This window comes from Pantherophis guttatus, chromosome 5, assembly GCF_059756535.1.
Source record: "Pantherophis guttatus breed Tessera chromosome 5, ASM5975653v1, whole genome shotgun sequence".
In the NCBI taxonomy this organism is placed as follows: domain Eukaryota; kingdom Metazoa; phylum Chordata; class Lepidosauria; order Squamata; family Colubridae; genus Pantherophis; species Pantherophis guttatus.
Genome location: NC_142067.1, coordinates 91,669,276 through 91,741,364, shown reverse-complemented (window position 1 = coordinate 91,741,364; position 72,089 = coordinate 91,669,276). Strand labels below are relative to the sequence as shown.

The following is a 72,089-nucleotide window of genomic DNA, read 5'->3' as shown; positions in this document are numbered from 1 at the left end:
CATATGTAAGATTACATTCTAATCCTGTTTATCAAAAGGAGGTTCTATTTCCTTCAATCATTTTTACTGTAACTTAAGACATGATCTGATATACAATATCATATCTAAATATCATACATGATAACAATATTAATCTATAACCATATCTGAACAAAGTTCTGGGATTCAGTCTTGAATTCAAAATCTAACCAGACATCACCTCATTGGATTGCCTTTTATGAGTCACTTTCTCTCATTTTAGCTTTCCTCCCTTGTAAAGTAAAAAAGAAGAAAAACCGTTAACTGCTCAACACAGGAATAGTGCTATGAAAATTGTGGATAACCACTGAGATCAATTTAATTGTTTAGGTCACCTTTCTCCAACCTTGTGTTCTCCAGATGTGTTCCATTACTACTTTCATCATGGCCCACATAACATTGAAATGGAGTGGAACATCTGGAAATTTTCTTAGTAGACTGTGTATTTAATTTTAATCTTGCTCCACTGCAAAGCTTTATGCAATACGTGACACTTCTTAAAAGAAGTGTCCAAACAGAAAAGGAAAATATAAATGAACACTCCTTAAGCTACGAAATGGCATTTTAAGGATGAAGTAGAAATGTACTATCAGATCATATACTGATTCCTAATATATAAGAAAATCCAAAAGATATAGACATGCAAAAAAATCTGCCATTTCAATGTCTTGTAGTGAGAGTCAATTTCAATATATATATTCTGACACTGACTTCCCCTAAACGCTGCTGAAGATGTTACCTAGTTTGGTAACGAAACATTCAGAAACCAACCTACAAGCTCAGAGAGTGAACCTTCACTCTGCCTTATCCTATACCTGAGCTACAGATATTCACCACTATTGCACATATATTTTCATATATATGTGTATATATATGAAAATAATCTACAAACATGTTTTATTATGAAAATACAATTGCAAAAGGGCCCTCATACAAAAATGCATGAGAAGTAAGAAAAATGGAATTTTATGTGGTTGAGTATAAAAACTATATAGAAACATCCCAAACACAACTTGCAGTGAAAAAAAAGAAGAATATGACAAAACCAAAAAAAACCCAGCATCAATGATTCTTGCAAAGGCTTGAAAGACACAAGATTCAGATCCTTTCCAATCAGTCCAACTGGTACTCTACTTCCCCTACTACTGCGATTTAACTAATCTCAAAGTACCTGATCACTGGAGGGCCTTTACTCTCACACAATGACATCGACATGCCCTCCCGTCAGCTGTCCATTTATGCCATTATTGTCACTATTATTATCACCAATATGTCACCATTATTGCATAAATACCCAGGGTGCACAGGACAATTCTATACCTCCCTACTGCTAAATACTAACCCTGCTACAACATATAATGTTGCCAGGTTCTGCTCAGCAGCACTTAAAATCCAACAGATGATGATCTGTGCCATAAACTAGTCTTAATGAACATCTAGTTCATCATTATAGAATGCTCTGGGCTGCAATGGATTTCATCAACCATGTACTAACCTTTATTTCCCCTATACCCATTTAATACCCCTACTTCTCCTTTTAGATTTCTATTAGACTTTTGTTTATCTATATACTTGTTTTATATTTTTTAGATTTTTTATAATAATTATTTTTAAGGCTCTGATATATTTCTATGCTTTTTAATATACTGTAACCCCACCCTCCCTTATGCTGGTTCTTTCTCTGTAACTTTTCAGGCCTATCGCTCGTGATAGCCTATTTTATTCAGATGTATGATTGATCAGAACTCAAATTTTCTCTGCACCCCGATGCAGAACTTACTCTGGTGGAGCATCTAATATGGAAATCTTAGGATATCAGCTTGTCCTAATATTCTGCTTCCTGTATTAATGCTCAAGCAGTTCACTGTAAAAGTTAAAATCTCCCTTTATAAAGTTTACTGTTTTGAATAGCTGGTCTTGTGCCGCAACATTTGCATGCTAAGATTGGTCTGGCTCCATGGGGAAGCAGCAGATCTTCTGCAATTCCCATCAAAAGCAGTGAAAAGGCTATTGCCATGGATTCTCATCTGGGTTGCGAGATACATTTTCAGTGTGGCCAATAATTCCGTCAGCCTTTATATGCAAGGAAAGGCAAACACTATCTTTGTGTTTAGTTCATGACAGTGCAAAGCTCTGAACCGATTGGTAAAAGGGCCAATTATGAGCATGTCTGGCAATTAAAAATAATTGGGAAGCAGATTTGCCACTAACTCTTCCAAGAATGCCAGTTATGATATAATGATGTTTCATTAAACAGGCTGAAAGCTGTGAGCTCCGTATGGCAGATGCAATTAGGAAGGATCATAAGGAAAGAGGAAAAAAGGAGAAACATTAAAAATACCCCAGCAATGATTAGCATCGCATTTAATGGCCACTTCATTAGCTAATTGATTTCTTATTAGTTACAGGAGAAAGCCCAGTTAGGGGCTCTGCACAACTAATTAACAGCATTTACACAATTAGTCCGTTGCTCATTTGGTAACCAAAAACAGCCTTGGAACTGACTATGTTTGTGATGCTCTGGGCCATTTGATGTGTTTGACTTTCTTTTATTATTGCACTAATATTGGCTTAACCATCAAATAAAATATTCACTCTGAAAGGACTTTACCAATTTCAATCAGTATTTTGGGGGGGGGAGGGGGAAGAAAGGTTTAATCATTCCAACAAGAAAATCAGAACTTCCTTCCTTTCTTTACTTCCTCTCACACATCTGCTCCTTATTTACTGCTAGGCAATGATTCCAAAACTGTCATGAAAGAATCAAATGCGCCTTAAAGAAATAAGCAACAATCTTGATGAATGCTATATAACCATCAGACCAGGAAAGCTCTGAGCTGCGCTGATCAATTTCCTTAAACATCTACTCTTCCCTAATATATTCCATGCTGCAGGTGACTGGGGAAAAGGGAGAGAAAAGAAAGACTCTCAAAGCATACCTCTTGTCCAGAAAATCCAAATTCATCTCCAGAAAAAATATTGATTAATATTTATATTAATAAAGGTGCAGATTATATAAAAGGGAAATGTCTATGGAAGTTAAACTGAAACATTTTATTTTCAAGGGAAAAGAAATAATCTTCCCTCTGTTAGATATACTTTTCCTGGACATCTTTGTTATTCTTTCAGAAGAAATTTTACAAAATTACAGTTATATTTTGAAGGCATTTTTCTAATTCCTAGGCATCAATCATAAATATAATTTCCTGAGAGCAAATCCCCTGAATTCAACATAGATAACACTGCACTGTAATTATTGCTATGTTTTCCTACTTGAAATTAAGAAGATGTTAGTCGTCTTCTAGATACCAACAATGTCTAGGAGAGATATATACCTACATTATCACAGAAACTCCAGCCTTTTTAAGTAATTCACAGATTTGGAATTTCCAAATAATTTCTTGAATATCATTTCTTGTATACTACTCAAAAATGGTAGGTGTAGTCAATCACAAGAGAAAAATAAAAGGGGGAGTATCAAATTTAGGGGAGACTACTAGAGATATTTTCAGGTGCAGGGATGCCCATAACATCTGTTTATTGTAACTGTATTATTGTATTATTATTGACCTTGATAATGGTTTTAATAACAATGGATTCATAAAATGGCTTTTTAAGTGCTGACATTTTGTCCTTCACTTAGGCAGTAACATGTCTTGGATAAGTAGCTTTAGTGTATCTCTTTCCTTCTTGTATAAAAGTCCAAGCTTTTAACCACCCTTTCCCCCAATGGCTACCTTCCACAAAGCTACAGCTTCTTTAAGATTCTTATCTAACAGGAATTAGTATAATAAACAATTAAAAAGACTCCTTGACTGATTAACACTGAGGTAATTCAGAAATGCCAATATATTAATTACTCTGCTTAAGGGTTTTTTTTCTCCTTCAACCCTCTGCTATTCTTCTTTTCTTTCTTTAATGTTTCTTTGCAGTGTTGAAAATGGGGCATAATTTTAATTTAGCCTTAGTGTACTAATTGTGGCTAATGGAAAAACACTCTCTGAGATGCAGAGTGGTAATTAATCCTCTTCCCCCTCCCAAACCCTTATTTCCTGCTAATTTGTTCCTTAATGTATTTTCAAATGGTGGGCTCTAATGGATGGCCATTTCAGCCTGACAATTTTTTTTATTATATATGTAGATAATATATTGTCTTTCTTCCACATTATTGTTTCTATTCTGCTGGTAATGAACATTTATATCTTGTTTGTTTATACCTAAGGATGATTAAAACAAAAATGTGTAATAAACGCTACAGACTACAGTAGTAAAACTGAAATTTTAAGAATAAAATTTCTGCAACAAAGCAATGTGAAAAGATGCACAATCCAACATTGCTGAAAGTCCTTAAGACCACCTTCAATGAGGTAGTCTCGCTGAGGCAATGGTTTTTAAGTGGTATGCATAAAAATTGCTTCATATTTAATATGAAATCTGTGTTTTAGCTAACAAAACTGCATCGTTACCAGCAGATTTTTCAGGCCATTTAATTCCTGAAATATGAAGTATATATGAATATGTATGTTGTAAAAGAGAGCTCTTCAAAAAGTATCCACGCTGCTTTGTGGATCACAACTTCAGAATTGCACAATTTAACTTATGTCAGTCCAGGACATAGCACATTCTAACTATACTATTATTCTGCATAAGGGAAAAATAGTTTTGTGAGGCAGAGCTAGCAAAGAAAACAAGGTATGATGAGAGAATGAAAGGATGTATTTTGTAGAAATTCATACAGCTTATTGTCACATGATATTCAACTGGACTGCTTTTGAGCATTCTCAAATAATTCTTTATCTAGAGTAAACTCTCTGCTTTGCTTTGGTGACACTACCTAATGTGTAATTTTAGCTTACTTATTTTAACTTATTTTAATCAAACATAAGGTATATATGATGTGAAAAGAGGAAAGCATGGAAGACCATGGTAAGATAAATGAAAAACAAACCAGCTGAAAGAGCTTCAAGCCAAGATGGGAAACAATGTGATGAAATGGAAACCAAATGATAAGTTGTTCACTCATAAAGAAGAGCACTACGGTACCTTGAATGACAGTTGTAACGTCTCCATGGTCACATGAACAAAATTCAGATGCTATTTTTGACGGTTGCCTAAGGACATGTGATCACTTATTGCAATCTTCTGACAAGCAAAGTCAATGGGGAAGCCATATTAACTTAAGTGTTACTAAGTTAACTTAAGTTAAACTTAAGTTTAATAACTGCAGTGATTTACTTGACAACTGTGGCAAAAAAGATCGTAAAATGGAGCAAAGCTCAGTTAACAACTGTTTCATTTAGCCACATAAATTTTGAATGGATGATTATTACAAAATTGAATTTAAAAAGGTTTTGCTTTTCAACATTGTAAGTAAAATAAGAAATCTTGATGCTTTTGAAAATACCCAGATTGTGGGTACATTACCAGGTGAGAAGTGTTAGACCTGTGATGGCGAACCTATGGCATATTGGTGGGCACGCGAGCGTTGCCCTAGCTCAGCTCCAGCACGCATGTGCACTCTGGCCAGCTGATTTTTGGGCCTTCTGGGTTCACTGGAAGTCAGCAAATGGGTTGTTTGCGGCCTCCGGGGGGGGGGGTCTCCAGAGGGGGTGGGGAAGATTGTTTTCCCCCTCCCCAGGCTCCTAGAAAGCCTCTGGAGCTTGGGAAGGGCAAAAAACATGCCTACTGGGCCCACTGTGCCATCGCATGCCAAAAGTGAGGGGAATAAGGGGGGGTTGCACATGCATGCGTGGGGGGAGCAGGGTGCATAGAATTATGGGTATGGGCACACTCGCATGCAATCAACCCGCACTCCCCCAGATTTTGGCACACGATGGCAAAAAGGTTAGCCATCACTGTGTTAGACTATGGTTGAAGTAAATGCTACTAAATGCTTCCAAATGTGGTTGTAAGTCAAGGACTACTTATACTTCATTTTTTTTAAAAAAATATTTGATATGACTTTATTTGGCTTGCTTTCTGGACATCCATATAGTTGGTTGTTTATGGTTAAATATGTTCTGATCCAGGTCAAAATAAAAGTTTTTTTTTTTTTAAAATAATGAGTAATTTGTGTTGACAATTGGTGTGACAAAGAGTGCACTCAGGATAAACATTTCTCTCTCTGCACTCTTCCTCCAATTTTATTAATTGCCTGGGATTTGAGCATAGGGATGTAAATGTCCAAATAAACATTTATTTCTTTATTTTCATTAGAGTGGTTTTCTTGATCAAGGATCAAAAGATTGTTTGGGTTTTTAAATCTTTCCAATTTGTAGGGGCACCCAACCATCAGAGCTCTTCGGATTCTAAAATGGGGAAAGGGTGAGTCAACCATCTCCATCCTGTCTTTGATGCTAAAAGCGTTACCCTAAATTCTGGCCTTATTTCAGTAAATAAAAATCAGATTCATACTCCAAGGAATATCAGCTGAAATTCTGTACAAGGAAGAGCTTCTTCACTGTGGTTAGCTGAAGTGAAAAAGGATAAGAGCTAGTACCTATCTTCTATTGTACATAAACGGTCTGTTTGGGTAACTGTGGGAAATTAAAAGAGTAATTTCCCAGCCTGTTATAACCCATTAGAACAGTGTGCCTGTAGAGAAGAAGTCTAGCCAACAACAATAGACGTTGGAACTTGGGCATCCATCAAAGGATGCCTTGGGATGGTGTTATCCCTATGGGCACAGTCCTTGTACATTTAAGAATAATAAAAGGAAATGTGTCTGCAAGTGTTTTTTCTCTTTCTGCCGGTATAACAAGGCACACCTCACAATTTTTAAAAACAAGCTATGGTTTTCCAATTCAGACGTGGTCTTGTGCTTTCAATAGGAATTTGACTTAAAGATAGGTAGCTAGCAAATGAAGCTTCTTTCAGATATATTGATAGTGAGACAATTGCTGTATACTGTATTGGTATGTAGCAGAATCATTAAAAGCAAACATACTCTGGCAACCTTTTTTTTTTTTAAACTTCTTTTGGAGCATTGAGGCAGAAAGGGGATTATGATGCTTCTCCTTCTGAGATGTTTATCAATGACTTTAAAAAGCCTGCATACAGCCTTTGATTTGTAGTTTTTAGATCTGCATTCAGCAAAGCAGTCTACCAATATTGAAAGACCTGCATGCTAAGCACTTAATTAGAAACAAATTGATATTGCCACTATAACCCGCTTGTTGAATGTTAGCTAAATGACATATACCCTTGCTTATTGACTTTTTCAAATTAAGTACAAATGGGCTGTACTAATATGAAGAAGCAAGCTATGCTTTATAAATTGATGAGCTGTACTATTAAGACCTTACTCAGGTCATAAACCCATCAAATGCAAGGCATCCATGATCATTCATGAAGATCCATAAAAAATGTATGTTACTTTGCCAGTGTATATCATTTGTATGGAGATAATGAATACCTGGTGACATTAAGGCCAGAAGTCAATTCCCAGATCTTATTACAAATCTAGGGAAATTACCTTTTTCCTGACCTGTATTGTGACCTAATGGTCTAGGAGGAGTTCAAGGCCAACTGTTCATTCAGTCTCACCAAACTTTGTATAGAAGATACAACACAGATGCATTGAAATCTCACTTTAATAAGAAGTGGGTTTATAGCACCTCTACTGAGATTTCCTGCATGCATCTTCACACTTTGAAAACTGTGACACAACTGTACACAATGTTGGTGGATGTTTTGAGGATAAAAAATCAGACATGGGACACAATGTATTCTCGGTCTTCAGTGACTGAGAACAGACACAAAATATCTCTTGTACAAATGTTCATGCATTGCCAGTGTATGATGTTACAGGTGTGAAATTATTTCTATGTGTTCAAAAATATGATCAAGTGTTGCTCACAACTATCACTATTGGCAGCACATTCTAAAGTTTGCCAGAGGAAGTGAGGCCATGCCTGCTGCCTTCCAGAAGTGAATCTAGTCCTGGACCAATCTCAAACCGAAATGGGACAAACTGGCCACAGCCAACTTTCCATGGTCAATTCATCACGGCCATCTCACCATGGCCAAGTTGCCGAGGACAAGTCACCATGGCCAACTCACCATGGGGCAATTCGTCACAGGACAATTCAACAATTCAATTCAATTATTTAAAATAATTAAAACATCATTTTAATTTTTGTCATTCACATTTCATTTTGTCCCACTTTTGACATCTTTTCTTTAATGATTCTGCTCCACCATTTCTTCAATATTAGTGTAATTCCCTTGGTGAGTTGGCTGTGGTGAGTTGGCTTTGAGAGTTTCCTAGACCCTCTCAAACTGGGTATCAAAAAGGAGAACAAGTTGTGTTTGGGTGACCTATGAGAAGAATTTTCCAGGTTTCTTGCTGGCACAACTATACATAACCAGGCATAAATGGGTTTCATTGTGTATAGCTGTATGCACCCATCCGATGTTTAGCTGAACTATGGTACATGCCACAGGGAGGAGGGAGCAAGTCTAGAGATATTCTAAAAGGATTATCCTACTTCCCTCTCTAGATATTAAGTAAACAAGTAGGGCACAAACATGTTATTACAAATGTATTTCAAAAGTTTTTTGTACGGCTTTGCTCATGTGAATCCAGAAATGAATAACAGCAAGAAACACCAGTAGTAGTTTTAAAGAAGTTAAAATTTTAAAAACAAGACATGATTGAATGGAAGAAAAAAATGTTTATTTTCTACCCATTTGTACATTTGGGGCTTACTGCCATACATTTCTACTTCAGCTGATGAGCAGATGATCTGGATAATTTGTCAAATTCTCTGATACAAAACTTCCCTTCAATGATGAAAAACTATTCAGATCAAGAAGTAGGAATCTGCTAGCCATGACTTTTAGAAAATTCAAAAGTTTTGCTAACACTTTATGGCAAAGATATGCAAAAATTCCAGAAAATCCAAGAGTGTGACTTCTTTTTTCCCCATGTAACAGCCTCATGCCATAAAGATGGCCTGAATAACATATTTTCCATTGTGGGAAGCCCCCTCCTTCCCCCCTCTGCAGAAGAATTAAATAGTTTGGGAAATATTAAAAAGGCAGATTATTATATTTCCTTAAAGGAGAAATGGAAAAACATGTTCGTAAAGACAGAAAGCAGCCGCCAAGTCTTTAATTGCCCACAGCAGATGCCAGCACTTATGAGATAAAGAGCTTATTGAAGGAGGAAGACAAGTATCTAGATAGCTCTATGCATAAGCAAAGCAAGTACTGCAGGCAGAAATCCATTCAAGGCAGGATATTTCAAAACTCCTTGGCAGAATGGTAGGATTAGAAAGCAATCCCTCATCCAAGATCCAACACAGGACGAAAGCCATTAGCCACAATAAGAATTGCCCAACACCCTTTCAGAACACAAGTCCTTTCATTCCACCACCCCCAGAGCAGTCCAAACTTCAAAGTCACAGAAACCTGGAGCTCAGATAAACAATAAGCCAGAAGTTGACCAGATTAGCTCAAACAAACACCTAGGGTAGGATTTGCATTTCCTGTTTTCCCTATAGAGCCAGCTATGACCCCTAAATGATCCCCATAGGAATCTGACAACAGCCAATAGAATATTAAAGGACATGTTCAGGAAGCTCAAATACAAAGCCCAAAGAAAGTATAAAAACCTACCCACTCTCAACTCCATTTTGTCAGCTGCCCAGAATAACATGTGGTTGGTAGTTCTGCTTCATCAATAAATGGATCCTCTTTCCAATCAGCCTCCAGCCTTCATTTTATTTCCAGCCTCTTTCTCCCAGCTTGGAACTGAACCAGATGGATTTTCTTTCCCATACCACATTAATATATTTTGTTCTGTGAATTCCCAAATATGTCCCTACTGCTAGGTCTTTTGTATATATATTTTCATCTTTTTTAATCTTGCTCCTTTCAGGCTGCTTCTCAGAAATATCTATCATGCATCATCATTCAGTGTTCATGTAAAGCCAGATGCTGATCATTTGAGCCAGTTTGATTTATAAGTTTGCAATTCTGCAGTGATGGACAAACAGGGCACAGATTACTCCAATTTTATTACTTGAGTTTAGGAAAATTGAACATCCTAATGAGATACAGATGTAAAGTTACAAGCACAATATATAATGTGACCTGGTTTTCATTTAATTCTATTCTTGAGTCATTTGCTTCTATACAAGTCCCAATTAGAAAAAAAAATATTTTGTAAATGTTGAAAGACATATGATGTAGATCTGATTGGATTAAATTTGAATGCATGTGAGTCTGGATTAGTTGAATTAGTAGAGGCCTTTACAAGCATTGTAACAGTTTTAGCAAACTGCATGTGCATTTTTAGTACATAACACTACGTGTGTGTTGGCAGGGGCCCCTCCCAAATGAATGGCTGATCATTACAAAATTGAATTTTAAAAAGGTTTTGCTTTTCAACATTTGTAAGTAAAATGACAAATCTTGATGCTTTTGAAAATACCCAGATTGTGGGTATATTACCAGGTGAGAAGTGTTAGACTGTAGTTGAAGTAAATGCTACTAAATGCTTCCAAATGTAGTACATTCCACTTAAACTAGACCTGCTTAATGTGAATACTCACTTGCTCAATCCAAGCCCTAGAACCATTAATAGCCTCATTAGTTTTCATTTTAAAAGCTCTAATTAAGTCTTTCTTATGCTGCCAAGTATTTCAAGAGTACCTTTTGAAAAGCAAGTCTGTTTAGTTTAAAACAATCTGTTATGCCAATACTTTGCCTAGCAAGAAGATTGTTTAGTTACACTGTTAAGCAATTTGCGTTTGGGAATTCATGGAAGGAAAACCTACAAAAAAACTAAGCATGCCATAAGATAAATGTAAAAAAAAAAGCAATTTGTTTATATCTGCCCTATTTATGTGACACCCATTTGTCTGCATGTTATATTGAGGGTGAAAATGTAACACTGTGACCTTTGAGAAATGGAAGAGTGTGGTATATAGAAGGGAAAAGGAATTGTCAGAGAACAAATAGGTGTCCACTCTCATTCATGTTTCTTCCTTCATCCATTGCTTGTTTCAGACTCATCTTTGATGGCACCAAAGGGTTTACTCTTATCTGCAGATCATTCAGATTTTTGAAGCACAGATGTACTAGCTTTACAATAGATTATCCCTTAAATAATGCAACCTTCATCAGAGGAAGAAAAGCTGTTCATCTTTGGTATAGCATAATACAGGGGGGAGTATTTCTGCATGATTTTAAACAGATCTAAAGGACTTATGACATCCAGAATGCAGCAATCATTCCTAATACAATCATTACCCTCACTGCCTAAAATTATTGTTGCTGAAATAAAGAACAAATGGCTTACGTGTGGAAGGACAATGAAATCCATTTAGTTCTATTTTTGAGTAAATTGTTCAATTTAGAATCACTTCACGGCAATTTATAGTACAAGTTTTCTTTAGTAGATTCATCTGAAATTCCATTGTCATCTGGCATGTTAAAAGATTCATCCAATTGTCACAGACAACCCTCTGGTTACTCCACACACTATAATTTTATTTTATTTTTTAACTTTTCTTGTACTGATTTAACTTTAAAAAAAAATCCTTGGCACCTTGAGTCAATCTGTGGACTGCTTGACTTTGCAATCCCTAAGTGCCAGGAAAGTTTGGTTTTTCTTGGCTTCTATCAAGTGGTCAGTCAGATTTTTGCAAGCAGTGTATGAAGTGGTGTAGATGAACTGGATTTTCAGAAAAGGAGTTTAGCAGTGGGCAGCTGAATGGGAACTACAAACTCTCCTAAGAAGATAATATGAGAAGAGGAAAGTGAATAGCCATCACTGAGAAGGGCACTCAACACTAAACAAGTACAAGAGACAAGTTTGCACTTTCTGCTACATGCAATGACTGGTCAATATCAAGGCTTTGTACTTTGTAGGCAAACCAGTTAATGAACTTATTTAAAATGAAAAACAAAGAGTAGTTGCAGAAGCCAGATTTCCAGACCCTTTTGGACTTGAATTTGAACAGTAAAATGAGACTTTCTTGTTTCACATATTTTGAAGGAATGTTGTTGAAATAGGATAACTTCTTATGTAGAGCTCCCTACTATCAGGATGGAAGATTTACACTGGACTGCTGCGTGTTAAGAGTGTTGGACAGCAGTCTTTGAAGATCTGGATTTAACATCATTACTTCCTAGATCATGTACTTAAGGGTATAGGAAAATGTCACTTGTAATATGTGAATTAGGATGGTTTGTTTTCATATACATATTTAACATCTGATATTCATCTGTGAGACCCAAATGATTCATGAGGTTTGTCAAGTGATGGACAAGTATATATGAATTGGATACTTACCTGACAATTAATCCCACTAATCTGAATGGAATTTATTTATTTAATTAAATTTATGTGCTGCCAATTTTGTCAGTGACAACTTGCAATTTGCTTGTAAGTAAATATGTGTGTAAATGTGTGTAGGATATAAGCTAGTCATCTTCCTTTAATGTCATTAATGTGTATTCTCTTTCATTGCTGCTGTCAGGAAGATCTAACAATATTACGTCTGATTAAGACATAAGTTTTGGAAACTAAAATGGTTGTCAACTTCCCATACACAATCACATAAAGCACTCTGATTCCCTTTTCATATAACCCTTTTATTTTTTGTATTAACAATTTATTTACCTTAACTATTTTTAAGAACACAAATCAAACATATAATCATTCCACACACAAAAAAAAAATCAGACCAAAGAAAAAGCAGTTTGAGCAATAAGACATTTGGGGATATAAAACCTTCAGGAGTTTCTTTTCATGCAAGATAGGTCAGTTCAAATATTGCAGACTGGCTTCATATTAAAAGAGCAAAGATTCCAGAATTGGCCCTCATGGATGTAGCTCTCTTGTACAGTTTTTCCAATGTCCTTGCCCGACTTTGTCTACTTCAATCTCATTACGCTGAAGTTAGAGAACAGTTCCCAATGGGCAATTTGTTTGTGGAATTCCTGTACTGAATTGTCTGCAGACTGTAACCAATAATATTTCCCTAAAAAGCACCAGCTATTCCAACCCACAAAGTTCTTTGCAATGAAATATTGGCTCTTACTATTTGCTGCAAAGTTTTTGTGTATTATCCGATTTGAGGAATGATCTCTCATTGGGAATCATTCCTTCCAAATTAGTAACAGAGATTTCAAAGCCATGGCCTTGTTTGAAATTGGATGCCAGTCGTTCTTGTTTCCTCTTCCCTTTTTAGAGGTATCCACTGCTAAAAAAGGCCAGGTGGTGGCTACAACCCTGCTGTGAAAGCCCCAATGAAAGTAACAAAGGGGCAGAGTTACAACAGTTACCAACATCATCTTGACTTTTTTGACCTCACCCTCTATCCCACGGTATCTCTTTATTATTACTACTCTTTAAGGTATTCCTATAGTGATTCTTCATTAAGCCTTTCTAGAGGGATACTTTGCCCAGAAGAGAAGTCAAAGCAAACTTCCTTTCAGTGTATAACAATTTTCTAGTTGTATTACCGCAAAAAACAAAATGAAACATGCAGAAACTCCACTGAAGAAGTTAAGCAATGTACAGTACTGGCTTTATTTGGTGGTCTCTGGATGTACCACTTATCATCTTTAGCCAACAGGATTGTGCTGACTGATATTTAAGGGAATTGAACTTTAGCACATCTGCAGGCCCAAAATTGAGAAATGTTAGCACAAAGTACAGAAGCAGCACAGTCAAAGTAAGCTATATCAAACTGAAATAGACATGTCCAATACCAGTTGTGAGTTAGACCCAAGAGTCATCTCAGATTTTTTGCCATATAGGAATCTATCAGCTAAGACCACCCAAATGTTTTTGTACTGCAATTTTCAACATCTTTCACCAGTGACCTCGCTAGTAGAAATTGTAATTAAGCAACCACTGGAGGGTTACAGATTTTTATTATGATCTTAGACTTTCCTGCTCTTTTGTTTACCAGCCTACAATTGGACAGCAGCAAAGATGATAGGTACATTACCAAGTTAACTTGGTATCTTTCCTGGTAAGCCACAGTAAAAGAGTCTGCTAGAAAGAAATGATATAATTAAAGGGAGAAGGAAATACGTTTTTATCCTGCCATTTCTCCAAGTTGATCAGACAAACATATAAGATGTTCTTTTTCTTAACCCTTGTATACTCTCAGTTCAATTCTAGAGGTTGCATTAGATTGAAAGAAGAGAAAGAACAACAAAAATGTTAATTTACAGCAAAATGTCTTGGGCCAATGTGTTTGTCACTTATAAAGCATCAGTCCTCAACCTTTCTGGTGGACTGACAGCAGCGGTGGCAGTGGGAAGGATGGTTTTGCACTCGCAACTTACTTCCTGTACATGTGCAAATGAAGCTTTGTGTGCTTGTTCATTGCTTGTGTGGACTGATACCTGTCCATCTCCCGGGGGTTGGGGACCCCTGATTTAAAGTACAAACTTTAGTTAATGGAATCCTGTGCTCTTTCAACATTAGTATCTACCTTTGGATAAGTTATAATGACAATTCAGACAAAAAAATCCACAAGGCTCTCCTCTTTTTTGGAATAAAATACATAGTTGTTTTTTTTATTTGTTTTGTTTTGTTTAAACTGTTTTTTTAGTTCTGGTAAGGTGCTTAGAATCATTGACCTGAGGTGGACGGCTATAGAAATTGAATGAATGAATGAAGTAATTATTTGTTCCCTTTTCAGAATACCCTGAAGTGGTTATTGCATTCTACCTAACAGTAGGACAGATCCTATCACACTTATTTGGGTGTTGTACTTCCCGCAACTCTGCTTTCTTGGATACTCTGTGATTTTGATTTTGGAGTGGAAGGAAGAAACCAACCAACCATATTCATGCCATTGTATACAAGAAAAAGCAATTTCCATTAAACTGATTGTGTCTGTGTCCCAGATTGTGTCCAGTCCTATTTTAGTTTATGTATTGTAAAAATTGAGCTTATGAAATTGTATGACACACAATCTCAGGAAATTTGGTTAATTCAGTAAACCATGAAAAGGAAGGGAGATTTGATAATCGTACCGATTTCACTGATGACCAAATAAATCATAGTTTGTTCCACTATGAGTTAAATGTATCATGTAAACACAATCTGTCAAGTCTCTTTTCTGATAAAAAAACACAATGCCAGAATATTTTGATTGAGTCATTTAATAAAGATATTGTAAGAACATACACTAAGTAGCTATTAAAATAATTTGTGCATAATATATTGGCTGAATGATTTTTTTTAAAAAAAGCAAAATGCCATCAGCGTTGAAACCCACACTGGATCATTAATATTTTCATTTTGAATCCAAAGCTAAATGTACTGATTTAATAATTAACCACACCAATTATGGGTGCAACTCGTTGCGCCCACGTGACACCCCTCCTGCGTGAGCTGCACTGGCTCCCAGTGGTCTTCCGGGTGCGATTCAAGGTGTTGGTTACCACCTTTAAAGCACTCCATGGCATAGGACCCGGGTACCTTCAAGACTGACTTCTGCCACCAATAGCCTCCCATCGACCAGTCCGCTCCCAGAGAGAGGGTCTCCTCAGGGTGCCATCGGCCAAGTTATGTCATCTGGCGACACCCAGGGGGAGGGCCTTCTCTGTGGGAGCCCCAGCCCTGTGGAATGAACTGCCCCCGGAAATACGTAAGATCTCCGACCTCTGGGTGTTTCGCTGCGCACTGAAGACCCTGTTGTTCCGCCAGGCCGGGCTATCAACATAACGATTTTAAATTGGGGTATTTTAAATTTTTGGGATTTTAATTGGAGCCTAATTATTTAATGATTTTAAATTTTAAATCGTTGTTTTGTTCTGTGTTTTTAAATAGGCTGTACACCGCCCTGAGTCCTTCGGGAGAAGGGCGGTATAGAAATAAAATTATTATTATTATTATTATTATTATTATTATTATTATTATTATTATTATTATTATTATTATTATTATTATTATTATTATTATTATTATTATTATTATAGTCCTCATCCCACTTGGATTTATATATATATCTTGAAGGAAATTAGATAAATCTTACCAAATTCATTTAAGTCACGTAGTCTGTATTCCAAATGTTTCGATACTAATGATCTATGCAGGCATCACTAACACATGCATAACAGTTAACACTCAATGACCAAGACTCAAAGCCTAAAAAGATGTAACACATGTAGATTTATGTCTACCAGGAATGAAGTACAACTTTATTGTAACCTATGAACAAATTGTATGCTGCAAACAAGCTAAATAAGAAATTAGAAACTAATTAGTTTAGTGACTTCTGGATTGGTAGAGATGCCTTTTCCTTGAATTTACCTGAAAACAAGGACTATAATAAGAAATTCATTCTTGCTTTTTCCCAAAAGCTATTTTTTTCTGTTTCACCTGTGGCTTGTTTAAGCTCTACTTATAGCTCAGTTTTCCTCAAATGTGTGTCCTACAAATGTTCTGAAGTTCAGCTCAGATAATTTCCTATTCAGCATCATTGCAAGGTCAGCAGCTTTACTCTTTACCTTTACCTTTAACTTTACTGTAAGTCGTCAACTTACAACCAAAATTGTAAGTTTTTCAACTTACAAAATTCAACATCTGAATTTCAGATGTTAAGCAATGTGGTAGTTAAGTGAGTCACCCTGTGACTGGACTTGATTTTATGACCATTTTTTTTTCTGTTAAGCAAATCATATGGCTGTTAAACAAATCCAGCTTCCCCAATTGATTTTGCTTGTTGGGAGCTGACTGGAAAGATCGCAAATTGTGATCACATGACCACAGGTTGCTGCAATTGTTGTAAATGTTAGCCGGTTGCCAAGCACCCAAATGCCAATCATGTGATTGTGCAGTGTGGTGGTTGTAACTTCAAGGACAGTTATAAGACACCTTTTTCAGGGCCATTGTAACTTTGAACCATTGTTAAATGAATTGTTGTAAGTTGAGAACTACCTTTATAGTTGTTGAAAATCTACTGCACCTGGATGGAATCAGGTTAGAGAAGGTAGATATAGGTGGCCACTATTTGTTTTTGGTTTTAATTGCTGTTAGCCTCAGTAAGTACCATATCAGTATGATTTATTGCAAATTATAAAGAAAATATACTTCATACCAAAATATACATTTCAGTAACTGCCTGAAATAACGCAGTACCATAATTATATACCTATGAAGGAAAAATTAAATAGGTTAAATTTGTTTTCCTTCCTGTCACCCAATAACATGTTAGAATAACTTCTCTTTCTACTAATCCATGAGCCTAGGTAAGGATTTTAACAAACATGGTTGAAAGATTGACACCTTTTATAATGAATATGTCTCATTTTCTTTTAAACCAAATACTTTGTAAGAAATGATTAATCCAAATCCAAATCCTTTCACCCCCAAAATTTATAATTCCCATTCTGCTCTCAGAATTGGGCATGCTAGATGAGAACTGTAACAACTGAAGTCCCAACAAATCTAAAGGATGCTGTCTTACCTCTACAAAGGAATGTTTGCCTAAGGAAGAAAACTAACCAATTAGTATCTATCTACTGGTATATATAACTAGAACTTTTTTGTCTGTAAGCTTTAATGAAATGAGGCACTACAGGGCAAAACCTTTTGAGCCAAGGTATCTTAAATGGTCTAATTTACAAGATGTGTTATCATAAAACATTTTCTATGTTCAACTCCTGATGTTTGTGCTATACAGTTCAACATGGACTGGACAAGGCAGATACATGTCTGAATATATCCCTGAATTTTTAAGAACTTTTCAAGAACATTAGAAGTTCTGCCTTTGTTGAAGGCATTGAGGAATCTGGTAAGGAAATATCTCTGAAACATTACCCAAGAAGTCATGGATTGTCTGGTAATTATTATAGTTTTATGCCACTACTGAGGTTATCAAATTTCCTTTTAAGTGCTGCTGATGCCCAGAGAAGTATAGTAGATTCTGATATGAAAATCTTATAGAGCAGTAAATTCTGATAGCAAAAAACACTGTACTACAGGGGGGGAAATGAACTAGGACACAGTAGTGGAAATATGAGTTTACATACCTGATTCCTATGCAGCTTGTTTGACCCACTTGAAAGAGATATTTTTGTTCAACATAACCCATCGAAGAGATTGTTGAGCTTCTGAAGAATTGTTTCAAGTCTGTCACTGTAGTGTTGTAAACTGCCCAGAATCAATTGATAGTGAGGTGGGCAATGTATACATTTAATAAATACATAAGCATCATTCTGTTCATTAGGTCAAATCCCAGCTAAAATTATAATACTGTTGCCTCCATAAGAATGTTAATTATTTGAAGCTTTTTGCAGATGGGTTACCAATGGAAATTGCAAAGCTGGTAGATAGAAAAATGAAAGGATTCTGACGGTCTAGGAAATGTTGATATCTTAAAAAAAAAAAAAGAGGGTGGGCACATCAACAAAATGACTGAAATTGAGCATGGTATAGGCAACATTTTCAGGCCAAGACTGAATATCATATGGATGATGAGTCGGAAGATACTTACATACTTACAGGCACTTACAGACTAAGTATCTGCTCTCCAATGCTGATTTTGATGCAGCCAAGATTTAGTCAGTAAATGTGATAATCCTTAAGGTACCAGGAAATCTTTTGTTTTTGGCTACAAGCAAATAACACGGTTATCATTTTAGAATGTATCCACGAACTAACGGAATTCTTGATGGAAGACAATGATGCAAGTTGCTAGAACTGCGCTAAGGGCCATGTTCCAAGCACTATTTTCATATTCCACTTGCCTTGTGTGTATTTTATTTACCTGGTATTGAAAACAAAAAGATGAGACTTCATTGAAATAATCATAAAACTATTTTTCCTATACTAACGACAGCTTTGGGGCATGTTTCTATGGAAACCACTTTCCTTATGTGCTTTTCTATAGTTAAAGGTCTCACATGGACTTCCTTTCCATGTATTGCCTGTATAAACTGCAGAATCTGTACAGTGATCTCTAACACAGATCAGCTGAGCCTCCTGAAATGTGTCAGAAAACATTATCAGGAGACAAACACCCGTTATTGCAGATTCCCATAAATTTATAGCTAATCAGGTCCTTCGTGGCAAGTTGGCAACTGAACTATAAGCACTGCATAAGAGTTTTTTTTATTATTATAGAGGTCATTTTCTCATCCTAAGCGGCAAAGCAATTGTAGCTATGAATTAACCTATTTTACAAGATTTAAATGTATTTGTGTTGAATAATTTAAAGAGAGCACATGGTCTGTCTCCTACTATTTAGCTGAAAAATAGCCTAAACTTTGTTGGCAGAAACTCAGCGGGAATATAATCTGATTATGATCGTGCAATTAAAATATAACCCATAATAGCTGTTAATCTTCAATTAAACCATTGATTAGAAAAATACGGTAAAACATTGACTGTTAAAAATTAAAAATGAGTTTACCAAAATAATTCCACGCATAATGTTTCAAGTTTATCATTTTCTCATTTTTAAAAATGGATTTGGTTTATTTATGTAACCTTTTCAAATTTATGCACATATGTCATAATATATTTAATTTGGATTCTAGCCAGGAGACGGAAACAGAAAAACAGGACATTTCAACAAATGGTTCTTCTCTGGTAAATGTTTCAGCTAGTATAGGCTAACTTTAGCTATTAGGTACACAAAACTTGCTAATGAATGTTCCACCCAATTAAATATGTTTTGTGGACTATTTAGTTGCCTTTAACAGATAATACTGTCCAATACATATAAACTGATTTACAGCTTTATCAAAACCTGACTATCTAATCTTTTCTGAAATACTTTTGTTTAAAGCAAAGTATTTAATTTCTTTTTACATTTTATTTTGCACTAACATAAGAAAAGCAAAGAGGTCTCTCTAAAAAATGTCTTTGATTATTGATTAAAGTTTTCCTTTACGGTTAATGTACAAAAAGCCTCAACTAATTAACATTCTAATTAAGGCAGCGGTATTAAAGTTTGAGCTGGGATTTGACCTAATGAACAGAATGATTTGGGAAGAAATATACAGTAAGAGTTCAATCTTCAGCACACTTTGATGGAAATAATCAACACTGAACATACTGTCCAGCTGACTGCTGTGTTGCCTTAATATAATAAAACTAAAAATATGCTATTGATTCTACCACATCTTTGCCACATGGGTAGAGATGGCGAGCCATGGGAAGTTTGCAGTATTTCTCCTGTAAAAGAGCAGAGGAAGGTCGTGACAGTAAGATATGTAAAGGCCAACCGTAGTTGAATAGGTCAGGAAATAAATCTAGGCAGCCATATTTCTTGGATTATTTTTGGTAACCTACAAAAACTGGGCAGTCAATTCAAATTGTATACAGCTCAGTATTTTAGGATTTTTAATTTGAGACCAAATTAAATTCGTAAAATGGTCTGGAAAAGGCCATATGAAAGGAACTTTTGTTTAAGGGATTTCTTTCAAGTCAATCTGAAAATATCAATGAAAAAAAAAAAGAGAGTAGAACAGTTTAGGAGGCTGATATAAACCAAAAATTTAACGTTACTAACCAAACTCTTGTCTCTACTCAGATCCGCACTGCATCTAGCTGCATTTGAAATGCATTTGCCCCTATTAAATGTAGAATTAAGGAATTTGAATTAAACAGATTTCAGCAGATTAAAGTTGGAACATAAACCAATAGCTGCTCAAATTACTAGTTGCACTAAATCCTTTGCCTGATAAATGCCTGGTTTTTAAACTACCAGTTGAGAGAATCTCTTTACGTTCCTCTTTCAGGCAGCTCAATGGAGATTGTACTTGTCCTTGTTTTGCTGGAGAAACAACCTTTAACATACCCTATGTTTTGTCATGTTGGCAAGATTTACATCAACTCAAAATTTACAGTTCTAGAACATCATATGTAGATCTTTAATTCAGGCTGTCATCCTTTCCTTCAGGTATTCCTTCTGGGCAAAAACAGGCCACCAGCAGCAGATAATTGTAGCTAGTCTCCTTTCAGTTAGTACAGTGTTTCTCAACCTTGGTAGCTTGAAGATGGGTGGACTTCAACTCCCAGAATCTCCCAGCCAGCAGTGCTGGCTGGGGGATTCTGGGAGTTGAAGTCCATCCATCTTCAAGCTACCAAGGTTGAGAAACACTGAGTTAGTAGATCCAGTTAATGGTAGAAATCTTTGCCAATATAGGGCCATGTACAGTACTATCACTATGCAAACCCTGCCCACACCATGGTATCACGATGCAGGGCTATAAAGAGAAGCTCGACTGGCATCACTCTATCATGCCAACATGTATTCAAAAGTGTTTTAGAAGTTTAAAAATTAGGCAGTGATACCAATATATTTATCACAGCATAACTAAAGCAGTGGGAAAGATGTTGCTTTTCAAATGATTCAGAATGTTATCTTCAGTGTCTGAAACTACTTCTTAATGTAGCTTGGGCTGCCTTTGTAAAAATATTGCAGGAAAAAAAGAAGAATGGACTTTGTCACATATATTATACACTAGATCAGTGTTTCTGTAGGTCAGCAACTATAAAATATGAAAAATTCAACTCCCACAATTCTGGGAGTTGAAGTCCACACATCTTAAGGTTTCTCATCTTAAAAAATGTGGTACTAGATTATATTTACGCACACTACCATGCAACTTTGATTCAAGGGTTGTGAGTGGCCTTCAAAAACCTTTAGTATGGCTTCCAGGGTTCCTGGAATTATAACTCTCAATTTGATAATCCATGACCCCTTTGGGTTCTCATTTAGGAATATTTGCTTGCTAGAATTCTCAATGCTATAATCCCAATGACAGAGCTTCCAATGTACTTGAAAAGTTCTTTAAAATTCTTTAAAAATGCAAGAGATATTCACAGATGTATCTGCCTGAAAATAGCCCACATTGACCTATATAGCCCAATCAAACTTCAAGAGTTGAACACAGGAAATGTTTTATATATTGTATTGTTCTATTATGTCATAAAATGTTTTATAAAATGTGCCAAATTTCAATTCCACAGGAGTCGTGAGCCCCAGATTTTGGATGCATTCTATAAGTTACCTCATTTGGTTCAAAAATTGTTACCCAATTATGCACTGTTTTGCCCAGTTAAAGGTTATGGGAACAAAACTTAGTAATATATACTGTAGATATTACAGAAGAGGTCAAATTATGTGCATCTTAATTATACTAATATAATTTAATTACGGTAAATCAAATTTAACTTGCCTAGTTCCGCCCATTTCCTATCCTGGCACCACCCTTTTTATGATGGATGATTCTTTGGAATGTTGCCCAACTTGACTATATCTCCAAATGAAAGTGAGAACTGTGTTTCCAGACATGGCAAATAGGACTTTCACTCTGACGTTATTAATTTAACACCTGCAGTGATTCACTTAACAACTGTGGCAAGGAAGGTCATACAATGGGGCAAAACTCACTGAACAAATGTCTCACTTAACAACAGAAATTTTGGGCTCAATTGTGTTGTAAGTCGAGAACTACCTGTATTAAACTGCTTTATTACTTTTGCATACTATGATAATCAGCAATGACTTCCAGCAGTTAACATTATAAAGACATTTAAAAAGCAATGTAAATAGAAAACTCATAAAAGCCATCAGTATCATAACCAACAGAGATTGCAACATTTTCATCTTCCAAAAATTCAATTTTGACCATTTTCTGGAATACCATCAGGATGGATGTCAATCTATCTTCTGGAGGGACACTATGTCATCATATAATCCCAAACTCCAATACAGTTCTGGCTGCTCAAGACCCTCAGCCTAATGCAAAATGATCCCTTTCCATATTTGTACTTCTGTGGTTTTGTATCCACTGGCTCTTTTGATGAGGTAGTAGTTTCCTACAGTCTATGTAGTTGGCACAATGATTCCTGGTTTGGATCCCAGGTGTAAATAAGGGAATTTGCTTGGGGCTGGCTTCTCAGTATCTAATCTTAATAGACGCCCATCTTGTTCTTCTCATATCATAAGCCAGTGGCATGACACTGTCTGAAAATATTTAACTTATTGAGGTTTGAGCAACCAAGACATTGGAAATAATGATCCAAACAAATAAGTTCTACCTGCTGTATCATTTTCATCTTCCCATAAAGCTATTTTAAGCTCATTTACATACAGGCCAGCCAACTGTTTTTCCATAATTTGATGCATGGAATGTCCAAATTAAACTGTTATTGACAGAGTTACCACCGTAAAGAGGAAACACAGCCAGATCCCTTCATGAAGGTATAAGATATAAAGCACATGTTAGAAATAGCGTGTACATCCAAATGGAAAAATAAGCACCAGTTGTGTACAAACTATCACATTCAATAATGTGAAGGTACAAAGTTTACAAAACGAAGTCAGCATCTGTATCACGGGCACATAAAAAGTATAAGCAAATCATTAGCTAAAATGGCAGCCTCAGGGAGCAGATCATTTCACATCATTCTTGAAACAGGTGACTCTGTATTTGGTTTCTCAGAATAAGGGATTCCTCTGACTCAGAAGTATATTTAGAGGAAAAGAGCTTTCTAAGTGTTTGGCTAGCTTGTAGCCATTTTGTCTATTGATTATCACAAAATTTGGAACTGAAGGGTTGGAATTCAAGTCTCCTTGTTGACACTAACTTATGTATATATCCCTTTTGTTCTTAATAAATAATCATTGTCTGACATTTGGAGTATATGCAATCTGCATGCAAGTCTCTTGATATCTGAGAAATACTCATCTTATACAATGGGAATAGAAGACTTTTCTTGTCATAGCTTACGAACAAATTGGGGCTGTCCCAGGAGGGATCAAAATAGCCAAGATGGCTGCTGTACAATAAAAAAAGAACCAATCTTTTTTTACATGCATCAAGTATGAAATGCATCCACCAAGAGGAGTATGGTTTTATTTCTGTGGTCATTGGCACCATCTTGTCTTTTTTGGAAGATTTCCTCTCTTCCCATGGATGCCTCCAGACTAAATGAAGCTTAACATGATCTTCTGGAGATAAGCTTTCATGACAATGGTCTACCAGGGATAGAAACATCTCTGTTTTATTTGGTTTATGTTCTGCAATCACACAAGCACCATTTCTGTGAATATAATTGCTACTTGTTTATAATCTCACACAACTGCCTCACAATAAGGAAAGCTCTGTTTTGACTAATCTTCAGCATCATTACCCTGAAGATGGAAGGGTTTTTTGACCATTCTTTTTTGTTTCTTTTACCTTGTATCCTAGCTTTCTTCCAAAAGTTCAAGAGAATCTAGATAGCACTCCCACTTCCATTCTTTTCCTGTAATATCCCTGAGGAAGGGCAAAAAAGGGGCAAATATGATATGTGCATGATGGCACAATCACAAGTGTTCTGTGTGCATTTCCAGAGATTGTGACACAGCTATATAATTCTGGTATTGCTTGAGGATATCATTCATGTGTCATTTTGATGTCATTATGATTTGTCTTGGGCACCACTGCCTGTGAAGTAGAGCTAGACAAGCTATAGGACTTGGGTCAATGTTAGTGAGTTTTCACAGACCATAGTGGACCTAAAAGAACGTTACTAACATCTGTTAGCTGTGGTGGCACAGTGGTTAGAATGTATTCTCACTGCTCATTCCAGGAGTTCAATTATGAGCGGCTCAAGGTTGACTTAGCCTTCCATCCTTCTGAGGTCGGTAAAATGAAGACCTAGATTGTTGGGGGCAATATGCTGAGTCTGTAAACTGTTTAGAGAGCGCTGTAAAGCACTGTGAAGCACTATGTAAGTTGAAGTGCTATCTGATCCATCTTGCTGCTGCTACCATACTTTTGCATTCAGTAACAAGTTTATCAAAGTATATTGTATCCATAAAAATATTGGCTGGAAAACTACTTACAACAATCCAAACTGTCATCTGTGACAATGAGTACAATTCACACCTTACTTAGATGTATATAGGTTAGCCTATCATGTTGGGATTATTCTAGCTATTCTTAAATTGTGAGAAATTTATTGCTTAAAGCATTGTAAGCCGCCCTGAGTCTCCGGAGAAGGGCGGCATATAAATCAAATAAAAAAAATAAAAAAAAAATAAACTCCAAAATCAACAATCAAAAGTGACATCCATTCTAGTTATATTGTTAGCAAATGGTGTGCCAGAAAGAAGAAGAAGGCATTAGCACGAGTCTAACTCTTGACTCTTCCTTTGTATGAATGAGTATTCAATAAGATTGTAGCATGTTTAGCTTGGATCATTATTTCCAAAAATGTTCTCAAAAAAAGCCCAAGTCATACTAAACAATAATGTAATCTTGAAATCACTTTTAATGTCATATTTCAGTATTACATCCATTCACTTCAGCATTATCATATTACAAAGATGATCCAGACTGGATATTGTTAGCATGCCAACATTGATACATGTCAAAAAATTATTCATTCACTTATTACATTTATAGGCTGCCCATCTCGCCATCAGATGTCTTTCACAACATTATTATGAGCCTATTGTAATCTACTTTAAGCTTTTAGCTCATGTTTGGACAATTCTTTTTAACCTAGTGGCATTCTAACAACAGGTTTATCACCAAATTAGTTGTATAAGTGCTCAAAGTCACCTTGAATCATCAGATGGATGGGAAATGTTGTTGTTGTTGTTGTTGTTGTTGTTGTTGTTATTATTATTATTATTATTATTATTATTATTATTATTATTATTATTTTGATGATGATGCATGTCTTTGAATTTTGTTATCTTTTCCAGTTCTCTTTCTTCTATTTTGCTGTCTCCAGGTACTGTTACATTTATTGTTGTTGTTTTTGTTGTTATTTCTGGCTGACTGTGTGATGATGATAATGATGATGATGATGATATTGCAGCTTCCTGTGGAACTGCAAAAAACTGTGCTACTCGGAACATCATATATTTTAAGAAGATACTTGGTTGAAACCTAGGATGCTGGCAGCAAGCTGTATCAACCATTAGCACCAGTCAATGGTATTTGTGACACATTTTTAAATGATCAGTTGACTGAGTTTCATGTTTAATGAATAAAAGAGATAATAATAGATGTAGCAGTACCTGGAGACAGCAGTGTAGAAAAGAAAGAACTGGAGAAGATTACAAAATACAAAGACCGATAAATAGAAATAGAACAACTGTGGCAAAAGAAAACCAAAGTAATGCTATTGGTCCTACTTTTGTTTTTTTTTTGCCACAGTTGTTCTATTTTTATTTGTAGGTCTTTGTATTTGTATAACCAATAGTTATAGATGCTTTGGGTACAATCTCAAAACAACTGAGCACCACTTAAACTCTATTGGCACTGACAAAATCATCACCAGTCAATTGCAAAAGGGAGATTTACTCAAAACAGCTTACATCAACAATACCTTAAACATAATAAAAAATAAACTATACCAGGTTCTTGGGAAGGACTCAGTAGGCTGACAACTGGCTGACTGAGACAAACCAGTAATAATAAAGAGCTCTCAACTATGAAGAAACCACTGTGTGAGAACAATTACAGCCAAAAAACAAACAAACACATAAATGGTATAAAGATGACTAGGAGGTATTGACTTGGACTTTTTGACTTTGGTTTTGTATTTATTGAGTTTGTGCATATGCAAAGGAGATTAATCTGCAACCAGACTGTTGTACTTCAGTCTTTAGATTTACAATAATTACACATTATTGCAAAATATACCACAAATTTCTAGTGTCTAAAGAAAGTGGTTACAACCATGTGATGTGACATTAAAAGTGGATGGGTTTTTGACTGAGATCACAGACATCATTTTGACTATCCAGACAATGTAATTTAACTTTCTTTCTTGTTCACATTCAGCTTCTCAGCTTTTGTGAGCTGCCAGAATACCTTAGAAAATGCTTTTATTGACCATAATAACTATCTGATCATTTGTCTGCAATCTTTTGACTCAGTCTTTGTGGGTAACTGCCATAATGATAGCAAAGTTATATGTAGATAATAAACTACCATTTCTTATATTTGATATCCTAACTGCTAACTGTATACTAATTGCTGTATAGTTTTTAAAAAGCCCCAACACTTAAGATGTAAGAAACCCAATTTGATTAAGGTTTATTTCTAACAGATTTGGTTTCTAATTCCTAAACTCCTACAGACTATATATTCATAATTCACATTTCATTAAAGAAAAATAACACACACAAAGTAGACTTAGAATGTATCTCTAAAGGTAAAGCTGGATCATCAGAAAGGCTGAATAAAGACAAATTGATGTATTTAGATTGTGGTGCTGGAGGAAATGAAAATTCTTGAGACCGGAAAAGAACAAATTGTTCAGTACACAAGAAAAACCAGACACACTAATAACAAAGCCAAAGTTTAAATATTTGGGACAGCTTATGCCAAGGCAAGAAGAGTTTGATGTTTGGAAAAAGATTTCAAAAACAGGCCTAGAGGAGAGCAGATAGCTAAATGCTATCTGATGACACAGAACAGGAATTTGCAAGCACTCCCATAAGCAGTTATTGGCAGACAATTCTGGTGATGTGATGTTGATCAGGTCACCTAGAGTTGGAAGCAAATAAACAACTGAACATCATCACCACCAAAGTCTCAGGAAAACTGATGCGTCTCTCTATTTTTTTGGCAACAGCACACAGAAGACCAAGTTTAATATTTATTCTTCACATGATTACTGACATTGTTAATAGTAGTATGAGCATAATTTTGACACGAAATTGACTTTTCTGGATTTCACAACTACAGATAGTCCTTGACTTACAACCACACTGAGGCCAAAATTTGTAGCAAGGCAGTTGTTAAGTGAGTTGTGCCTCATTTTATGACCTTTTTTGCTACAGTTGTTAAGCAAGTCACTTCAGTTATTTATTTAGCGTATCATACATAGGCTAGCAATATATATTAACATTTCATCTAGAGTAGTAAAACACAATAAAAAGATTTATGTTCAAATACCAATGTCTAGACCTGTAATGGTGAACCCACAGCATGCGTGCCACAGGTGGCACACAGTACCCTCTCTGTGGGCATGCGAGCCATCGCCCCAGTTGAGTTTTGCTGCGCATGTGTGCGCACCTCCCACTGACCAGCTGGTCATCGGGTCTCTGCTGTGCATGTGTGGGGGGCATGGGGCATACATGGGGGGGGCACACATGCATGCGGGGTGGCCACACACATGTGCAGGGGTGGGGCACATGCACAGGGGCTACGTGTCCACTGCATTTTGGAGGTTCGGGTACGGGTGTGCATTCTTGTGCGTGCGTGCATGCTTTTTGGGCACTTGGTCTGGAAAAGGTTAGCCATCACTGGTCTAGACCATCTAACCATTGATGTGCAGCATTGTTTATATTAAAGAAATCAGATACTGAAGCGGTATATGCCCTCAGCTTCCAGCTGATCATGATGTGATCTACAATTTAAATCACTGTAGTAGATCTGGCTTCCCCCATTGACTTTGCTCGTTGGAAGCGCCTGGAAAGGTTGCAAATGGTGATCAAATGATCCTGTCATGAATACATGCCAGTTGCCAAGTGCCTGAATTTTGATCACATGACCATGGGGATGCTGCAGTGTGAAAAATGATCCTAAGCCGCTTTTTTTTCAGTGCCGTTGTAACTTCAAATAGTCACTAAACAAGAGGTTGTAAGTCAAGGACTACCTGGACCTACCAGAGGCAGGGGAGAAACTATGTCAATTGTTCATTTATCTGAGGTACATCATACAATGATTTAAATCAGAATCTGAGAGGAGATGAAAGCTGCTTGTGTGGTCAAGAGAAAACATTTGGATTATCATGGCATTACAATTCTACTCTGAATTGCAAGCAGAGAACTCAGTAGGGAGGTGTCCACAATTATGGTTCTCCAGGGGAATGCACTATTTGTGATAAAAAAGCAGAACCTACACATCAGAGACTCTCAGCTATTTGCTGTGTTTCAGAAAGTGCAGAAAGAAAACAGGCATATTGGAAAGCAGGAGGAGAATCTAGTTTCGTAGGTTGGGCTTGGTGCAATAGTAAACAGCTACTGGGTCAGGGCCTATGTGCAGATACACAGTTCATGGGCATGCAAGTTCAACGTGAATAAAGAAAAAGACAAGAGACTTTCGGAGGTATAAGTAACCTCTCCCCTTTTGGTCACTACACCATCTCCACAATGGCCTTTCCTGTTGCAGAGGTTTCTCTCTCCATTAGTGTGTTTCCAGCTATATACACTTGAAGGGAGAGAGAAAGAGACCTATCGTAATAAAAGATATTCATTCATTCAGTATGCTCGCTCATCTCAGCCAATGACTCTGGGCAGCAAACAATATTAAAATATATATTTTTTAAAAAAAATGTATTGTGTATTGTCACAATCAATGGTCACTAGCAGAGTCAGGAGATGAGACCCTTCACATACTCAGGGCCCAGGTCATTTTGAAAAGTCAGAAGAGCCATCATGATCGGAAATGTTCCATTGGGTGGGTGCCATGACAGAAAAGGCACATATCCTGGGCCCACCAACCATCATTCCTTGACTAATGATAGGACATGGAGCATGCCCATCCTGCCATATATTACACGGGAAAGAAACTGGGCTTTATGGCTTTTTTTTGCCAGTTTCTCTCTACTTGTCAGTTTCAATCACTTGACCCTGAAATATACAATCAGGCCAGCTTAAATTCATCTACAAGTTCTGTAGTTCTGCTTTAGTGTCCACACTCATGTCACTTTATTTTAAACTGGGAGGTATCCAAAAGGGGTTTGAGAGGAGGAGTAAGCAAACCAGTCTAGAAAACTCTTCCTCCCTACCCCATTCATCCTGCAGTGTCCCCCTTTTCCCTACTGGCTGGTGAAATCCCAGAAGTGACCAGCAGCAACGTCATAGGAGACAACCAGGGGTGCTATTCAGCAGGTTCTGACAGGTTCTGGAGAACCGGTAGCTGAAATTTTGAGTAGTTCGGAGAACCAGCAAATACCACTTCTGGCTGGCCCCAAAGTGGCGTGGGAATGCAGATTTTGCAATATCCTTCCCCCAGGAGTGGGGAGGGAATGCATATTTTGCAGTATCCTTTCCCTGCCACGCCCACCAAGCCACACCCACCAAGCCACGCCCACAGAACCAGTAGTAAAAAAAAATTGAATTCCACTACTGGAGACAACCACTCACCATTGCTTATTAGAGTCCTGTTTTTAATCCCCTGTTTTTAATTAATTATGGATTTAGGGAGTTTTCCATAGCACCTATAAATCTTGCAAATAAATAAATAAACTGGCAATCTCACTGACACATTCCACAAGGATGGAAAAATTAGGAGTGGCAACTGTAACTAGTGCTTTAATTTAATCTTGAGGAAATAATGGAACAGGCAGCACTCCTCACCTCTGCTCACCTCTTCAGCCGCATTTCACTCTTCTGAAGAAGGAATTAGTGGGACTCCCCCACTTCCATCCTCCTGGATTAGGCCTTCTGCCATCCAAGAACAAGGGGTGAAGCTCTACCCCATCAAGACCCAGAAACAGAAGGTCAGCAGGGCCTTCGGGAAAAGGTGAGGAGATGAAGTTTCCACCAGAAATTGAGGCATTTCGGGGGGGGAGGGGTTTGAAGGCCTCGAGAGAAAGTTTGGCCGCGGCAACTTCCACTTGAAGTTGCCTTCCAACTGTATCAAAAAGCCTGCTTTTGTGGGTGGGAGTGGGGATGCCCTTCGGCTGCTTTGGAAGAGCCGGGGAGCTTTCTCCGTTCATTCGCTGGCAAAGGAATTCAGAGGGAAAACTCGCCCTGTTCCCCCCACCCCACCCCCGGGAGCGTCTTGCGATGGTGGCGGATTGATCCCATGGTTTCCACGAACACCTAGCGGCGGCTTGGAGTGCCGCGCGTGGAACTCGCTAGGCGGAGCGCGACAAAAGTTACAACGTTTGAATCGGGGCCGAAGCGCGTTTTTTGCTGGTCGGGTCCCCACACTACGGCGTCCTTGCTATCGTAGAGGTGATAAAACAAGGGCTAGGAGACGGGAGATACTCCAGGCAGAGCTGAATACTGTACCAACAACTCTGCAGGCTTGATTGCAGTTATCCTCCCCACCCCACCCCAAAAAAACCCTATTGCAATTCTTAACTAGGGAAGACAGTTTCAAGGAAGAGTAAGATCTGTGTTCTATATATGGGTATAAAGTAGACGAGTAAGCATCTTTTTCCTACAGTGCTTCAAAGGTGTTTCAGAATTGTTTTTCTGGCATTGCAGATCTTTTTTTTTTTTAAATTTGATTTATATGCCGCCCTTCTCCGGAGACTCAGGGCGGCTTACAATGCGTTAAGCAATAGCCTTCATACTTTTGTATATTTTTACAAAGTCAGCTTATTGCCCCCACAAACTGGGTCCTCAATTTACCTACCTTAGAAAGGATGGAAGGCTGAGTCAACCTTGAGCCTGGTGAGATTCGAACTTACAGTAATTGCAGACAGCTGGTGTTAATCACAATGCATTAGTCTGCTGAGCTATCCAGGCTCCTTAGAAGCCATGTCGACTCGGAAACAATTACGGTATTTGTTCAAGATCACAATTCCTATTAGTCGTCCGTATTTTTCTGTGAGATATAGCAGCCTGGTATAGCACCCTTGGTCAACATAACCAGTTTCTAAAACTAATAATTGTTTTTTTAAAAATGTCTAAAGACAGATTGCAGGTTATTTCTATCTACAAGAATATAATACCGAGCAATGTTCCTTATTTATTGATATGGAACGGATATTTATTCAATGGGATGCAATAGGGCAACACATCCACTGGAATCAACAGGGCAAAGTTGGTGATGTAACTAAGAGATCCATTGCTGTTCATGAGACTTGAAATTGCTCTGGGTGGTTGTCCCCATTGTGTTTGAGGCTAAAAAGAACTGGGACCAGTTTACAATTTTCTAAATTTTAAACCTAGAATTTTCAGTTTCTTTTCTGAAAGAGAAAAGGGAAATTAAGTTTAAATTTAAATTTAAGAAATTTAAACAGAGAGGCATGATTTCTTCAAATGTGCTGACCCATTTACCCTGTCCAAATTGGATTCTGACAATGAGAAGAAATTCAATTTTATTTCAGTGCAGTATGGATCAGAAAATATTCAGAGAGAGATTATTAAAATTATATTCTCTCTTTAAGAGTCTAGACATTTTATTACTAGTACTAAAGCTCAATGCTCAATTTTTAATAGTCAACACTCCCAGGAAATCGACAAAGCAGAAACTAACAGAATATGCTAAAATAATCCTATTTGACTTTTGGCATTAAGAAGTTCCTACAGTGGATGGATCTGAACTCCAAGATCAGCTGACTTCAGGTGGCAGAAGGTTTGGTCAAAATAGAGGAATCTGCTTTGTTTATTTCCAATCCCTTTACTGTAGTATTTTAAGGCAAACAGTAGATAGAGAACTCCTGGGTATACTGGCTAAAATTAATCTGAGAGCTGAATTGTCCTATGAACTAATGTTCCAGGGCAATGAGACCCTGAACAACTCGGTACATGAAAATGGCTCCTATGCCTCACTTTACAAACGTGGAAATGCTGCTTGCTGCTTCTCTTATTTCCTTCACCACCACACAAAAGAACGCCAATAGAGGGACCAAGTTTTATGACTCACATTATGCGGGTTCACCCAGAAGTAACTTTCAGTAAAGCTTACAGTACTCCCACAATCTTTTGTAGTTTGACTTTGGAAGGAAGCCCCACTATATGCCCAGCGGAATCTATACCTACCCAGATCAGAACTAATTTCTTTAAATCTTCTCCGGCCGGTCCGTAAGAGAAGGAGAAAGACCCCACTCTATATTATACTTAGTGGTCGTCTCCTCTGAACTGATGCTAAAACCTAACTGGAAAACTGGATGACCTGTCTCCTCGGTTCTAAAAATACAGTTGCAAGGGAAGTCAGGATGCCCCAAAACGAACGGGACTCCTTGCTTCCAATAAAATAAAGTTAGGATCAGGATTTGAAGAGATTGCCCTGAACTTCCTTTTCATGATTGAGTTTTATATTTCTTTATTTTTATGTCAGCCAGAAAACTCTTCGGGTCCTCATCCGCTAGCCTTCATTTCAACTCTGAAAAGCCTCGCTCTGTGCTCTTGAACAGTACCACCTCTTCGTCTGGCAGAGCAACAGAAATCCTTTGGGTTATAACTAAGGCAGAAAAGAACATGCAAAACATCGAATGGAATTCTGAGCTCCAATCCCGATTCTAAAAAGGCTGGTGGACAGACTGTCCCGCTGACTTCCTCACCCCTCGCCCCAAATGAAAAGAGCTGTTGTCTCCTGGTTGAACTCAGTTCCGAGGCAGACAACCCCTTACTGATTCGAACTATTGTCTAATTTCAAGGCAGCTTGCTTTAAGCGCACCCACCCACACAACCTAACAAGATCATTCAGTGCCCACAGCTCGTTTGGTGATGTTGATTGGTGGGTGGTTATTTCTTCTGTGAAATACAGCTGTTTGGGAAGGGGAGATCAAACCTGCGAGGCAGCGCTGCAGATTGTTTACTGCTTAGGTATGTGTGTAGGGGAGTGGGAACTCAAGGAGTTTCTCGAAGGGAAGAGCCCTAAAGTTTAAGGTGCAATTAAGTTTCTTTAAAAATTGAAATAGCCCCCACCCCCACCCCACTCCGAGTAAATTTCTTCTCGTTTCTGGTGGGTGCCGCGCTGGAAAGAACAGAAACTTATATGTGGCATCCTTCAACGTGGAACTCATAAAAAGGTAGGGAATGTGTGAAGGGATTTAACAAAAACGAATCTGGATTGGAAGCCTGGGACGATCTTTATTCAGCAGCCTATTCAGGTCATGGTTTTTAACTTTATCCAGAAAAGCAGGAAAGGAAAGGAAAATATGCACATTTCCCCTTTTCTCCAGCAGTCCCAGAAAAGTGAAGCGATTGTGCATGGAGGTGTCTCTCTGCGTAGGAGGTTATTGGTTGATAAATGATGTCCTATTTCTACAAGAGATTCAAGATCTTTGCAGAGGTCTGTTCAGAGGCTGCTGGAGTTCTGAAAAATCTCACCCAATTCTCTATTTGGAAAGTCCTTCTTTTCCGATATCTAAGAGTTAGGCACCACCTCCAGGTATCCAAAGAGAGCTCTGAGAATGTCCTAGAGTTGAAAGCATTTGTTCTGGCTGAGCCCATCCCATATTCATATGTAGTCAGATGGCTGGAGCCCAATTAGGAGGTGCTTAGATGGACTTCTACGCAGTCAACCAACCTATCAAACCCACATTCTTAAACTAGTTAAATGATTAAATTGCTTATCTGGTTTGACTTCAATATGCTGTAGAAGGAACCCAAGAGTTGTGACAAGTGCACCATGATTTGTAGGCTGGGGGGGGGGTGTTAATTCAATTAAGGATTTCTTAACAAACAATGAAGCAAACTATAGAGGCTGTGTGAACCAGGTCCCAGGTTATCGTCCAGAAAAAGATAAAAAAGAGTTAGGTGTCATTTTGAAGTTTAATTAAGTATTGTTAACAGATTCTTAATGGCAACAAGAAGTGAAAGATAGTATGATAACCACCAAACTGGTTTATTTAAACTTGAATTGGCTGTTGACCAAAACCATTACTTTCCAGGCCTATCATACCATGGTTAACTAAAACTCCCTAGCAGTGTTACATTCGACAAAGTCTTGTCTAAGCCAATCAAAGTCTCTGGGAAGAGCAACCACAAGTCCAGCTGTTTCTAGAATAAAGAGGCAATATGCAGGACTGGACCTGAAAACCTGGCCATCTGGTTCATGGGAAAGGGAACTGAGTTGAAAACTGAGTGGATTGTCCTTTCCCTTCAGATAATCAAAACTTTCTATTCCAGAGATTATTATGAATTATTTCGGCACATATGAGTATTGACCTCTGCCCAGTCTACAAATGTATTTCATGGAAGAATTGGATGAAGGGAAGGAAGGAAGGAAGGTGATGTGGATGATGATAAACTATGTGTCATGCCCACTGTGGTGGCTTTGCAAAAAGGAATGTGGTGCATGAGTCTGTATTGCTGCCCTTCAGGTACAGATAGCAATCAGTTTCTAGCAGGTTTTGTTTTTCATAACTTCTCACCCATCAAACTTGTATTGAGGAACATAAGGAAACCTATTGGTCCAATATTAAAACTTCAAAGCTTTGATCAAGGAGTGAATGTAACTGTAAATGGAGCATTCATTCTCAGAAGGACAGTTGGACAGAGGAGCTGTTCCTTTCCTTTCCTTTCCTTTCCTTTCCTTTCCTTTCCTTTCCTTTCCTTTCCTCCTTTCCTTTCCTTTCCTTTCCTTTCCTTTCCTTTCCTTTCCTTTCCTCCTTTCCTTTCTTTTCCTTTCCTACCAATTTTGGAAACAGAAGGATTGACTGTCACTGACAAATCTTTCTAATGCAGAAATCAATGAATATTCCCACCATCCCTCCACTATTAAGAGCAATAATCCATCCTGTCTTCAGTTTTGTTCTTTGAGGTTAGGCTCAATCAAGAAAAGGCTGCCTTTCAATCTCTGTTAATTAATCTATTCTTCCTACCATTGGAAGGAGAATAGGGGAACTCTTAATGAGGATTCATCGGTTGAGCAGGAAACTGGCTGGAATACAATGACTGTGTGTAATCAGAATTTTAAAGCATCTTAAAGACTTTAATATTGCCATTTCTGCGGACTGAAAGTCTGCTTATAAGATGCACTTCTCTGTATGTTTCAGAAGTAGCCACTCTGGTCACCATGGCTAATAGCAATAGCACTTAGACTTATATGCCGCTTCCCAGTGCTTTACATCACTCTCTAAGCGGTTTACAGAGTCAGCATATTGCACCCAACAATCTGGGTCCTCGTTTTACCGACCTCGGAAGGCTGAGTCAACCTGCAATCTTCTGGAAGTTGTAGTTATGAAGGATATAGGGGGACCTACAGGTTTGCCACATAAATGTTTGTCATGCCAGTGTGATATTAGCGATTAAAGCAGGTGGCAGACAAATGAGCACTCTTCAGAATTTTGGGGCTATAATCTTTATCAGACCCAATTAACCAGAGCAATGGAAAGGGACTAAGAGAGGTATAGCCCAAAACATCTGCAAGGATCACCCATCTGCAGTTAGAATGTTGTATGGCATTAGAACCAGTGATAAGGATCGGAATCCCCTCTCAGCCAGGGAACCTATTTGCCGATTTGGGACCAATTATTTCTCACTAGGTCTTTTCCTTATGTTGCTGTGAGAGTTAAATAAATAATAATTAAAAAAAAAAAAAAAAAAAAAACCAGAAACGCCCTATGTGGTGTCTTGAAATCTTGGGGGAGAGAGCCGAACATAAGTGAAATTAATTGATTATGAAGTGGCTCTAGACAATCGCTGCCTTGGATACCTTAGGGCTTAGTCCCATTTAAATGAAAAATGGTTTGCTTCAACAAAGTTTCCTGCTTAGCACGTTAGGCTAAAGTGCTGGTGGTTGGTGGTTTACTGGCTGAAGGAAACCCAGTTCCTGGCTATCCCACTTGACTGGCTAGCAGAAAAATGGTCAGAGGAAGGAGACGAGAACGTGCAATGTCTTTGGCTCTTTAGAAGAAAGCTGCAACCTGGAAGTAATAATCGTGGCTGTAGCATGAAATAAATGCTAATGCTAATAATGCTAGTGCGTCGATTGGCCTGTGACAGGAGAGTAACGTCTCCGTCTAGCGCCCTTCTTAAGGGCTAGATGACAGAGTTAAGAGAGTTCAATTAAGGCTTATAAAATTTGCTGTCTGGGACATCTTCCTCTTACTTTGGTTTCCGAGAAACCTCGAAAGCCAAGTCTGAATAGTCCTGGCAAAATCACTTACTTAATCCCTTTTATTAAATATTCCAGTGGGCGCAGTTTTCTAATCCCAGGAGACGGCGACTCCCTTGATGGCCAGAGAGCGATTCATCCCGAAGTGCTCGGAGGGTGAGATCTGAATCTGGGGCCGAGCGCAACGCCAGATCCTCTTCGGCGGGACCCGGCTTCCCTCCTTCGCTCAATCGCAGGAAGGTTCGCTGGAGAACCCGCGAACCGCGCCAGAGCGTCGGGCGTGGGGTGGGGGGGGGGTGGAGGAAGGAACCGGCCGGCCACCTCGCTTCAGCAAACCCCACGCGAGCCTCCCCCCCAAGAAGAACTTCACCCTCGGCCGGGCCAAGGAGGCTGCAGGGGCCGCGTCTGCCTGCCCTGCCGCGGCCGAGCTGTTTCTTTTCGCCCTGAGCTTCGCCTGAAGCCAGAAGCCCCCGGAGAGGGGGAGGAAAGGAGCTGCGCCCGAGCTCCGGCCGGCCAGTGGCTGCAGCTGGATCCCGGCTTCTCAATTAGATCGGCCAGAGGCCAGGCGAGCTCTCCCGCTGCCCCTGGCATTGTCTGCGCCAGCCGAGGGAGATCGAAAGCAGATGGGCCGAGCCGGCTGCATCCTCGCCCGGCCCCACCTCCCCTTCCCTTCCCTCCCCTCCCCTCCCCGACCGCGGCCGGTCCTCCGGGGGCCGAGATAGACCTGCCGCGCCAGCCTCCGGACTTCTTCCCGCCGAGCCCCTACTCCAAGCGGAAGGGCTGGCGCTCAAGGGCCCCTTCCCGAAGGCTTGGCGGATGCGCGCCCTGGCTATCGCGGCTGGGTCGCGGCCGCCGCCGGGCAGCCTTTCCGCACATCGCGGGCGAGAGATTAATATGGCTAGTTAAGTTGGAGCAGACTCCAAAGTGAATGAGCCTGGTGGTGCAGTGGACTAAATTACTGTTAAAGCAATATTTAGCTGCCAGCTGCCTGCAATTAATGCGAGTTCAATTCTCACCAGGCTCAAGGTTGACTCAGCCTTCTATCCTTTAGGTAGGTAAAATGAGGACCTGGTTTGTGGGGGCAATAAACTGACTTTGTATAAAAAAGAACACCGCTTGGGGGAGGCCAAAAGCCCTACTAAGCAGGTATATACAAAAGTATGAAGGCTATTGCTTAAAAGCATTGTAAGCCGCCCTGAGTCTCCGGAGAAGGGCGGCATATAAATCAAACTAATAATAAACTCCGGACGGCGGGCCTCCCCAGTCCCTGCATCTAGAGCAGGGAAGGAGAACGAGCGCGTCCACTGGCGGCGGGTGGGAGATCAGCGCTTAGCGGCGATCCTAAATGCCTCAATCGAACCCAAAGCGTTAATTTATACAGGACGTCTTGCGTCAGCCTTTGGCTAAATTCTATACCGGACACGCTTAAAACCTAAAGGCTAATTGCAGAAGTGCTGGAGTCCTGCGCAGGTATTTTTGCTCAGTTTTCTTGGCAATAGTAACGAAGCGTATTTTTCCCCTCGAGTTCTTTCAGGACGTTTTGGGGAGCTATCTGATGAACTCACAGTCTGGGGTTTCCTAATGGTCTCCCATTCAAGGACTAACTAGGTCTAAGCTTGCTTAATTTCTAAGTCTAAACTTGGTCCTTCAGGACCTTCTCCTTGCAAGATTGACACACTTGCCTGAGAGTAAGCCCTACCAAATGTATTAGACTGACTGCTGTGTAAAACTTTCTGAGAGGGCACTCCTAAATCCAAGACCACGATTTTTATGTCCACATCTATCCATACAACATAGGTGTGACTTGTTTGGGTTTTTGGTTTTCTGACCTGAGATTCATACTGCTACTGATTAAACCCTACATAAAAATTGTATGGATTATCGTTTGTTTAAACCATCTTAGCCCAATGTGTGAAGTAGGCTGTACCTTTTTGCCTTTGACATTCTAGCTCACTAATTGAGGTGCGTCTGAATGGGGAAACTGAGGTCAGAGTATAGCCAGGAGATCCAAAGGTGCTAAAATCTCCACCTCCTTTACTAAAGTGAGGAATGTAAAGATTTCTGCACCATCATTGCCTTCCATCACATAATGATTTCAGTCCTGTAAGGTATGTAGCATGTCAATGCTCCTACAAACAAGTAGCAGCTGATTACTTATCAGTTCTTATGCTTCCCAGCTCTATTGGCCAAATGAGAAAGTCGGTGAGCAAGAAGCAAAAGGAAGTTATTCCCTGATAACTCTGATGCCTTCTTCAGAAACAGTTCAGATTAGCACCTTCTCTTCCCAGTTGCAGTGACACAATCTGGCCATCGTTTCTAAAAAACGAATAATGCTTCTTTGTGTACCCCCAGTGGTATAAAGGACAAATACACTGCAACTTTTATAGCGTCAATTCTACAGCCATGAAGGAGAGAGTGAGGTGGACTGTCACTTTTACTGAACCAGATATAACGAAGAGGTTGATTTCAAATGTAAGTGCACGAGAGGGCATGCAAAACGAAATAAATAAAGTATTAATGTAGGAGAATGATTATCAAAAGGTGTGCAATCCCAGAGAGACTTCCAGTGTGCAATATTTCTAGGAATCACCTTTATAATTCTGTAAATCTTTTTCTGAAAATAGTGGGGAAATAACAGTTACTCGTAATAGCACTCTCAGTGGTGAAATCCTATGTGAAGGGTGGTTGTAAGACCTTTTTTGCTTCCTCCCTCATTCCTCTCCCTGCAGCAAATTCCTCTGAAGATTGGAAAACTATGGAAAGACAATGTTTTCCCCCTTTCTTGCATTAAGGAATTTTCCTTTTCCTTTCTGCCATCCACACATATAGAACATGACATAAGGCAGTGCACCTTAGGCACCTCCCCCACCCCATGGCCCATAGGAGATTTCTACTTTAGTGGGGATGGCGAAGGTCACACATTTTCCTTTGACTTAAATATCTGGAAAAGAGAACCCACTTCCCCAAGGCTGCTGGAGGTCAGATCTTCTGGACAAAAAATGCTGCCATTTTGCTATCCTGCCAAGAGAGTATCTTTTTCCTTGAGCAGTAAAGGTAACTCTGTCCAACCAAATTGTCAAGATCAGCTGGAATCTCTTGTTTCAGCTTTTTGGTATCAACAACCCTAAAACTTTCGGCTCCAGTGGAAAACTTCTTGGTCTGATGATGACAGGTATAATGTAGCCTTTCAGGTTTGCTACATGTTCTAAACTGAGAGATGGGTATGGGTTACACTTACAAGGATGTCCACATACTTTCTTCACAGGAAATCTTTCTCTTTCTCTTTCTCTTTCTCTTTCTCTTTCTCTCTTTCTATTTCTCTTTCTTGCTCTCTCTCTGTCTCCTCACAAATCTATGTGAAGAGGTAATTCGGTGGCCAAAGAAAGGCTACTGTACTTGCTCTGAAGAATCTTCTTTGTTGCTTCGAGGTTCTCAGGGCTGGACTGGACCCCAGTCCATGCTATGGAACTGAGCACAGAGTGGTTCTGCTCATAAGAAAGCAAAGCAATAAAATTAATCTACTTTGTGGGTGTATTGTCATATAATTACAAAATGGGTGTGTGGATCCTCACACATTGATAGAAGTCCCTAGCAGGATTTTGAATTGGCTGCCTTTTAACTTAAATTAGCTTTTTCACAACCTAATTAAAATGAGGTGCCATTGAAAATGAAGGGGATTCCATATCAGGCTCCTCAAATAATCAGTTACATTAACTACCATTTTAAACAGATTGTGACCAGGGAATAACATCTTGCAAACATTCTGTGGTTCTACTTGGGGTTCCTCAGCTTCCATCTTGTGATCTTCAACTCTTGGCCGCATCTTTTTTACAGCATAATATTGTTCCCCAGTCTATTAGCCATACCAGACTGATCGATACACAGCTGAATCATACTATGTGCATCATATTGGGCACAATAAGGTCTATCCCCACTTTCTGGTTACCAATTTTGAGCCATATTCCTTCATCATGTCTACGAAGGGGAAATGCTTTACTGTGAGAGTATAAGAAAATAATTAGGAACATTCACCCACCTATCAATGCAGATGTCACTAATGCTATGAACAAAAGGCTTCACTCCAGACTTCACCTATTAAGACAGCCAGAAACTTGCTGGATAAAATCTTCAATCTGCTTCAGGCCTGGGCACAAGAAAGGTCCTCTATTGCCCCTCTATTGCATTCTTCAGAGTGTCGCAACATTCCCCACTTTACAACCAAAACAAAAGAATTCAATCTAGCTGGCAAAACTAGATTGCCAATCTAATCTCAATTCTCAATAGGATTAGGACTCAACATGGCAGATGCGCTAATTCATAAATGGAGAAAGCTCTGCTCTTTGGAATGCAGCAGTGGTGCCTCCAAAGCAGACCCTCTGAGCCAGGGAAATCCTGGCTTTTGTATGCAACTCCGTCATGAATTGACTATATGAATAGTCTACCTTTGAATTTGTAAATAGTTTCCTATTTTATCTTTGAGAATGTAATTGTGATATGTTTTTTAACATTTTTTTTTTTGCTATGTGCTAAATAAATAAATAAACTATCTTGGAAAAAATACATGAATTGATTGTTTATGATGATCAGAGTTTTCTGTGCCAGCCAAAATTAACTTGGAGGGTCCTAAATGAAGTGATTCCCCTCCTGGTTTCCTGCATTTTCGTGGAAGGAAAGTGTAGAATTTCAGAGGCAAACCCGAAGATACTTCAAAATAAATCCAAACCATTCACTTTGCTTGGATGGCACCCTGCAGTCTAATATTTGCCGGCAGGACATGTTGCACTCAGGTCCGAGTGACCTTCGAAGCTTCCGGACAAATCCTTCTCGTGTACTTAGCTTCTCCCTTAAAAAAGAAAAGAAAAAAAAGAAAAGAAAAGAAATCCATGGCTATTGGTCACTTCAAGTCGCAGTAGATATCTCATAAGGACTTCGACTGTCTTTAAAAGCTACACTGAGGTACCCGGTTCTCTCCTAAAAGAAAGAAGAGAAGGGGACAAAAGGAGAAGAGGAAGACGAAACCACAAGTCAACCAGAATCAAGTGCGATTCTGAGAGGAAAATAATGCGCGAAGGCAAATTAGCTCCCTTTCAAGTCTTTGGAGACTGAGCTCCAGGCTTGGAGCCTGGATTCCTCCCACTGCATTTCCCTCCTGTGGTGACCACCCGACGATGCCCAGAGAAATGGTTTAATTTGGGGAGTAGTGGGGAGATTGAGAAGAGAGGAACCACAGGAGGAGGAAGACACATTTCCCTGGCTGAAATCGCCCTTTTTATTACATTGTACGGATGGCCGGAGTGGATCAATCCAATCCATTCATAATCAGGATTGAGGACACCTATCTGAATTAAAATCTATTAGCTCCTCCACGAGAGACGTGGCCCGGGCCCAAATCAATAAAACGCACAAAAGAGTCTCGCTTTCTGTGTTGTTGTTGTTGTTGTTGTTTTAAAAAAACCCCTCTCGTATGAAATGTGCTAAGGAAAAAAAAATCCCTTGATCTATTAGATCCTTATAAATATTTAACCGGTCTAGAAAAAGAAGGAAAAAAAGAGGTGGGGGGAGGAATGAGAATTTAGCGGAGAAAACGGAAGGCTATCGTAATTAACACGGCCGGCGTTCCGATTATAAAACGAATTTTCCCCGGACTGATGCGTTGTGGAAATGAATGTGTGTGACTGGAGAGAGGAGCTGGCTTGGGGGCTTGGGGAGACTTGAAGGTGATTTTCTGAGGAAGACCAAGGCCCGGGTGTGTCAGCGTGTAAGCCAAAAAGGGTCAGGCGGGATCCACAGTGGGCCGAGTAAGCCATTCGGAGAAAGCGAGAGAGACTCAATGCTGAGTTCTCCAGCCAGGCGACCGAAGCCTCGGGCAGAAGGGAAGAAAGAGCGCCTCTCAGCGCTCCAGCCAGCCACTCGCCACGCTTCCCCGCATTAGTCCCGGGATTGGGCTAGGGCAGAATTGGCCTACCGGTCCGGTCCAGCCATTGCGCGGCAATCCTTTGGGAAGTCTAAGCAAGGAGAACATTACCCGGGCAACTAGTTGGGAAGGCGAGTGCAAGTGCGGGAAATAACAACTCTCCCTGGGAAACATTTCCAGGCAAATCCCCGAGAGCTCCCTGGGGGGAACTGACTGGTCATTGGGCCGGTCGATGCACACAGAGTTCCCGCGTTCAGAGAAAAGAGGGCCAGTTCGATTGCTCATCCTTGCCTTGCTGTCTCCCAAACTGTAGAGCTTCTTTTCTCGGTAAAGACTCAGGGAGGCCGAGGTGCGGATTGAACCTTTTTTTTGTTTTTGTTTATTTAGAAGGACGCTCCCAGGGGAAACGAGATTTTAGCATGGCAGATGCCTGTGTAGACACACAACAACCACACACCATTCCTGCCCTTACAAGAGACCTATCCATCCTCCTCCCGTGATCACTGCCAAATTTCTGACCCGGGACGCCACGACTAAGGATTCGAGACCTTTTGGAGGCGAGGGGTGGGGGTGGGGGGGATCCAAAAGCCAGCTCAGAAAGAGGCCAGAGATCGGAGGTGCGAAGCCAAGGTCAAGTCCTTCCTCACTCGAGAAACCCCACAAAGGAAGAGGTTGCCATCTAGGGGCAGAGAAGCCACCAGGAAGGCAGGGTAGCTGCAGGAAGGAGAAGCTTCTGGGCAGACGGTCTAGTGTATGCCTACCTACTGAGGGCCCCCGTATTCCTTCACAAAGCATCAGGGATTCGTTAAAATAGTAAAAATTCATATTTTGTTATCGTCCCCTTGTTGTTTTTTCAACCATGGAGATTAAGAATAATAGTGGGAGGGAGGATCCAACTTTAAAACCGGGTTAAAGAGTCAGGAAGGCAAGTAGAGACTGTTTCAAATCGTCAGGGCGGAACGAGGCAGATGGAGGAAACGTGATCGCTTTTCTCCGACCGGTCCCAAAACTGGTGAAGCCTCTGTGTAACTTGCGAGTGTTGTCGTCAGAAGCAGCCTTGTTAAAGGTCTCCATCAAGCGGGAGTTAATCAAAAACCAAGGGCAAAGGAATGGGGGCGAATTCGATAAGACCGCTTTAAAGAGGTTGATTCGATTTCAGAGGAAAATAGACAAAATAACCTACCCCCACCACCACCCCGCCCCAAAAAAACCCTGTGCGCCGCCTGGTTTGCAAACTCTTAAATCGACCTGTTTCCATATTTGAGTCTACCGGGGCGACCCCATAAGAGTTAATGGTTGTTAAAGAGCAGATCACCAGCTCAGACGGAAACCATCTCAGCTCCTGCCGAAGTGCCATTCCTTTTAATCGGTCTTGAGCACGAAAGGGTCCCGTCCCCACCCCCAGGGATGGAGCCTGGGCAAAGCAAAGGTTACACCCCCCTCAGGTGGATCCTGGGATTTCATCCAGTCTTGGCCAGGCGAAGCAGGCGCGAAGAAAGTCCTCCTACTCAGCGATCAAGTTCACAGGCCGTTACTTCGATTTCCAAACCTGTCTTGCAGGAAAACAAAAGTTTGGGCTTTTTTTTAAAAAAAAAAAAAAGAAAGAAAAACTTTTCTTTTGTGCCACCTTCTTTCTCGCTCTACCATGGCTTAACTCGTCAAATGCTCCGAAGAAATTCGCATTTGTGTTGAATATAGGCGAACCTGTCTTTCACGTGGGATGGTCGTAAAATCGACAGGAGTAAAAACATGCAGTGGTTTTGGTTTCCTGGCTATCGTTTAGTAGGGGCCTGATATGAAGCAGTGATGAGCTCCCCCACTCCCATGGCACTTTGAGACTGTCTGCATAATTGGGAATGGCAGAATTCCTCTGCTTCTCAGGATCCAGAATGTCCAAAGCAGAAGCTCCCAATCTCTCTCTCTCTCTCTCTAAAAAAAAAAAAGTTTAAACAACTCCCACCTACCAAGAAACATCGGGCCTGTGTCGAGCATATAGACGACCATTTTCACACACGCGTTTCTTAGCACCCATGTCTGCACGGTATCCGCGGTTAAGGCGTCCTGTCCAATCGGGTGGGTGGGTGGATAGGCAGGCAATTGGGGTGGGACACAGTCATTATTGCTGTGAAGGAATGAAAAGACCTTTTCAGGTAGATCTGGAAGCACATTTCTTTGACACTTGCCCTTCCCCCGTTCCTGAATGGCCCTAAGAAGTAAGCGCTTCTACGAGGAGGAACTACTCCCAGGATGGTTAGAACTACGATTTAACATCGTAGTCGTTTTAGAAAGGGAATATAAAACATACAACTCTGTACCAATGTTAGCATCCATGGGGTTTATCCTTGTCACGTAATTGATTCGATTTAACATGGGAGATGCGTTAATTTGGAATTTAGTCAGGAAATTGTTCCCCAATTTTTCTGAAATAGACTTCAGATTGCCAGGCCGCCTGAACTTTTCAAAGACGCCTGGGGTACAGACGGAAAGAAATCCAGGCAGATGAGATCACATCTGCATACCTTGCCGTGACTTAAGGCTGGAAGCGAATAAGCACGTGACTTTGTTCCTTGGGTACAGGATTGCAGCACTTACTAAGGTCGGGAAGAGATCGCAATTGCACTTGCAAGGATGCGAGTGGGGGAGGGGGACGGGGAAGGTGATTTTAGGAGGGTGTGGATGAAAGGCAGGAGGAAGAAACTCTCTCCCCTATTGGTGAGAAGCCTAACGCCTCATTGAGGTCCAGCCTTTCCCAATTTGGTGCAGTTCAGCTACGTTGGACCGCCGCTCGGAGCCAAATAGCGGGATAGGAATGGTGGAAGTCGTGGTCTAACCCATCGCCGGACTGAGGCTTTCAGATTCCTTCTGGTGATCTCTGTAGACTGCTAACAAAACAACAGAAAAATATGTACCAAAGATGAGAAGCAGCCGCGCAAGTAAGAAAACAGGAGGGAAAAAATGGCCCTAGGATCTGTTCCTCAAACAAATGATCAGAAAGCAACCTAAGATTATTGACTGCATAACATTTGGGGCCAGAAAATGGCTTCTTCTCTGCTTGATGCTCGCCTATTCTTTTGCCGATATTCCCGGAGAACCACTCGCCAAAGTCCAAGGACGACCTACATTTTAAATCACCTCTGGCTTTTTTAGTCGCTGCCATCCCCAGATAGTTTACTTCTAAATACTTGCCTAATTCAGTGGCGGCGTTGCCTTATTTCCCCCCCCAATCACTTATATTCTGCCTAAACCTGAGCTCCCAGAACCAGGTCTCAGGTGCACAAGGGGTGCTCAGTGTTGGAACTGTGTGAAACCTGCCATTCCTTCCTCCTGAATCCAAACAAACCGACCGGGGTCGATCTCTCTTGTTTCTGACCTACCTGACAAGAGTTGTTGCGTGGCCAAAAAGTGAGATAATCACAATCTGTCCCAAGTTTCCTCCAAGAGGTATAAAGGAAGTCAATAGACTATTGAGAACAGGGAGGTATATGTGTGTGTAAAATGAGGTGACGGAGAAGAAAGCCAAATCTGATGAGATAACAGGCCTCACACAGGCCCGGTGACTTCTCCGAAACGCCTCCTTTAGAAGCGCTCTCTCTCTCTCTCTCTCTCTCTCTCATCTGGCGCCTTCTTTAGGCTTTCCAAACGGGTTGGTTTACTGGCGCTCGATTGGCGCGGTCCTCAAGATACGACCTGGTTCTCTGCGGCGGTCTTCGCTGACTGAACCCGCCTTGTCCTCCTGGAGAAGGCGAGACCCGCCGGCTGCACCGAGATCAAACGATCAATCCTAGTTCCTCCAGATAATTATTTTAAAATTCACGCCGGAATTGATCTCCTTTTAAAAAAGCGCTTTTATTAATTGTTTCCTCTCCCTTTTCCTCCCTCCTCCACTCTCCCTTGGTGGAAGTGCCAAGACTGCTGCTGTTGTGGGTATCAGCGGATTAATTAAAAAAAGGCCCTGGGAGAAAACGGGTGGGGGAGCGGAAAAGAGGAAGGGAGGGGAAGGTGCTCTTCCTTAGCCCGATATCCTGCCTGCACTCAGATCACACTCGAGGAGACTCGCTCCTAAAAGTGCACAGAATGGGTAATACTTAGTTTTACAGGATGGTTTACAGCACTCGAGGATTCACTGAACTCAGGAGGAAAATTGTGTGTGTGTGTGTGTGTGTGTGTGGACAGAGAGGGAAAGGGGGGGCGACACTCCCGTGGAAAATTATTATTATTATTTATTTGATTTGTATGCCGCCCTATCTCCACAGGACTCAGGGCGGCTCACAACAATTAAAATCAAACCAGATAAAACATGTTAAAATACATATTAAACACATATTAAACATATTAAAATAATCCAAACCCCATCAGTCCAGGCTGATGTATTTAATTAAATTAAAATTAAATATACTAAAATATTGCCCCCCTCCCCCCTCTGGGAGGGAAAGAAGAGGTCGATCCTGTCGCGGGCTTTTCCTGCCCTGTCAGGATCCAGGCTGCGAAGTTCCCAGTGGATTTCTTCTCGGCAGTTAAGTCCCGCGGATTTAAGTCGGGGCACTTCGAGACCGCATGCACAGAGTGAGAGAAACGGCGGTATAAGCTTGGTGGGGAGTTTTCCAAGCAAGAGGGAAGCGAGAACTTGATTTTCCCAGACAACCCCCACCCCAGAAGAGGCGCTTTTCGCCAGGGGACAGCGGGGACGCAAAATCGGAGCGTTGCCTTTCAAACTCTGCCGACACCGGCTCTGCTCCGCTCCGATCTCAGAGATGGAGTGAGGCCGAGGAGTCGGTAGGAACCCTCTGCCTGCCCCTGGAGCCCTCAGGCCACCCCTTGATTGGAAGGGGGTTCACTTTTAAGCACAAGCGCCGTTGTGAACTCGTCCTTAACCGGAGGGAAGGAGGGGGCAATCAGGGGAGGAGAACCGCCAGCCAGCGTGGAGCTGCCTTCGGTCTGGGCACGTGCGTGGATTGGTTTTGTTCTAACTAGAGGTGATGCCTCGGGTGCTGAATCCGGCAGGGTAAAGAAAAGTGTGTGTGTGGGGTGGGGGTGGGGATAATCCTTTCATCCCCGCTTAGATGAATCTCTTTCCTTCCCTGGGGCGATTTGAAGAGATCTCTTCGATCTACAAAGGGGATCGATTCAATCGCCTCGGGTGTTGCTCTGGCAGATTGAGGGGCCGCAACAGGAAAGAGCAAAGGAAGCGGCTTGCGGCCCCCCCGAAAACGCAGGTTGCCTTCTGGGACCTGCTTTTGCCTGAAAGTTTCCTGGATCTCAGCGGGATTGACTTTGGGGCAGGGGATTGCGACGCAAGACTCCGCAAGGGCCATTAGGTTTTTCTGGAGCTGCCCCCCGTTTGGGGAAACCCCACAGCTCCCCCCCCCCGAAGCTTTTTTTCCACCAGGAACTCGCTCCTCTTCAGACGGTCACGGAACCCAGGATAGCATTGCCTGCGAGGGCAAACAAGCCTGCAGTTTGTCAGGTGAGAATGGAACTGATCTGCTCTTTCTCTCTTGGACCCCTCCCTTTCGGTACCTGAGGGCGGGGTATATCTCTCTCTGTATATGTGTGTGTGTGTGTGTGTGTGTGTGTGTGTGTGTCCTGACCTAACTTGTAATAGAACGGCAAGAGAAACAAACGCCGTGAAGCCTCCCGACTTTTCGCTCATCCTCCTTGCGCGGAACGGTCTCGCCACCGAAAGTCTGCGGGAGCCCACAGCCGAACCCCCCCCCCCCATATTGAGGATTTAGAAGACCGACAAAGGCGACGCAAATCAAGAAAGACCCAACAGTTATCAAACAATACTGATCTTTCCAGCTGGACCGGATTTACCTTTGGATTGAACCATCCGCTTATTTCCCTCTGGCCTCTCCTCTCCTCCCCTGCCCGCTTGTCCGTCTCCTATAAGTCCACGCGTGTACGCGAGCTCGTGGCAGGCAATAAAGTCTTCTTCGACTTTGGTCCCCTCCCCCTCTCCACCACACACCCCTCGTCGGTCGAGTTCCTGCAAACCCTGACAAAGCACGCCGGCCACGAGGTACCTGTTTGGGGGGGGGGGTGGCGGGGAGGGAGGGGCTCGTTGGCTTTCTCCCTCCGCCTCTTTCTGCTCTTTGGCTCCCGAAATCAAGGTGCAGCGGACGCCAGCGCGTGATGAAACGTAAAGCAAGCCAATTGCTGGCCCGAGGAGGGAGAAAACGCTCTTCGGCGTCTGCCTGCGATTCGGAAAGAGGCAATAATTGCTGGAGACAGCGAGAGCTGGGGGGGCTGGGCTGAAGTAGCCCGGTATAAATAGTGGGCTCTCAAATTGAAAGGCATAAATAACAGCGGGAGTGATCCAACCCCGATCCAGTCTCTTGTGTTTCTACAGCTCCAGGACAAGGGGGTATCTGAGCGCGCGAGCACGCGCGCACACATTCACACATAGGCAGGAGCGCGCGTGCGCGCTTCTACAGCCCCCCCCTCCCCAGCCTGGACAAGAGGGACCCCTCGGCCAGGACTCCCGAGCGGAGCCGCATCAGACGAGTTGCGCAAAGCCCAACAGCAGGATCGCTGGCGGTGGAACAAGCTGGCCTGGCGGTTTGGTGGCGGCGGGGTTTTTTAGGGCCCGGCTTCATCCCTTTCCCGGCCGGGTCGTCATGGAAGAACTTACGGCGTTTGTGTCCAAATCTTTTGACCAGAAAAGCAAAGAGAGCAGCGGTGGCGGCGGCGGAGGTGGTGGTGGAGGAGGTGGAGGAGGAGGAGGAGGAGGCGGCGGCAGTCACAAGAAGGAGTCCATCACGTACCGGGAAGTTTTGGAGAGCGGGCTGGCGCGGACTCGGGAGCTGGGCGGCTCCGATGCCACTAGCCTGCAGGAGCTGGCCGAGGGCGGCCCCCACTGTCCGGTCCACCTTTTCAAAGAGCCTGGAGAGAGCGACAAGGACAAGCTCAAGGACTTCAACCACGCCAGCAGGACCTCGGAAGGTAAAGAAGACTCTGTCACCCCCGCAGGCGCCCAGCAGATGCCTCTCTGCCGTCCTGGGCCGTCCCGCGCTTCCTTCCCGGGGGGCCGCTTTGGCGAAACTGTAGACTAGAGATGGGGCCGAGTGGGGGTGGGGGACGGTAATAGGAGTAGACATGGTGACGGTGATAATAATAGCAGGAACAGCAGCAGCAGCGAAGAGCATTCAAAATAGGAAAAGGAATCTCAAACTTCAGCAACCCCGCTTCCTCTTTCCTTTCTTTAGGTGAATTTAAACAATAGAAGGAAAAGAGTTTTCGCGCGCGGCCCGTTTTCCTTCGCGGCCAATTTAAAGTCGGAGCGTTGGGCAGAATTGGTTCTGGGGCTGATCTCGGCGGAATAGCTAAAATTATTTCAGTAAGGAGATGTGGGGAGCTTTGGGGGGGTGGGTGGGGGGAAGAGCTAATAAGCTCAAGATGAGTTGGCCGGAGGCTTGTCAGGCAAACACGAAAGAATCCCCTCGCTTAGGATATTCCACAAATCTTTTTTTGTTGGGAGGTGGTGATGGATGGAGATGATCTCCAAGCTTTTCACCTGAACTGCTGTACTGCACTGCTTTTGCTTTTGCTTCTGGCCTTTAAGGGTTTGTCGAACTGGATAAAGAGTTAGGGCTACAGTATAGGAAGCTTTAAATACGGTCTACAGAAAAGGAGACCCCCGCCAATATAGGAAGTTAAGCAAGCATTTCTTCGGCCACTTAGACTGAGTTTTATGCCACTTCTGCTTCTGGGCAAACCCGATAGAATTAAATCCAACTATCTCTTAGGTTCGAAACGAAAGCACCGCCGGCTCCTGGCAGTTTCGGCGGTGATTGCTTTAGTATTAAAAGCAGAGCAGAGAAAGGTCAGTCTTTTAAAACTCTAATTCCGTTTCTTACAGGAATCTTTCTCCATTCTTCTTCTCTAAAACAATCCGAGGCACTGGCGTTATTGATGTCTGGCAATTTATAGATGAACCTTGACGTGTCTATTGAAAAGTAAATCAATTAGCTGTATTTTAGGGGGTTCCTCTGTTCTAAATGGGTTCAGATAAGCAGATGTTCAATCGTTGTCAGAAAGACCCTATCACTAAAATCCCACGTAGTATCAGCTGGACTTGCCCTATGCTTTTTATTAGATCTGTTGTGATCTAAGAAAGAGATTGGCTTTAGGATGAAGTGATAGTTTATATTCCCAGCGGTCTTATTGTAATGATTTTAAGATCGATCGATCTCTATCTGTTTATCAGTTCAAGAATGACTGAATATAAATAAAGTTCTAACGATTATCCAGGATACTCAGATGCTAACAAACCAAAGCACCCGTATTATTTAGAAAAGCCTGTAAAGATTAAATAGTTTTAATGCATGTGTGCATAACCTCCCAAGATGCATGAATCCACGCAGCCTGTAAATCACATTTTGAAAATGCACTATATACAAATCTCTCTCTCATCTGTATATAGAAAAGTTCATAGAAAAAAGAAAAGTCCATCCAGAGGCTTAATAAACATCGTGGATAAAATACTCGAAACGTGCTTGTAAAGGAAGGGCAGCTGTATGGCAAATGGGGAAATTCTGGTTCTGGAACTCGATGAAAATCCTGGATCGAGACTTGAGGGGTTTACAAAGATCCGAGTATTCGCGACCATAGTTGGTTAGATTCTTATAACTTTGATCTGGTGGTAGTGTAAAAAAAAATTCTAACTACAGTGTCTAGCGCTGATAATCTGGAAGTATTTTTTTTAAAAAAATTCGGTACTGTGGGTCCCCCTCCCGCCCCGGGCCCGCCGCCGCTTTTATGTTCCTTGGGAGACTTGGACTGAGAATTCAAGTAGGCTAAACCTCTTTCAAAAAAAAAAACAAAAAACTCCACTACAATTTTCTTGGGCTGCCACAGATGAATCCTCTTCGAAGTGACTTTCCAGTGTGTGTCGTAAGATGAATAGTCTCCAAATTTTAGCTTTACAGTATAGTGAACTGGTTTCATTGAGCAAGGGGAAGGAAGTTAAAGGAAATCAGCAACCGGTTTCCATTGCAGCCATTTTTTTAGGGTGCATTTATATGGAAATCCATCTCTAAGGAACACATCTTTTGTGACAACTAAAAGAGAAATTCGGGAGCTTCCTTTGCTGCAGGGGCCAAGAGAAAACCATTGCCTAGAAAAAGGAGCCAACAGGGCTCTGTCGCGCTCATGTTCCAAAAATGGTGATTTTTGAACCTGGGAATTTAATCCTGAGTTTTCCAGAGCGGCCCTCAAAATCAAGACAGAGGTCTCCCTCCTTATGCCTTCGGAGACCCGCTGTTTTCCCCAAGACAGAACCGGGACAGAAGGCTCCATTCCACCAGCCACCCCTGCCCCATCCCTCCCTGCTCTTGTCCCCCCCCCCTTGGCCGGGCCTTATAGGGTCCCTCTTGCCAACAAGAACCCCTTAGGCAATTACTTTTCTTTTTAGTTTGCCAACTCAAGCCCACACATTTTTCTTTCTTCCCGAATTTGTAGAAAAGGACGCTCCCCTCTTTCTCCTCCCCGATCCGGCTAAAATTCTCCTGCGTCCTTCCTCCTACGCTTAGTGGTCCTCTCTACAAGCTCTTTGCGCTGGCATGACGCCTGGGGGGCTATGCGTGTCTGGTGGGTTTCTCACGGTAGCCAGACCCTTTGGTGTCTAGCGAGGACTCTTTCCCATAGGCAATACTTCTGGAGAGGGGATACACGTAGAGCGGAATCCTTGGGATGTGTAAACTTTTGTACAAAGTGGTGTAGAGGGGACTCTCCCTGCATCAAATATTTAAACGAATCTCCGAAACCCCCCCTCCCCTCCAAGTTTCAACTGTATAAGAGCACGTTAAGGACATTTCCCATCACTTTCTCGTGAATGGAGACTTGTTCCCCTTCCCCCGCCCCTTCATTTTCTGTTCTTTTTAACACCCCCCCTCCAAGGCTCGCTTAAACTGACGGTATAAAACAGGTTTATAACTCTGATCCGAAGGTTTGCCCATCCCATTAAGCTTTCGCCGTGCTTCCCACCCCGCTAACCCTTCTCTTACCTAGCAGAACTGGGCTGGTCTTACTTAACACAAAACCAAGCCTAACAACATTTAGTACTTGGACAAGACACCACCTAGAAATCTTCTGTCTGTAGGCTAAACGAGAAAGTTGAAAACATTCTGCAGCATCACTTCTGCATGTTTGCTAAGCATAGATATGGACCTATCTATAAAGTGAATAGGCAACAGACTCGCGTGTATGGAGAAAATACGGGATGGAGTCTAAATTGATTTCTGGTTACCTGTTCCCTAAATTGTTTACAGTATCATGAAGAGCTGACGGGGTTCTGGTTATTGAGATCTGGGTTAATTCTACATCGAATATCAGAGCTAACATGATAACGCTTCGATCGGTGGAGCTGACTCAGTCTTTTGAATTGCCCACAAGAACTGGAAAAAGTAGAGACTTTTAAAACAGGCAGATGGCAAGGTTAAGGCACTCCCTTTGCACAGCGTATCTGCCTGTAGACCGCCATCCCGTCTCCTATGAAAGAAAGGGAATCCCACGAGACCCTGGAAGTGTCTTTGCGAGAGACGAAGCCTGCTTAAATCATCCCTTAGACTCGTTAACGAATATTGACCGAATCCTATCCGAAGTATCAGAACTAAACTCTCTCGCCTTTTCTTATTCTCAGCTCTTGGGGTCAATCGCCTGTTCGATTACTTAGGAAAACATCTCCCTCTTTGGAGAAGGCTTCTGATATCCATCCAGGTCTGATGTTTTCCCTTTCTCCTTCTCTTTTCTCCCCACCCTAGGGATCTATGAATGCAAAGACAAGCGGGAGGAGGTGAAATCCGAGGACGAGGACGGCCAGACTAAATTGAAACAGCGGAGGAGCAGAACGAATTTCACCCTGGAACAGCTGAACGAGCTGGAGAGGTTATTCGACGAGACGCACTATCCGGATGCCTTCATGAGGGAGGAACTGAGTCAAAGGCTGGGGCTGTCTGAAGCTAGGGTGCAGGTAAGGAGGAAGAGACGTCCGTCCTCTGGTCTGGACTTCTAGTTTCCTTGTCGAACAATATCAGGACACGTGTCAAGGCAGCGGGGGGGGGAGGGAGGAGGCGAGATGGGGAGAGGATTCGAACTTGGGCTGCTGCGCTCGGTTTCTTGACCCCTCGGAGCCTTTCCTTTCCACCGAACGCTCGGCGTCTCCTTGATCCCACTTCCAACCAATCAGCTGCTTGATATAACAGACCCAGCCAGGAGCGAAAGAACCTTTCGCTTTTCTCTTTTGTTTTTGTTGCGCTCTGTGGCGGGGCGGGGCGGGGCGGGGACAATGGCTATGGAAAAAGCTGGGTGCTTTGGGAGTAAGATAATCCAGAGCCGGGGGGAAATGTGCCTCTGTTTGACTTGCATAACAAGAGCATGAATTCATAGGGCCCCATCTGCTCTTCCCTCCCCGATGCCCCTTAAAATATAATGTCTCTAAATCCTTAAGAATTGGTTTGAATTATGTACTGATAATTCGCCAAGGCATCTGTGATTTGTGTAATCTATCTATCTATCTATCTATCTATCTATCTATCTATCTATCTATCTATCTATCTATCTATCTATCTATCTATCTATCTATCTATCTATCTATCTATCTAATCTCCAATTTATATCTTTTATCATCTTCTCTCTGTCTTTGTCCCACATCCGTCCATCCGTCCACCCATCTCTGGGGTTGCCATATTAGGGCAAAAGAAATCCGGGCTACCACTAGATGGCAGCAAAAAGATACAAATACTGGTAATCACTGGTAGTAATTAGATCTACTAAGCTATCTGGGCTTCAGTTCTTCAAACTGTTAAGCCTATGGTTTTATGTAAAAGTTACAGGTCACCTCTTCTGAAGTAACAGATAAACAAATGGACCGCAAAGCTAAAGGAATGCCAGTATTGGTAATAATGACCCATTCAGTTAGAAGGAAAGGGATTTTGATAAAATCATCTTGTGGAATTATAGGACAAGGTTTTAAAGTCAAAGGCAGGTGAAGAAAAATTACGCCCGGGAGCTTACTGCCCTTTCTTTTGACTATTTTATGAGGTGAGGAAGGAAGGGAAGGCATCCTTAGGAGAATCTCAACGGGATGCTTTGATTTTAGACTCTCCTTAGTTTTCCATCAGATCGACTTCCTCCTCATGGATTTAATATTATTGAGCATGTGTTCTAAACTAATCACCAGAATTAGATCTCTAGAGACCAGCACATACTCCTGGGGAAACAAGTTTGTTGTTTAGATTGTAATAAATAATCGTTTTCATTGTAATTCCCCCCTTCCAGATGACGGTGATATTTTTTCTTTTTTTATGACAAGTAACGGGAATATTTCATGTACATTTGCTGATTTTGGAAAAGAAACAGTAGCAGGGAAAATGACCAAGAAGGTTGTAGTAGTTTCAGTTCTCACCTCCCCCCTATAATCAGCTACAATAAATGAATTAAGAGATTAAATTTTGGCTGAAGGCTACATCAACTTTTATGTCACGTTTTCCAATTCCTTACAAGAGAAAGGCTCCTGTAATGTTCTTGAGAGGGCTATGATATAAAGTTTTCATTAAAATAAATTGTAGCATTTCTCTAAAAATAAATTGCTTGTAATTGAATTCTGCACTCTTTCTTTAAAACAGTTTATTACTGGGGTTAGTCCAGCACCCTAACAGGATATTCATAGTTACAGGAAAATTGGCGTTCCAAGTGTTTGCAGGTTTTTGAAATATTTGTTCTCCGCTCCCCTTAACCGTTCCCCTCCTCCGGGCAAAATTGCCCGCTCTTTCACACGAAACCCATAAAAGCCATACCCCCAGAAAGACTTCAGCCTGATGGAAAAGAAAGAAAGATTTAAAAGAGAAGGGGCCGCCGAGAAAACCGACCGCCCTTAATTAAAACATAAACAGGGTTTGATGTGCGTGACAGGAGTGGATCAAGATCTTATTTTTGTTTGGTAAAAGAAAGGAAGGAACGGAAGAGTCTAGGTAGATTCTCCCCCCACCCGAAAACAGATATTTTAGTACTTTCAGAATTGTCTTCTAACCCTAGTCAATAGCCCCTGTCCCTTGTTGTTAAAGGATCTAGTTTCAATTTAGTGTGGAAATCTGCTGCAAATAAATTGGAGCTCCTGCGGTAGCTACTCCTTATTAACCTTTTATTTTTAGTGTTGTACCGGCAACTCATATCGCCCAGCTGTCAGTGTTATAATTGAAAGTTATGAGACCGTAGTGAAGGGTAGGCAGTAATTCAATTACGAGCAAATATCTTTGGGTTTTATGGCGCAGGGCTAAATTAAATGTCATTATTCACTGTCTCTAATGGAAATCAAAAGGAAATCAGATTAGAGCATTTGTGAAAGAAATCACTGAGTGATCCTTAATGAAGAAATAACTGTCTAAAACACTGTCCTGCGCTTTACTTAGCATATTCATGACTAGTTGGAATTGATCGGGAATCACACCCGGGCTGATTTATGAAGACTCTGCGCTTGGGCTAATTCATCACTTCCACGCCTCCTCCTCACTTTCTCCTTCGCCTCTTCCGGAGGCTGAAAAAGGGAAGGGGCGTTCTGACATTTCGAGCTGGCAGAGCCCTTGGGCCTAAGCGGACGGGACCGAGGGCAAGAGCGGGGCTCAAGGCCGGGAGTCAGAGAGGCCCTTGGAACCGGCTTTCGGGTTGTAGGAAGATACTAAGAAGGTTTCGCTATAGACGACCCATCGGTCTAGAGATCCGCAGAGGATCCATCTTTGTGAATGGCGTCAAGCTTCTAAGCCGAAGCAGCGAAAGTCAGCGTGACCTTGGGTGTAATAAAAAGGAAGGACCCTCGTCATGTCAAACCCCTAGAATTTAGCTACTTTTCGGCCAAAGGAAGCTAATGGCTCCCCTTTCCCAACGTCTTAAATGTACATCCGTCTTTTTTTTTAAGAAAAAAAAATCATGTAAGCAAATTAGAGACTCCTTTAATAATTGCCGATTAAGTGACTTGGCTTTATAAAATCAAGAATTTATCTTGATGGGTGTTATCACTTATTTTTTATGCTAAAGCTGTGGTGGCTGGAGTTTTCATTTCAGGGGAGATTCGTGTTGCTCTCGGTCAAAACAAAATCCAGTTAAATCCGAAACTCTCGGCCTGAAATCGATTAAAGCTGGTAGTCTGAAGACACGCCTACGAGAAACCCAGTTGCCTCGAAATCAATGGCGTTGTTTCCCAACGGAGACGGAGGGAAGATGATTTAGACTCGACTCGAAATTTTAGTTTGTTTGATGTCGCTAGGACAGGAATTGTTTCTATCTTGGGAAGAACATTTCGAGAACCTACTGAGGGAAACAAGGGGTGCTGATTTTTAGTTAGAAAAGAGTAGAGGAGAACCGCGAAGTGGGGAAAAAACGAGCTCTTGTTTTAAAAGTTTCAGGACCCTGCAAAATGCGTTTGCATTTATTTTAATTCGGCTACTCACTGCATTAATTCAAGGTCTCGCATATTGGTTATTGGGGGTGCCGCGGGGAAAGGGAGACTATCCCACGTGCTGCAATGTAAAGACGGCCAATTCCTGTTGAAGAAACCATTCCAGTAGCTCTGGATAATTAATGTCTTTGGAAGCCTTTCTTTGCACTAATTACTCCGTTGTAAATGGCCATCATTAAGGCAATTGAAGAAAGCTTGGAGGCGAAATGTGATGTAGGAAGTGCAGTTAGTATTAATTAAGCGTATGATCAACTTGGCAAGCGGAAGACCTCGGCAGGGGGCGGGGCAAAGGGCCACAGTCTCAACTCTTAGATTTGATCTGTCTCCATCACAAGCAGGGCTGGGAGGCTGGCTGGCTAGGGAAGCAAAGGGTGTGTGTGTGTGTGTGTGCTTTGCAGGGAGGCTGTATCTTTCCAAACCAGGTTTGAAACATTTCTAGCAGGAGGATAAACGCCTTGGCTACTGGGTCGGTCAGTGAGATGCAGTGTCACGCCAGCTTCACAAGAAGGCATTTCCAAAAGGGAAGGCAGATTTTCTGGATTGCAGTAGTTTTAGAATAAAATACAATGAATCAGCTGGGGGGGGGGGTCGCACAGGATTAATATTAATCTGTTAAACCCAGATCTAGAAATGTTTTGATTGCCTGCTGGAAGCTATGCCTGTTTCAACAGCCAGAAGGAATGTCAAAAAGACACATTTACATGGACTGATTGTGGATTTTAGCCTCATATTCTCAACCTAATTAAAGCAGAAGTTTAAAAGTACAACTGAAAATCAGCCAGACTTGATACTTTCCCTAGTGACTTTTAGTGACTGTGTTTGCATCACAACCAGAATTGCATTTCTCCTACTACAACATTTATGCATGATGCAAACTCAATTCACGTGGTGACTTTAGGGTTTCTTGGGTTGTAAAAAGATAGGCTTTCCCAAGTCCAGTTCCTCTTCTGCTGATCACGTGGACACATGATCAGCAGAAGTGGTTTACTTGGCAATGGTATAGAAGTGCTTCATCTTTGCCTTCTTCTGAGATTGTAACTTCCTACTTCCCTCAGATTTTCAATGCTCTCTCATCTAAATACAGCACTAACCAAATACAACTTGACGTAGCTTTTTCCTGATCAGCCAAGGTTATCTAGGTGCTGCCACCTAGCTGTAAGAATGTGTGGGAATCCCAAAAAACTTAGTTGAGAAAAACATGATTCAGTGAATCCTAGCTAAGCATGTTCAAAGAAGATAACTAAATTGTATATTCATATATAGAGATGAAGAAACTTGAGATCTCAAGTCTTCCAATTGTTAAGTGTGAATTCAGTTCTGAGTGTCATATCCACCTTCCTGAAAACTAATTTAAATTGCAGCACTTTAAAACCTTATCCTATGTATATTGTCTCTAAGTAACTGTTGACTCCTGGCAACTGCCTGGATGAATTGCCTACAGTTTTCTTAGCAAGATTTTCAGGAGTGGTTTGCATTTGCTTTCTTCCAGGGACTGAGAGAGAATGACTGGTCCAAGATAACCCAGCCAGCCTTGTGCCTAAAATGGGACTAGGATTCATGGTCTGTCACTTTCTAGCCAGGTGCTTTAACCATTACATCAAATTGGATCTCAGAAATAAGCCCTTCAAATTGACAGACAAGTTCTTCTGTGTATTTAGGAAGAAGAATTCATATCTCAAAAACTACCCAGGCCTTTATGGAAGCCTTTCTTAACCTGGTGCCCATCCAGATATGTAGGATCGCTTCTTCCTTAATTCTCATAACTATCCTGGTTAGGAATTTTGGGAGCTAGTCCAGCACATCTTGAAGTTCTAGACTGAAAGAGAATGCTTTATGGTAGCACTATTGTCCCCCCCCTTTTTTTTTTGTAATAGATGATGTTACTTTTCTAGAAAGACTTTCTAGGAATTGTTTTGAACTTTGAGTCCAAATACTAATTTCGCAGGTCTATTGGAATGCTATTTATTCTGCAGTTAGGTTTACTTCACCCAGACTCATTTTTATAAACCTACCATAAGATTTTTTTTCAAGACAAGATTGTCAAAATAAGCAATTGTGGTCAAACTGGAATGTAAATCAGTGGTTAGATAAGTTAAATACCTACCCCAAATTATACAGAATGGTAGAAGTCCTATTAGAAGAGTGAGTTTAGCAATCACAATATTGAAGACATAATTCAGTTTTCTCAGTAGGAGGAATTGTGTCATGCTGTTCTTTCCAGAATTCACTAGATGGATAAAATAGCAGTTCCTATATAAGGCACTCAGCCCCTGAGGCCAAAGACACAATTTGCTTTGTCTAAAAGAAGAAGAAGCAGCAGCAAACTGGCAAATATGTTGTGTGTGTACCATCCATATGGTTAACATTACTATTTCTGGGATACTGAAATGATAGGAAAACCAGAGTTCTTAGTCAGGCAGCCCCATGCTACTCTAGGAAAGTGTATAAATCCCAGTTAAATTTGGAACGACAAGAGCAATGCAGTGCTTTGCACAGTGTCCTTGAAATCCAAACTCAGACCTTTCAGGATGTTTTCCCAGCTTGGAAACTTCCATAGAATGTTGAACCACAAATCCCAGCATGTACCACCCCACAAAGGAATGCGGGGCTCCAGATTAGCAAGTCAGAAATACACAAGCATAAGTTTTGCTATATAATGAATTTTCAATTTCAATTTTTAAGCTTGTAAAAGAGAACTCCCAGCATGTGCAAAGGCAGCTAGGATTGTCACATTATTGAAGGGGTGGTTTGATTTGGGCAACCCAGCCATTGGGTTTGAAAGGCAGCAACCTCACTGGGAATGGATGTGGTCTCCAAGCAGGCATCTGTATGTAAGGTCTAGAGAGGCTGCAAAGTGAGTTTTGAATCTGCCTCATTGTAAGGAAACTTCTTATGGCTCTTTTAAAAGTCTTTATTTAGGAGCATTGAGGAAGACTTCTTTGCAGTGATTCAAGCACAGGATGGAGGTGTAACCTATTCATTTTGTAGCTGGGGATGCTGGAGATCTATTCATAGCAGCAGCTGTGAGCCCAATTCCCATTTCTCCCCACTTGTAGGCTATTTAATTCATTTTCCCCTTTTGGATGGAGTTAAAACCAGTGGTGGAATTCAGCCAGTTCACACCACTTCGGGAGAACCGGTTGTTAAAATTTCTGAGCAGTTTAGTGAACTGGTTGTTGGAAGAAATCAATAGGGCAGAGAACCAGTTGTTAAATTAGTTGAATCCCACCACTGGTTAAAACTATTTGCGCCTGTAGTCCTTTCATGGAAAACTCTCAGGCCTTGTATCATTTTGATCGAATGCCTTTAATAACCATATGATTATTAAGAAGTCTCAGGATGCCAATCTAATTAAGGGGGTGGACAAGGCATACACAGCCCATTTTAGCACAGAACTGGGCCAGTTAAGTAGGTGTGTGGATGCAAGCAACTTTATGCATTGAATGTCCTGAATCCTTCTAACACCTACAAAAAAAAATCACATCTGGATGGTTTGAAGCACATCCCCTTAATCCCATTATGCCAGCAGCTTTGCCCACTCAGATGCCAGGTGGATGTGTTGGACTATATCTTCCATCATCCCCAGTGACCCAGCCCTGGCTATTGTCATTTGCAGATGAAGCATAAAGTGTTTTAACACATATAGATATCAGCAGATTGGGGAAGGCAGATCCATAACTGAGTAAGGTGGGAAAAATAAAGAGGGGGGGGGGAGTCAAGATCCCATTAAATTTTAAGAATGATAATCTGCTGAAATGTTGCTTGAGCTCAGTGGGATTTAATTATGAGTAGAACCTCAAGGGATGGTACTATAGTAGTGTTATTACTGCTTTTTTTGGGCTTAATTTAGCCACGAAGAATAGGTTTTTATCTTGTGAGCTCTATTGTGTATGACTTTTCTAAAAATCATCTTTTGATATCAAACAAACATACTGAAATGAAGAGATTTTCTTCTCAGGAACTTATTCTGAATATTAGAACCAAAAAGTTACTTGAGACCTTTGTCCTCACCTGCTCATCACATCTAACAACAATTTCAGATTGTCTTTCTTCTCATACAAGCATTTCTGTAACCACACATTTTTCCTGTTTCCTAGCTTTTAAGAAAGTTTGGGGAGTCATAGACTGATTTTGCTTAGCTCAATGCTGCTTCCGACTGCTTTTATTACTGCCAACATTTCTTTTCCACTTGGCAGGTTTGGTTCCAGAACAGAAGAGCCAAATGCCGAAAACAAGAGAACCAGATGCATAAAGGTAGGTCCTGGAAGGAAGTGGGGCAGACTGACCTTTCCAAAGACTCTTTCCTGACCCTATACCTTTGCTTGCAGGTGTGATCTTGGGTACGGCCAGTCATTTAGACGCCTGCCGAGTGGCCCCTTACGTGAACATGGGAGCCCTAAGGATGCCTTTCCAGCAGGTAGCTTATTTGAATTTTCATCTCCAGAGCGACCTGTCTAAGATAACTATTTTTTTTTTAATTTTGATTTATATGCCGCCCTTCTCCGAAGACTCAGGGCGGCTTACAATGTGCTCAGCAATAGCCTTCATCCTTTTGTATATTTATACAAAGTCAGCTTATTGCCCCCACAAACTGGGTCCTCATTTCACCTACCTTAGAAAGGATGGAAGGCTGAGTCAACCTTGAGCCTTGGCGAGATTCGAACTATTAAGTTAGTATTTGGGCAGAAGGAGAGAAGGAATGTATGACAAAAGGACATATTCTGACATATGTACACAGAAGGGCTTTCATTACCAATAGTTCCTGGTGTCTTGGCTTCTGGTTTTAAAAATAGAAATCTGGAAAGTTTTTAGCAGAGTAGGTTTATTTAAAAGTCATCCCCTCAATATTCTGTAGAATTCTAATATGCTTAATCTCTGCCACACTCTTGTAACATAGCCGGTTAGTGAGTGAGATGGGCAGTCTCTAAACTTGACATATAAATACATAAGAATAAAATAAAAAACCTACAGTGTATATACCTATTGATTGCGACCAGCATCTCAGTTTGATTCCAAAATACTTGCTAATAGTGACAGGTAAAACTTCAGCCAAAAGATGTTGCTGGAGTGCATTTGTTGAATTTCAGCTTTCTGAGCACTTTGAACATCCAAAACAAGTTATTATAGTGAATGCAAAGTGAGAAATGTTTCCAGCTGTGGGGGAATACATCCTTAGCATGTAGTCTGAGCAAGCAGAAAATAAGATTTAGTTATTGTCCTTCCTTCCAAATCCACACTCTGTGTTTCTTCGGTAGGGCTGGTTTTCTCTAGGTATGAAAAATAGGCAGCTTTGAGTCTGGTTAGTACTTGGATTGGGGAGCTCCAGGAAATACAAGGATTAGGAAGTTGAAATTGAAAAAAAAATATTCCAGAAAAAGGAAATGGCAAACTACAGGGGTAGGATGCATTGGTGAAGTCAAGCGGAGTCCATTTCAACTCAGAGGAAACTTTTTTACATGATGTATCATGGATCTTTAGCACAGCTAAACCCTTGTGGCATCAAAGTAATGCTTAATGGAATAGCCTGTTACATTGTTCTGCTGGTGGGAAAGGAAGCACACTGTGAGGTGCTGATTGGCTGACCAGTAGTTAGCGGCATGTATTTTGTGCTCCCTGTATAAAATTTATGCAACCCCTCCCCTCCCCCGCAAAATCTGTCAATGACTGATGAAGGCTACATTGTACATACAAGTATTTCTGGACAGGAAACAGAACAAAGTTTATATCCTTTGGCAGATTAATCATGAATTTCTGGTTACTTCCCAGAATTCAAAGGTGCTATAAAGCTCTTTAAAATGTGGAACAAGATAAGGGCAGCATAATCCAGGGGGAAGCAATGGAAGATTCTTGTGTCAATAATAACTGAGAGAAAAGGACTTTAACACAGTGTTGTGCCACCTTATCACAGGATATTATCAATGTCTTTAATAATTTCACAATTATTACAGACCTAGCTTCTGTTAGGATTGAACATGGAACAACATGGTTTCAAATAGCACAAAGAAGGCAGTTTTGCTCATAACAAGATAAAAATGAAACTAATGGGGACAGAGGCAGCTTTATTAGCATTTGAACACTGATCCTCTATTCTTGGGTGCTAACATTTTTCCTTCCCATCTCTTTCTACCATCCTTCTTTCTTTCTAGTTAATTTCAAAATTTTCTAGGTTAGATTGCTGTCTAAAACCAAGTATATTCATAACATTAAAAAAATAAGCTTATGTATATCACTGCTGCTGAGTCTATTTTCTGCAAAAGATTTCGTTGTATGTTAAAAAGCCTGTTAATAATAACATCAGTTCTGCCGGGCTTCTTTTGAAGCCATTATTCTTTTTTAAATTAAAAAAGTGCCATCATTTCTGGCTTTTTGGAGTAAAGAATTTAGTGGGTGAATGAAATAAGTCTGTGTTTTTCCTATTTTAATTCGTCAGAGTTGTAGCAAAAAATTTAGTCTTCCTCTTTTTTTCAAGGAAACATTTTTTCTTAGCTGTTTTGTAAAAGTCTTGTAGGGAAAGAGGGAAGTCTGAATAAGCTGTTATGGAACTATTGTTCAGGTTTACTGTGGATTCTTTTGGTGGGATTTTAGGAATGTCCTCTAGACTTCCCTGCGTGATATTTGTCATTTTTATATTTTCATATCAGATCCTACATCATTTCTCTTTTAAGGAAAACCCATTAAAGAGAAAATGAAGGAATAATTACACATGCTTTAGTGGAATGCAGGTGATCAATTAACTCGATAGGTTTTTATATGTAATGGTAGAAAGCAAAGAGAATTTGGAGTCAACACTTTAAAAAAGAGTCACATTGACCACTGACGATTAGAACAGAAGCTTTCATAGGAGGCATAGAGAGGATAAAGCAGCATGTAAATTATTCCTTCACTTTCCCTTGATCACAGTTTGAGTGCTTGGCAACTGGCCTGCATTTATGACTTTTTGCAGGATCCCATGGTCATGTGACTGCAGTTTATGACTGGCGTCTATTGGTTTCCACAAAAAATGTCCATTGTGAAAAATGGGTTTGCTTAACAATCCTATTGATTTGCTTAAGGACTGTCACAAGAAATGTTCTAAAATTGGGTTGGTCACTTGATGACCGCTTAACCAGCATGATCTATGACTGTAATTCTGGGTTCAGTTATGTTCATAAGTTAAGAACTACCTCTACTGTGTTTCCATCAAGGTCATCTTCCTTATCTTCTACATTTTTATTCCCCAAATAAACTTCTAGGAAAATGAACCTGGTTTTGGCACATGTGATAGCAAAGCAGTGCGATACAAATTCCAGAAAGAAGAATTTGCCTGAAGGAAAAAAAGAGCAAGAATCAAAATTAAAGGGGAATGAAGGGAAAAACAGGGGGAGGAGAGGAGAAGAAATATATAGTAGATAGCTACATAGGAAAAAAGAAAAAAAATTGATGTAAGCAGAAATGACTGCCAGATACTGGACCTTTGGAGCAAACCAAAGGAATGTAGGCATTGGAATATTCAGCAGGAGGGAGACAGTGTGGAAAAAGAAGACTGTTACTGATTAAAAAAGAAAATGAAACTCCAACTCAGCGTAGTACCTTATATTCCAGATTTTAGGGGGCAAAATAGGCTAAGAGAATTGAGATGAAAAAGTCTCGCAGGCAGCATGAAAAGGAAATGTTGCAGTTTAAAGCTGAAGTATATCAGAGGACTGTGCCTCTGATTTTCCAGGAGAAGATCTCCCCTTTTTAGTGTCAGCTGCTGAAAGGTAGAATTTGGGATCAGAACTCTTTGTGAAATTCATTTCCAAAAATGTCTTTGCGAAATCCAGAAGTCTTTGTGAAATTCATTTCACTAAAGGAGACCCAATGAGCTTCACAATAATCTTCCTGAAGAACAAGTGTTTCCATATACAGTTCTTAAAGAAACTGTATGTAAATGTTAAAGGACCTGGAAACCCCTCCCCCCCGGCCAGGAATATGCTTAGATCTTTGCACCAAAAGCCAGAGAACTCTTGTGGAGTTTTGCTCCTAGTGCCTTGTATATATCCCTCAACTCTTTATATTCTGTCCTCCAGTACTTGGTGTTGATTGCCCTACTATATCCCAAGAGATTTAGCTTTACCTATAGTGATCATCCATCTGGAAAATCCCCCATTAGATGTGGTCACCAGCCATCCATAGCCTTGTTAGAGCAGCTGAAAATCACAATTCTATGTATCTTGCTGTTCTGAACCATTCTATTTTGATAATTTCATCATTCTCTGTTACAGCATTTGTTTTGAACTGCAGGAATCTCTATTGTACTGTCTCTTTAGCCTGCCCTTGGTATGGAAACAATAAACTTATTTGGGGCTGCAAGAAACTTGGGAATAGAGTTAAACTGCCTGTAAAATAGAATATAAATGTTTTTCAGGAGAACAGTACAGTTGGTATATTTCTAAAGGAATGTAGATGGCTTGAGATTAACAATCCAGAGAAAAAGACAGAATTAATACACGTGGACTAATTTTATTTCCCATGAGTTGAAGATTAAAAATAAAAGAAAGGAGGCCAAACTCAGTAATTGGAGGTACTAAATAGAGAGGAGTTTCTATTTCAAATTTGGCAGAGAGTTATTTTTAGTCCACTCTGAAAAAACTGTACACAAGAAAGAAGCCTGTTTTGGTCTGATGAGTTTGATTACAACTTAAGAGGGCCTGTGAGTTTGAGTTATGGTAAGAAAATCTTTTAGGACAATGGTAGACTATGAGACTTATGTAACTTTACAAGGGCTTGGAAGCAAGGATCCTTATTAATTACCAGTGGCCAGAATGTTGCAATGCAACATTAATTCATGCCCTTTGCGGATATCATGGTTCTGATATTCATGTTCATGTTTGTACTAGAGGTATCCCTTGCCATCACTCAGAAGAGAAAGTGGAAGAGAGTGGAAGGGGAAACCCATAATAGCAGAAGAGGCTGCAGGAAGCATTGGGAATAATTGGAAAAAAAATGAGATTGTAGATATTTTATAAAGACAGGAAGAGTAAAAAAGAATTGTTTTACATATTTAAAATGAAATAAGATCTTCTGCTTAAATCCAGAATCATAACAATACTAAGCTGGAAGAGAAGGAAAGAAATCTTGAAATGACCAATCCTTGTTTTTACTTGAATATAAAGATGCTTCTTTATAGGAAGAAGAGGAAGAGGCTAAGAATCTGGGGAGAATGTAGAACAGATTAGAGAATGAAAACACAGAAAGGAAAGGGAGGCAATCACTATATTAAAAGGAAAAGGAAAAGAAAGCACTCTTGTGATAAAGTAAACATCCCATAAATTCCCTAATTCTAAATATTCTATATATCATCCTGGCTGTCTTTATGAAATTATTATTATTATAGTTTTTATTGTTTAAAAAGACCAACATGCTATACCTGAGGCATCATGCTTCCAATAAGTGAGATGACAAGAGATTTTGAATTGAGCTCAAATTTATCATTATATTATTTCTGCTGAAACAAACCTACTTTTATCATAAGATGCAGACTATCTTTTGACTGGTAACTCCTTAAGACTCTGTCCAACCACATCAAATGCCAGACCCTGGGCAGGGGTGTGGCGGGGGGAGGGGGAGGGAATAGGAGGGAGGAGAGGTTCTATCTGGAAAAGCTAGTTTGTAATATTTCCATACAAGGACACTTTTAGTGATATTTACAATAATCAATATAGATAGCGTAATGTAGCAAGGAAGAGAATGCTGTCAGTTTGAGTGATATATTCACCCAGTGGCATTGTGCAATAATAGATTCTGGATTATAAGAAAATATAATTAAGAGCTGTGGTGCCGCAGTGGTTAGAATGCAGTACTGCAGACTACTTCTGCTTCCTGCCGGCTGCCTGCAATTTGGCAGATTGAATCTCACTAGGCTCAAGGTTGACTCAGCCTTCTATCCTTCCGAGGTGAGTAAAATGAGGACCCAGATTGTTGAGGGCAGTATGCTGACGCTGTAAACCACTTAGAGAGGGCTGTAAAGCACTGTGAAGTGGTATCTAAGTCTAAGTGTTATTGCTATTGCTTTAATGTATCTTCATTATGAGTTTTTTTATTTTTAATCTTTGAGTATCTGCTTATCTATTTTTTAATATTAGTGATAAAAACAAAAAGAATGTGAAATCAAAAGACTATTAGTATTACAATAGTAGGAGTATTAGTTTACAGATATTCTGGTCACTTAAACAATGTGGCAACTTTTTTATCTGTAGACCATGCTCCATTTTTAAAAGACCTGGATGGCAGCAGTGATACCTGGGGAAGGGTGGAGTTAAACTTTTCAACCTGTTTTGTAGGAGTGGTTTAAGGGACATGATTTAACACACCTGTTTTGTTCTTTATTTTATGGAAAATCGTTAATAAATGCCATAAAAAAATCAGTATAATCTTGGGGCGGTTCTCACATATAATTGAGAGTTACAGAAGTATAGTTTCCCTTTGTGTAAATTACCACAATTTGACAAGAAGAGACATGATTTTTGTCAAAATCATGCCCAGCAATGCTTGGTTTTTAAAGCAGAAATGGAAAACTTTTTTCAGTGAAGGGCTCTTGAAATACTGAAGATGAGTTTATGATGGGTGGACCCATATTTTAATAGAAGATGGATCTAGATGAAGGAGAGGATGAACCTATTATTTAGTATGAGTGGATTTTGCATCATTACTCCTTCTGCCTCTTTTTGTGCTATCCAATCCCATCTCTGCCTCCCTTTCTTCTTCAAGGACTTCAATCTGAAGAGTTAACTATTCCCAAAAGTGCAAAAATGGAGCTATAGGAATTACTTAAATGATACTAAGTACCACATGAAGTTAATTAAAGTGTTACACAGTCCTTAGTCAGCCACAGAATTGTTTCATCAACTATTTATTTCATACTTGTGTGCCCCAGACAGATAAATGGTAAATACTCAACCTTCACAGAATTAAAATTACTTAAATAAATAATCATTTACAAAGCCACAGAGTAATGCCTGATAAAGAGTAAGGGAGATGACCTTGACAAAAATATGCAAGAACCATTACCTAGACAAAGAGGGCTGAAAGAGGGTGGAAGCCCTGAGAAGCAAGACCAAGCAAATGCCACTCTGATCCACTGGGGCATAAGAAAGAGCGGAATGACATAAATAAGATTTTTGAGATGGGCATAAATAGAATCTTGCAAGATTCTATTATCATGCCCATCTCAATAAGGTATAGTCTCCTTGTGGAATTGATTTCCTGGTCTGGTAGGGCTGACACGCCTGTTTGTCCTGTTGGAATATCTGTTGAAATATCTCCTGTTAATCTATTTTCTTTATGGTTCTTTTCCCCCCCTCCAGGTCCAAGCTCAGCTGCAGTTGGAAGGGGTCACCCATGCTCACCCTCACCTCCATCCTCACCTAGCTGCTCACGCCCCTTACTTGATGTTTCCTCCCCCTCCCTTTGGACTCCCAATCGCCTCCTTGGCTGATTCTGCCTCTGCAGCTGCAGTTGTGGCTGCAGCCGCCAAGAGCAACAGCAAGAATTCCAGTATTGCTGACTTGAGGCTCAAGGCTCGGAAACATGCTGAGGCCCTAGGGCTTTGACATTTCCTTTCTGGAAGCAGTTTCATTGCCAGGATGGACAATAGTTTTCTTTTCTCCAGCTGTCATCCATGCTTGGCTGAGACAAGGACAAGTGCTAGATTTTGAAAAGCTTGGGAGTCCTCATAGATGCACAATCAGAACTGGCCTGCTTTTTCTTCCTTGCTTTTCCCTCTTCTTCCTCTTCCTATTTCGTTCCAAGATGTAAGAAGTGATTCAGTTGATCTGAGGATCGAAGGACCCACCTGTCTACCTTTTTGATTTTGGCCAAGCGCTTAGTGCTGATAATTGCAGCCAAACTTTTTCACTCCCACCAGAGGCACACTGAGTCTGAATTTAAGATATAAATAACAACTTTACAAAAGAAAAAAAAAACAAGAATACTTTGGGGAGGAGAGAAGATGAGAGGGATAATTCTCCAAATTATGTGGCATCTTTGAATGTTGGGACAACTGGAGCTTGACCATGGCCAAAGTGATCATCAGCCTAAAACTGTTCACTGCTATCAGTTTTGCAAAGTTGTGCATGTGCCTAACATCTAACACCATTTGGAAATCACAGACTCTGCTGGAACAAAACCCAAGCTTGAAAACAATCCCAGGGGCTGGTCTCCGTTACCATAACATTTCTCCTTAGTTGCCAAGTATATTCTAGCTATTTCACAAATTGCTCACAAATTAAGGAGCTGCTTTTGCAAAAGTGGCTTACATTTAAAACATGGAATTTCAAATTACAGATAAGGCAGTTTAATCTGGACATAGCAGACCCTCCAGCTGTATATTTTACAAAGAGCTGCAACAACACAAAAGTTTGAGAGACAAAATTACACAAAAATTAGAGGTGATCTAAGTGATGGAAACAATGATAACGAACATAATAATAATCAACCATCTGAACAAGCAGATATGTTGTAAGACAAGGACAGGTTGACTTCCTTGCTTTGTTTTCCAGATGTCTGGATTTCTCAGAAGAAGAATCTCCTTGGCTTGCTCTCGAGAGATTGATTCAGCTATCAAAGATGGACATGCAGTTTTAAAAGCATAATACTGATGCAGTGTTACGTTTAGTGAAATGCAATTGAGTGCAGTAAAGTGCAATACTGTAAATATTTTAGACTAAAAGGGAAAAATAGCAACACGTTCTTATTCTGTTTGTAACCTACTCTATAGGAACTGTTTACCTGGTCCTTGGTGCTCAGACTTAAGAATGATCATTTATTGCCAAAATTAGATAGTCTGGTTTTTCTATGGTATGGTGAAGAAATATGAATTGCTTATATAAAGGGAATTGCCATGTTTTTGATCCAGTTTATGTCCCACATTTCTGGGAATTAAGCTCAACTGCCTGTTTTAATTATTATAATTATAATTAGTGTTGTTATTATTTGGAAAATTGTTTTAAAATAAGGAGCAACAATCAAGAAAATGTCATATAGAGGTGGATAAATTCAGCATGTGAGTTGTATAAATGCATAGAAATAAATCCAGTTTTAGGCACGTTAAATGCAACCTCATTGGAGTTTTCTAATGAGTAAAATCTGTAGTGCCAGTCATAGAGAAAAGGGGAAATTGACTGAAATTATATTACCAAACTGACTAGGATTATTATGTCTATGTTTCTCACTCACATGTAAATTCTTTTAACCAACTCATTAATTCGGTGCATCATCTGGGGAGAAATATTCATCTATTTCTACAGCTGTTTGCATTTGATACCAACATTTCACTGATGGAATCTTTGCTTCTCAACAACATACAGTCATCCAAACTGTTGCCCTCAAATGTATTTGTTTTTTTAAAGCAATTAGTAATTGAATATTTTGTTATTTTTTAATCAATTCATAAGATATATTTCTTTTGTGAGTTCATATTTTTAAACTTTGCTCCTAATGCTGATACTTTCTATTGAGCATTCAGTCTTACTGTTGGTATATTGCTTTCACCATTTATTTATTTGGCGTAAATTATATTTTGAATATACTTAAGAACAGATACATTTACCTGACTTTCCTACCTCTTTTCAAAAGCCCCAGTACCTCTTTGTGCCAAGAGTATAATGAAAGCATAACATTAAACGTATCTACAATCTTGCACACAGGTATACATAGCACTGCCATATTTGACCTGTAAAAATCCAGATGCCATTAGATGACAGCAAAGAGTCACAGAAAATTCTGTTGCCATCTAGTAACCTGGATTTGCAACCATATGTCTCATAGAAATACTGTATGTATGGTTAATTGCAGTTTTAAAGCTGGTAATAGAGAAGTCAGAAGTCATGGCATTTTTCCTCTGAATTATAATGTAAGGCTTTAATGGAACTTTTCATGTATTATGATGAAAACCTTTTCAAAATTAGAATTCTTTGGGTGCCATGGAAAAAGCAAAGTTAGACTCATGGGAGTTGAAATCCAACTAACTTGTAGGGCACCAGGTGGAGGAGAGAGCTATGGAAACCTATCAGCAAATGTTTTCTGTATGCAATACCAATGCAAACTAGACAAGTGTTTATGATATGTAATTGTAGAACAACAGCAAGATGGCAGATATTTCTCTACTCTGAATACAGATGGAATTAATTAATTTCAGTGCAATCAATCATTTCCCTTTAATTTATCACAAAGAACTAATCTACTTCAATGCACAGTTTCATGCGAGATTCACCGTCCTCTGCCTGTTATATTGATTTGCTCTAAATTCATGCTCTAGTTCATGCTCAATTCCTTAAAGTGGAACCCACTTCACCCTAGGCTAGGAATAATGGAAATTATATTTATGGAATGTTTGATTCACGCATTCTCTTGTTATCAACCTGTTTTCAATAGTAGTTACCTCTCATAATTTGAATCTGGTTTTAGAACTGAATCTCCTCTAAACCAATTCAAGAGCCATTGGTAAATTTATGGGATTTTCAGATTATTTAATGGACTTCTATGGCTTCTATATATCTTCAGATCAGATATTTTGGGAATGTTTGCCAAAGCATTAAAGCTTGTGCTTAGCACAAGTGAAATGGACTTGTGCTTACTTGCTATTTTGTGTCTTCAAAATCTCTTTGTATACATATGTTTTCTTAATAGGCAAATTCTTGGACACTGTAACTTCTTCGTAGCATAACTATAACTTATAATAGACTTATGTTTTGTTTGGCCTACTAGATTTTGAAATATTTACTACATTTGATTGATACTTTTATTTTCATAAAATATGTACCCGTACCATATAAACAGTTTCACATAATTTAATATTTCTTTATACTGTGTAACAGAAGCTACTGCCCGAGACCACAAATGATATTGAATGTAATTACTGTAGTAAAATCAATTGGAATTTTAATAGCTTTCTATCCAGATGATTAACAGTTGATGGATATCCTGCTTATAAAGCAAGGAAAGGCAACTTTACTGTGTATGTATGACCAATAGTGAAGATTGCTGAGTGTGGTAATC

General features: G+C 40.4%; 1 protein-coding gene and 1 long non-coding RNA gene across 2 annotated transcripts; one reads left to right on the top strand and one right to left on the bottom strand.

Annotated features, from left to right (window-relative positions):
• Nucleotides 1-41,269: 41,269 nt before the first annotated feature.
• Nucleotides 41,270-48,555, bottom strand: LOC117673787 (uncharacterized). The gene is made up of 2 exons (XR_009621164.2): nt 48,440-48,555; nt 41,270-41,554 (listed from the first exon to the last, which is right to left on the bottom strand). It is a non-coding gene; the product is annotated as an uncharacterized LOC117673787 (long non-coding RNA).
• A 211-nt stretch (nt 48,556-48,766) lies between these two features.
• On the top strand, nt 48,767-71,220 carry SHOX (SHOX homeobox). Its single transcript, XM_034431417.2, has 5 exons — nt 48,767-49,567; nt 53,386-53,594; nt 61,271-61,328; nt 61,403-61,491; nt 68,399-71,220. Exons 1-5 carry the CDS (start codon nt 49,243-49,245, stop codon nt 68,642-68,644), a joined length of 927 nt encoding a protein of 308 aa, XP_034287308.1. The 5' UTR covers nt 48,767-49,242; the 3' UTR covers nt 68,645-71,220.
• The last annotated feature ends 869 nt before the right edge of the window (nt 71,221-72,089 follow it).

Coding starts and splice junctions, on each gene's coding strand:
- SHOX (XM_034431417.2), top strand. CDS start 49,243: ATGGAAGAACTTACGGCGTTTGTGTCCAAATCTTTTGACCAGAAAAGC. Junction 53,595..61,270: donor TGTCTGAAGCTAGGGTGCAG/GTAAGGAGGAAG, acceptor TCCACTTGGCAG/GTTTGGTTCCAGAACAGAAG. Junction 61,492..68,398: donor TAAGGATGCCTTTCCAGCAG/GTAGCTTATTTG, acceptor CCCCCCCTCCAG/GTCCAAGCTCAGCTGCAGTT.